Here is a 60,948-nt window from a genome sequence, read left to right on the forward strand (position 1 = left end):
CTGACCTCACTTCTCCTGGCCAACATGCTTCCATGGAATTAAGCAGTTTCAGACTTGGAGGTCCGCATATGCTTCTAATAACTCCCCTGACATCTGCAAATGCTTTATGATTTTAACCCTTTCACGGCAACCCTAGGAGGTGGGCAGCTGGGGATAAGTAACCCTATTTTTCAGATGAAGAAACTGAGGCTTGGAAATAATAAGTGTCAGGAGTGGATGGGAGCAATGGACCAGAAGCAGGTTGGTCTGGGCCAGAGCTCTTCCCCCGCCCTGGTGGCTGCTCCCAGAGGCTTGCCGCTAGGTCCCACCGCAGTCATTCCTAAGCCAGGTTATTAATTCTAGCAAATCAAGCTGGTATCCAACAGAGAGCGGGAGCTGCCACAAAGGTGGCCAGTCTCACACAAACTCCATTGGTGCTTCTAATTGGAAGAAGAGAAGCATTAATCACAGTCCTGCAGGCTCCCTGTGGGAAGCTGGCGAGAGGTCACAGAATCCCAGGGTGGGCCTCCTTACTCACCAGACATGCAGGTGCATTCTCCAGGGTCCATGGTCCAGGTGTCTGAGAGGCTGTGGCGCTGTCACAGCTGGTGAAGTGAGGCTGAGTGAGCAGTCACCAGAGGCTTCTTTTTTATGGCTGTGTGGGTGTAGACTTGGGCTCACCTCACCTCTCCCTGGGGCCAGACGCCCTGTACACAGCCCAGCCACAGGATGGGTGTTGGCTGAGGAGGGCAGAGGAGAGGGCAAGCAGTACAGTCATTTAGGTGGCTTTTCACAAAGGGTGCAGGTGGCTGTACCTGCCACCTGCTGAGGTGTCAGGGAGCCAGGCTTAGGCTCAAATTGCAGTCACATTGCGCAGATTGGGAGCTACCTGTGTCCCCTCTCCAAGTCCTACACATACTGTTATCTGCCATTTCTGTTCCCTCCTTCACAGGGGCTGCTCCTGTCCTGGCCCGGGGTCTCATCTATCTCCCCTGGTTGACTATGAAAGCCCTTTACCATGTGCAGGCGGGGGCCCCTATTCTGTGCCCTGGCTTTAGAAGGCCCCCAAAGTCAGGGGCAGGTGCCCACTCAGAGCCTGTAACCTCTCTTTCTAGACCACATGTGGAGCACCCTGGATGCTGGAATCTTCTGTCTTCCCAAGCCTGCTTGCTTCTAAGGATTTGCTCAGTCCTCTTCCCCAGGCTCCCAAGGACAGGTGTGCAGCCAGTGTGTGTCTCTCTAGGCCTGAGAGGTGGCCGCGGGTGGCTGTTTGCTGGGGGTACAGACAGAGTTTGGATGTGTGGGCTGGTGCCCACAGAGGTGTGTGAAGGAAGGAGCTAGGGGTGGGGAGAGAAGGGAGGGGGGCCACAGATTGGGGGTTGGGGCCATGGGGCAGATCGCCAGGCACCTCTGCATTCTAGGTTGCAATGTTAAGGTAGGAGGGTAGAAAGTATTTTATTTGTTTATCTGATTTATAACTTTAAAATATTTTAGCCGGAGGGCTTTCCTGTTGGCGCAGTGGTTGAGAGTCCACCTGCCGATGCAGGGGACGTGGGTTCGTGCCCCAGTCCGGAAAGATCTCACATGCCGCGGAGTGGCTGGGCCCGTGAGCCATGGCCGCTGAGCCTGCGTGTCCGGAGCCTGTGCTCCACAACGGGAGAGGCCACAACAGTGAGAGGCCCGCGTACCGCAAAAAAAAAAAAAAAAAAAAAAAAAAAAAATATATATATATATATATATATATATATATATATATATATATATATATATTAGCCAGGTAGTATATGGACCTCCCACTTGTATTCTTGCTCTGCCCCCCTAAACATTAGGAGGGGCCTGGAACTAGCCTCCTGTGTTCTCGCCCCCTCCTCCTCACTCTGAAAGGCCAAAAAGTGGTCCTGGCCACCACCAGTGGAGATAGTTTCTCCCATGTGTAAGTTAGTGGGTTCTCCTTTATTCACCCGCAAGGACCACCAGGGCCTCAGTCTGACCCATGGAGCCATGGGTTTGAGCTGAGAACTTCTAGTGAGGAGAAAGGGATTCAGCCCCATGGTCATCAGGGCACTGGGGAAGGGTAGGGAGGGGCAACATTGTAGTGGTCCCCAAATGGTCCCTGCCCCGAAGGAGTTCACAGCGTAGTTGGGGATCCAGGCCCATTCATTCAGCACCTTCCAAGGGCCGGCACTGTGCTGGGCACTGGAGAGCCAGGGGTGAGTAAAAACAGAGCTAATCAGCCAAAAATAAATAAATTTATTTTTAAAAAAGGGCTTGTCTGGTGGTGCAGTGGTTGAGAGTCCCCCTGCCGATGCAGGGGACGTGGGTTCGTGCCCCGGTCCGGGAGGATCCCACATGCCACGGAGCGGCTGGGCCTGCCCATCCAGAGCCTGTGCTCCGCAACAGGAGGGGCCACAACAGTGAGAGGTCCGCGTACGGTTAAAAAAGAAAAAAAAAATGCTGCTGGGGAATACCCTGGTGGGCCAGTGGTTAGGACTCTGTGCTTTTACTGCTGAGGACCCAGGGTTCGATCCCGGGTCGGAGAACTAAGATCCTACAAGCTGCGTGGTGTGGCTTTGGAGAGGGGGCAGGAGGCTCGGGTCGTCCATCCTTCCGTATTTCATCCTCTCCTTCCTTTCTCCTTCCCTCCCTCCTTTCCTCCCTTCCCCCTCCCCCTTTCTTCTTTCCTTCCTCCCTCCATCCCTCCCTCCGTCCCTTCCTTAATCAATTACTCAGCAAACATATTTGGGGCCTACTGTGTGCCTGGCTTTGGGTTAGCCCTCTGGATGGAGTAAAAGAGCCAGACACAGGGCCTGGTTCTCACAATCATGCAGGAGGGGTGGTGAGCATGTCCATAGCTATCAGAAAGGAGAAAGCAAGCAGGGTTTCTGTGAGGACACACAAATGCAGGGCGGCCTTTGAACGGCCCTGAGAGTGAGTATCTCCCTAAACGTTGGCCCCGAGGTCCCTCCCTTGCCTCACCCTAGTCTCAGCCCTTCATTTCTCCCCGTCTAGGTAACCTCTGGGTTCCTCATGGAATATTGGGGCTGGACTGGAGGTTTTTGCACTCTGCAGGCTCAGAGCCCCAGGGCTTCACAGAGGTGTGTTGCAGGGGCTTCTGTGGATGGGATGCTAGGTTCCATCCCTCTCCCCTCCCTCTATTTAAATAGGGCAGCTCCTCTTTCTAAAATCTGTTTTGTCTTATGAAACCCACCCCCTCAATCCCTCTTATAATGATTTTATCTGGGGGCTGAGGGGAGCATGGTTTGCTGCTGCTAGGACCAGTTGGAAAACCACTGAACACAAGCCCTGCCTTCCAGGTTAGGGGCCTTGCCCAGGGGAACAGTGGGAACTTCCACATCTGCCCCTGGAATCCCAATTGGAACTCAGGCCCAGTGTGCTTTCTTTTTTTTTTTTCTCAAAACATTTATTTATTAATTCTTTAAAATAACAATAATAAACCTATTACATGTGAATCTAAATAACATTAAAAAATTTATATTATAGTTGATTTACAGTGTTGTGTTAGTTGCAGGTGTACAGCAAAGTGATTCAGTTATATATATATATCCATTCTTTTTCAGATTCTTTTCCCATATAGGTTATTACAGAATATTGAGTAGAGTTCCCTTTGCTATACAGTAGGTCCTTATTGATTATCTATTTTATAAATAGTAATATGTATATGTTAATCCCAAACTCCTAATTTATCCCTCCCCACCAATGTTTCCCCTTTGGTAAGCGTGTTTGTTTTTGAAGTCTGTGAGTCTGTTTCTATTTTGTAAATAAGTTCATTAGTATCAACATTTTTTTAAGATTCTGCATATGTCATATCGTATGATATTTGTTTTTCTCTATCTGACTTACTTCACTTAGTATGATAATCCTAGGCCCATCCATGTAGCTGTAAATGGCATTATTTCTTTTTTATGACTGAGTAATATTCCATTATATATGTATACTTCATCTTCTTTATTTGTCTGCTGATGGACATTTAGGTTGCTTCCACGTGTTGGCTATTGTAAATAGCGCTGCAATGAACATAGGGGTGCATATATCTTTTTTTTTTTTTTTTTTTTTGCGGTACGCGGGCCTCTCACTGTTGTGGGCTCTCCTGTTGCGGAGCACAGGCTCCGGGAGCGCAGGCTCAGCGGCCATGGCTCACGGGCCTAGCCGCTCCGCGGCATGTGGGATTTTCCTTGACCGGGGCACGAACCCGTGTCCCCTGCATCGGCAGGCAGACTCTCAACCACTGCACCACCAGGGAAGCCCTATCTTTTTGAATTATGGTTTTCTCTGGGTATATGGCCAGGAGTGGGATTGCTGGATCATATGGTAGTTCTATTTTTAGTTTTTAAGGAACCTCCATATTGTTCTCCATAGTGGTGTTTTCTCTTTTTAAAATTATTTTTTAAACTCGGGATGATTTCAAAAACAGATAAGAATAGAAAATTAAATACAGAACCTTCCAGTGTTATCAGATATTAACATTGTCCTGTTCATTTCAATCGTTAAAGGAACAAAATAATCAGAGTGGAAACCCTCCGTGTTAACTTTCCAAATCTCATTCTTGCTCCATCACCAAACCTGGGAACCAATTTCATGAAGTGTTTATCATGCCCATGCATGTTCTTCTAGTTTTATTTCATATGTATCTATAAAAATTACACACCCTTGTTTTACAGGTTTATAAACCGTTTATAAAATGGCATCATTCTCTTTGTAGCCTCTTACAATTTTTTTTTTTGCTTTTTTGGCTCAGCGTTTTATGATTTTAACTGCTTTATATTATTGTGTGACTACTTCACAGCTTACCCAGTTGATGGGCATTTAGGTGTTTCTTTCCACTTTTTCATTGTTATAAGCACTGCTGCAGTGAATATCCACGTATAGTGTTTCTGTATGTGACATGTGCCAGAGTTTCTGTAGGGGGTATACCTAGGAGTAGACTTGCTGGCTTGAAGGGGACATGCTTGTTCTGCTTTACTAGATCTTTCCAAATTGCTCACCACAGGGGTTTACACTCCCATGACCAATGTACTCAAGTGCCCAATTCTCCATGGCCTTGTTAATACTTGGTACCGCCAGCCTTCATTTTTGCGGGTGTGACAGATGTGAAGTGGCATATCCTTGGCTGTTGATTTGCATTTCCCTAATTACTACCAAGGTTGAGCATATTATCATAAGACTTTTGGTCCCTCATGTCTTCTCTACGTGGTCCGCTCTTCTTCCTAAAATGCTGCATTCCTCCATCGTTCAGTAGGACGTAGCGCTAAGCCTCCCACTTTGGCATCAGTCTGTATATTATTTTCTCACACATGTGCCAAGTCTGTCTTCCCACATTGCTGGTTTTTAATAATTCCCCTGTTGGAGGCTCAAAGTGACCTTGGTTGATAAAGATGGACATCCGGTGTAAACCCAGGAAAAACACTCAAGGTGTCGGGGGGCAGGAGGTGAGAGTAGAGGGGGCTGCATCTTAAGCCTTAAGTCCTCCGCAAGCCCACTGGGGCCCAGTCGGCAAAGCTCGTTTCAGGCTTCTGCACTTTATCTCCTTTGTTTAGAAACCCTTCCTTCAGGTTGAAATTGATTCCTAGCAAGGTGTTCTGGATTTGCTCTGTAATGCTTCTGGAGAATTCTTGAAAAAGGAGGGAAACAGAAGAATTCCTGGAATTAACATAATTCTAGAGTGCCAGAGCTATAAGGGCAATAATGTGGTGCAGACCTTGTCTCAGTGCCAACCCCATTTACAGATTGGGAGCCTGAGGCCCCAGAGGGGAAGTGTCCCGGCCACCAGTCCATCCACAGTGCGAATCATCTGGGCCATGTGATGAATCGAGGAAGGAAACTTCCCAGGGCCTTCGAAACCTCTTAGGTGACTGTGGAGTGAGGCCATTCGCAGAACCACCTGCTTGGGTTAAGCATCCGGCGAGGGCCTCACACGGTGCCACCTGCCTTACCCAAGGGTACAAAGAAGAATTGTGTAATTGGGGAGCTGAGACACCGGAGAAGAAACCATTGGTGAGCATCATGGACGTGTGTGCTCAGATGGTGAAATAAATGCGGCTGCCTCTGTGCCCATCTCTCCCTCTGCCTCTTCTGCTTGCCTTTCTTCTTTCTCCTCCTCTTTCCTCCTTCTTTTCTCTCATTCCCCCTTTACCTCTGCACATCTCACTTTTTCTCTTGTTTCTTCTTTTCTCTCTCCTGGGGCAAGAAGCCCAGCCCGGGCGTCAGGGCAACTGAGTCCTCTAAACTCACTCACTCGGATTGCTCACTCACAAGTTCACTTCCCTGCCCTGGGCCACAGTTTCCCCGAAACAGCGACGAGGTGTCAGAGCTGGTGGTCTGTTCCGGGTGCAGGTAAAGAGACAGCTGTTTAGAAGATGCCTGTCTCTAAAATTTCTAAAGGAGTAACCCCTCAGCCAGCACCAAAGCAGTCTGTAAATTGTCTACAGCATTGGGATCAAAGCCACATTTAGGAGAAACTTCTCTAATTGTTAATTGTCTGCAGGCACTTTTAGCTGTGCTTTTCTTCCAAAGATGTGGGAGCCAATTCAGCAGCCCAGGCCCTGCAGCCCCTGCAGTGTGTTCTGGGCTCACCAGATCAATGTTTTCTCCAGTTCCAAAATCCTTGGGGTCTGGGGACTTCTGTTTGAACAGGCCCCTTAGATAGAGGAACCAAGGCTCAACCCACAGAGCACCCCCCACCACACACACCTGGCAGGGATTTCGCTAACAACTCAGAACCATAGTGCACTAGTTATTGAATTTGTTGGTTTCTCCAGTATAAATACATAGTTCTCTGAAAATAATCGGCTCATCCCCAATTAATGTTAGGGAGAAAAAACAAAGACAACAGTTTGAGGGTTGAATAGAGGAGAAGAGTTATCCACTGCAGTCATTTCCTGCATTGTAAGGGGTTGATGACAGAGCTTGTTACCTCCCCTCAGCACCTGTGGGGTTACTGCTGTCTTTGTGAAGTTTGGGTCTGGGAAACCCAGCATGAGAACCGGGAGGGGTGGCCATGACAACCCAGCTGGGCAGGAGCGCCTAGGTGTGCTTGAATTCCTGGGCCAGATGCAGGTCTGAGTGAGCCTTAGATAGACATAGACTTACACTGCAACTGCTTTGATTCTGTCTCCCTCTTTCTCTGTATGGCCTTGGACAAGCCATTTGGCCTCAGTTTCCCTGCTAATACAATGGGGATAATAACACACTTTTCTAAGGGTGCCTCTTAAGAATAATTGGCCAGTCTTTGCAGGGCACTTTGAAGAAAATTGCTGTGACGATGTTCTGCTGGCCCTGGAATTTTCCTTGGTGCAAATATCAAACAGACGAGGATGATTCTGACACTCCCAGCGGAACCATTTTCCCCGGTTCAGTTGGAAGAGAGCAAGACGGGGAAGGGCTGGGATCACAGCCTGGGCCTGCCTGGAATATTAAAGGCACAACCCTGCCTTTGATGCCTGCCTGCAACGCTTGTTAATTTTAATAGGAAGCCAGCAGAGGCAGGAAGGTTCTTCTTGGCAGAAGAAAAGAGGTCAAGACTGAAGAGGATTAGTGCCAATTCAACTTGCATCTTGTTTGGCTTTGAAGTCCTTGGCCCCAGCGCTGGAGTGACAGGACAACTCCTAGATGTCAGCAGGGTGGAAGGCAGGGGGCTGGGGAAAGTGTGGACCTGAGGCCCCTCAAGCCCCAGCTCAGCCAGGAGCAGACGGCCCCTGTCTCAATTGGGGAATCACCGCAGGATCTCCCAAGCTGGTGATTTTCTGGGGAAACCTCAAATAGGGGTCTCAAACTGAAGTGACTTTGGGAGCTAGGTAGTTAATGCATGAGAGCAAAGTCAACTGATTATAGTAATAGACAGTTCTGGGGACTGTGGCTAATTGTCTAAGCTCCAGTTGAATATTGGGATTTGGGAATGAGGGTCAAATTTTGCCATCTGTTCTAATTTTTTAGGAGAAATGGAAAACTGGATTTTGTGTACATGTGTGAAATATTGCAATTTTTAAACAGGAATCAAAGTTGTTTGTTTATTGTTTTAAAATACTCTCCTCATCATTTGTGTACAAACACACCCATAGGCCAGAGCAGCCCATAGGCCTATTTTGTGACCTCTGTCTCAGAATTCTAAAGCTTCAGGAGTGCAGAGTCCCTTAAAATTCACTAAGACTTTTGGTTACTATTTTCTAGAGACTTCAGACCAGTCCCTGGTTGAGGGTATCACAATTATCCAGAGAAAGCTTTTTTAAAAAAACGAATATTTAGGGATTCTGATTCAGTGGGCTTGGAGTGGGATCTGGGGAGGGCCTCCTATTTTTTTTTTTTAACTCCTCAGATGTTCTGGTGTGCAGCCAGGTTTGGGAAATGGCGACCTCATCAGTTCTTCTTAGTGTTTTTAAATTTTTTTAAGTCATAAACACTTTTGAGAAGCTGAAGAAAGTTATCAACACTTTCCCTAGGGAAAAAAAGATGCTCACCCAGAAAAAAGTTTGCATACAATGTCAGGAAGTCTGAATACCCTCCCTCTGAAGGCCATCCAAGACCACCCATTAAAGAACCTTGTCAGTACTTGATGCTGGAATCCCATCTACAAGTGCCATGAAAATAGCCTCTGGGGTCTCCCTTGTACTCCTCCAGTGACAGGGAGCTCATTACCTTTGGAGAAGTTCTATCCCCTTTTGGGGGGGAGCATTAGTCTTCAGTAAAGTCCTTTTTGTGGTGAGCAGAAACTGGCTTTCTCTTCTCAAAGCAGCCTTCTCCAGCGCCCCTAGCTTTCACCTGCAAGTCCCACATTCGTCCTCTGGCTCATCTTTCTGGTTTTACTGGGGTTTAGAGGGGAGAGCTGCTGCCGCAGGAGGCCAGGAGAAGCTGAGGGGTGGCCCAGGATGAGGAGCTCTTCCTCTTGGGATTTGAGACTTCAGGAGCAGATTATTGACCAGATCCTGGTGATTCCTGTTCCTGACACTTCATCCCTTTGTCCTTTTTAGAGACCCCTCTCCGTGAATCCAGCACGAAATGTCAAACCTACTTCATCGTCACAATCCTCTCCCTGAACCTTTCCCTGTGGCTCTCTCTCTTGGAGTGGCTGACGCCCAAGCTTGGGAGATGAACTTTTTCAACATGAGTCAGGTACAGCTTGGAGGTACCAGAAGCATCAAATATGCAATCACTTGAATCCCTTTAGCCCAGTACTCTTGCTTTGAGCAGGGTCTAGTGGGCACTTGCAGGAGCGGGTGACGCTGTGACATTCATGCCATCCCATTCGTTCAACATTGGCCAAACATTGACCACACGGTTGTAAAAGGGCCTCCAACCTAGCCTCAGATCTGTCACCTATTGACAGATTTGAAGCAATTTGAAGCCTTCTTAAACCTGTTTTTATTCTTGGCCCATCCTACCACTGCCTTGGGGTAGGAAACATCATAAGGTCCTTCTGAGCAAAATAGGTTGGGGTGTGTGTGTGGCTTTTCTTTGCCTTAAACTCTTTTAAACTTGAAGGTGGAACCTCTCCTTCTTCTAACAGTTGAGGTTGGGTGTCCATCATCCCTCCCTCTGCATCCAGTTGGGATTTTATAGATTTAATTAAAGTCTCCTTTTCTCTATCTGGAAGAAGCCTCGTTTTGAAGCTCTGTCATCTCATCATCCCTTTGATCACGTTAGTCCTCTGTACTTCCCTGACAAATGTACCCGGGTTTGAATGCAAATGCCCCTAAGTGCTTTCACTCACCTTCCATCCCAGAGCTTCTGTGAAAAGGGAACACATGGGCCTGCCCAACATGGGCTTGAGTGAATCCCACAGGGAGGCTGGAAAAATGCTCTCCTCTTACTAACCCTGCCGGAAGACAGGGAGGATTGGCCCCTTGTCATTGAATGGATGCTCATGGAGCTGGCAGAGTCCCATTCATGCATTCCAGCATTCATTCATGTATTCATACCACAAATATTTACCAAATTCATAAGATGGGCCAGGTTCTGGGCTGCATGCTGCAAATGCAGCAATCATAACACCAAGCAATCCTTGCCCTCCTTGGGTTTCTATTTTAGTAGGGGAGACAGAGACAAATAAGCACACACATGAATAATTATAAGTTGTCATATGTGATATGAGAGATAATCACAGATCCATGAAGGGGAACCCAATTCAGACAGAGGAGGTATTCAGCTGAGACTGGTGGAGGGAAGTGTGTTCCAGGCAGAGAGAACAGATTATGCAAAGGCCCTGTGACTGAAAAGAGCTTGACTTTTTTGAGAAACCCAGAGAAGGCCAGTGTAGCTAGCAGGTAGTGACTAAAGGGGAGGAGATACTTCAAGAACTGTGATTTGAATGCCTACAGGGTTCAGCAGGTTTCATGAATGAGAGGAGTGAGCCAGATGGGAGACAAGATGGAGCAGTGGGGACTGTGGCAAATTGGTGAACACACCCCCTGTGTAAAGGAGGCAGTCACTGCTTAGCTCTAGCCAGTCTTGCACGTGTGAAAATGGAATCCTGGCCAGCAAGACCTTTTGATTTTTCAAGAGAACTCTCAGATCTAGATTTTTATTTAAAAATCTTTTATCTTTAAAAAACATTGAGGGGACTTCCCTGATGGTCCAGTGGTTAAGACTCTGTGCTCCCAATGCAGGGGGCCTGGGTTTGATCCCTGGTCAGGGAATTAGATCCTGCATGCATGCTGCAAGGAAGAGCCTGCATGCTGCAAATAAAGATCCCGCACGGGACTTCCCTGGTGGTCCAAGAATCCTCCTTGCAATGCAGGGGACGCGGGTTCGATTCCTGGTCAGGGAACTAACATGCCCCGGGACAACTAAGCCCGTGCGCCACAACTACTGAGCTCACACGCCTCAACTAGAGCCTGTGTGCTGCAAACACAGAGCCCACGCACCCTGGAGCCTGCGCGCCACAACTAGAGAAGAGAAAACCCACACGCCACAACTAGAGAGATGCCCGCGCCACAATGAAAGATCCCACATGCCTCAGTGAAGATCCCGCCTGCCGTAACTAAGACCCAACACAGCCAAAAATAAGATAAATAAATCTTAAAAAAAAAAAAAGATCTCACACGTGGCAATGAAGATCCCACGTCCCTCAAAGACCCAATGCAGCCAAATAAAAAATAAAAAACACTGAGATCTTCACAACACATGTTTGAGGGCCGAATGTGACCTGCCTGGGTGCTGCCTCTCGGCGGCCCCTGAGCTAAGTAAATCCACAGTAGCGAATTAAGGAATTACAGAGTGCGGGGTGTCTCCTCACCCAGGGAAGTAAACTGAGGCCCCTAGTAGTCTCTGCTTCCAGTTCTTGCTCCACCCAGTGGTTTCCTGAGGAATGAGCCGCCTTTTAGGCTGATTTCCTTTTTGGCTCCAGGCAAGCTTTGAACTGTGAGGCTCAGTTTTTCTAATTTGCAAATGGGAGGATTGAGGCCAAGTTTGGTGGCTCCCTGGGGCTCTAATGCGTGGGGTAATTAGGGTTTGAAAATGACTTTGAAGCTTCCAAGAGTGAAATACCCACCAAAGTTCAGAATGGGACTGTTCCTTAACGTGCCACCAAGTTGTATATCCACCCGCTCCATCTCCAGGCCTTCCCCAGAAAGCAATGCTGTGGGATTCCAGGGGACCCCCAGTACCTCCCTGTCTTCCCCACCAGCCTGTCCTTTCCTTCCCTCCCTTCAGTTCCCTTTCTGTCCTTGCCCAGAGACTCAGTGGGTCCAGTCACAGGGAGTCACAGTGTTGGCTCTAGGAATGCATCCTTGAGGAACTTGCAGCCCAGCAAGGAAAACGGAGAGTCAGAAATGACATATGCAGTGCACGTTACAAGATGGAAATTGCAGGGGGTCTAAGGAGCCAATAATCCACTCTGGGTTTCAGGAACCCCACCCCTGATCCCAAGTAAGTGATTTCTTCAGTTGAAAGCTGAATGTTGAGCAAGGGTTAGCCAGAGTGGAGACAAGAGTGGGGCAATATTCCAGGTCTAGGGAGCTTCCAGGATCAGAAGCTGGAGGAGGGGTGAGGGTGCTCTAAATTTTCCTAGACCTGAATGGAGGCCCACACTTCTGGGACCTCAAAGCCCAACGCCAAGTGGTGGATTGGTGGTTAGGAGGGTACAGGGTCTAGCTTACATGGGTCTTAGGAGGCAGGGCAAGGATTTTTTTTTTTTAATCTTGAGAATAATAGGGTTATAAGAAGTTGATGAGTTTCACCCCCCCACCACCAAAAAAAATAGGATTTGATTGTATCATTCCAGAACTCAGTGGTTACTCCCTTGGTCTCATCTCCTTCGAGGAAAGCCTGGCCAATGAATACCTCTTCTGTGATCTCTAAACACCCTTTCTGCATCTTTTCTTCATCCCAAGACACCAGCATCTCACCTGCAAAGTAGGTACTATATTGTAGATGCATATGGGGATGACAACACACTTGCTCAGAGAGGTCATCCGCCAAGGTCATCCAGCCAGGAAGGGGCAGAGCAAGGATTTGAACCCCGGTCTATCTGTTCGGAACCCCGGGCTTTGTCCACCATGTATGCATGGTCAAGATAATGACTGACACCTGGAAATAACCATCCTCAGCCACGTCCCCAGGTAGAAAAAGCCGTGGTCTGTGGAACTCTCCTTGCAAATGCTGGAGGGAAAACAATCTCCCTCTAAAATCAACATCTGCACAGAGCTGGGTTGAGTGGGAGCTCGAGGAGCAGAAGCTCTGTTTGCATATTAAGGAGGCAAAGATGCCAGTGGCTCATTAATGATGACCTGGCCTCCAGGGTTCTTAGGATGCCAGCTTCTGTCCAAGTCTTTTCTCTTTCAGAGAATACTGAGCTGGTTCCTGGAATTGATGCAGCACAAAAGGGCAATTCAGGGCCTCCTTTGAATGCAGTGTTCTGTTCCCACCACAGCTTTCTAAAGACGTGGGGAGAAAATAGAAACCCAGAAGGACTAAGAAGTTCTGTTTCTTGGGATAAGTGGCAGGAGTGCTGCAGAGTCTGAGGACAGGCCTGCCAGTGGGACAGGCACCTGCAGCCTGCTGGTTGGAGAGCTGGGGGCTGCCCTGGGCCTGAGTCACCTTCCTGGTACCCGTGGTAAATTATCACCCTTGGTTTACAGCTAGAAAACCCAAAAGGAGACTTGAGTCATTGAGCATGATTGTAATCTAGACGTACCAGAAGATAGGGATCCTCTTCTTTTCAGTCCTCTGAGGGGTCCAAAGAGGGCTCAGCCTGAGATCGATGCTATGGGTTTCCCTGTGGGAGGGCTGGATCTGTGTGAGAAAACTTAGACCATTCGTACAAGTATAGAAAAAATAATACAAATGGCTCTTAGAGCAAATGACAAGATACTCATCTACACTTATACTAATAGAAATGCAAATTCAAACTAAAACCAGATAACATTTTTAAAAAAAAAAATCTGTCTGATTGGCAGGGATCCCAAAATGTGAAGTATGCTGTGTGGGAGGGCAGTGAGGAAACAGGCGTGCTCTGTCATGGATGGTGACCTGCAAACTGCAGGATAATCACAATAGCCCCCCACATTTAAAAAGCACATGTGTGTCTAGGTGCTTGGGACATCAGTGAACAAAACTGATGAATATTCCATCTCTCAGGGAATTTACATTCTCAGGGAAAAGCAGGAGGAAAATAAGAATAAACATGGGACTTCCCTGGCAGTCCAGTGGTTAAGACTCTGCCCTTCCACTGCAGGGGGCATGGGTTGGATTCCTGGTCGGGGAACTAAGATCCCACATGCGAATAAACATAATCAATCAATCGATCCTACAGTTTGTTAGGAGGTAATAACTGCTATGGAGAAAAGGACAAGTAGAGAAGAATAAGAGGGATCAGGAGTTGCTGGGGGCAGGGGACACGTGGCATATACAATAAGATGGTAAGAGTAGGGTCCTTAGAGAAGGTCCCTCAACAGCCCTGTGCAGTAGTCCCCATTTCACAGATGGTGCAACTGAGCCAGAGGTGAGTTTAGTGACTTGCCTGGAGTCACACTGCCAAGAAAGGGAAGGCAGGAATACTAACCCAGGCTGAATGGCTTGAATCTGTGCATTTCACCACCTCATTATGTAAGAGCTATTAGGAACCTGGAGATGGGGAAACTGAGGCCCAGAGAAATCAAAGGGACTTGCTCAAGGTCATGGAGCAAGAGGAGGAGTGGAGTTAGTGAATCCTCTGCTCACCAGGGAGAGAGGTGCTCCAGCCTGGGGTTCCCGAAAGGGAGAGGCTTTAAGATGGTGTGCTGAAAAACGTCGTTGTTTTAGTAGTTTTAATTGACATTAATGCGTATTAGAAAGAAATGCAACGAACACATGGAATTTGTAATTGCACAAGGTTTGTGCTTAGGATGAATAATTAATTAATTAGGTTGCTCCGGGTCTTTTTTTTTCAAGATTAAATCAAAGCCTTTATTAAACATCTTTCCTTCAAACCACCTGCATTTAAACCTATACCCCTCTCCCAACTTGCGAACTGCTAGGGCTATGTGTGTGTTATTGTCACCTGGAGGGTCAGATCCAGTTGGGCGGCACAATGCTGAAAAGCCACACCAAAACACACCACGCTGGGCAGACCGCGACGGTTCTGTGCCCCTCAGGATCTAGGCAAAGGTTGGCAGCACTGGCCCTGGAACCAGAGCTCAAGCACAGGAGACCAGGAAGCTGCAGTCTGAGCCTCCTTGTTCCAGACCTAGCCATGCAGAGCGGACAAGCAGCTCTTGGCTACCACTGTGCACCGGGTCTTAGTTGTGGCAGGTGGGCTTCTTAGTTTTGGCTCACCGGCTCCTTAGTCGCGACACGCAGGCTCCTTAGTTGTGACATGTGAACTCGCAGTTGCAGCCTGCACGTGGCATCTAGTTCCCTGACCGGGGATCGAACCTGGGCCCCCTGCACTGGGGGCGCGGAGCCTGGATAAGACTTCCTGCGCCACCAAGGAAGTCCCAGGATGAATAATTTTTAACTGAATCAATGTAATGGAAAGACTAAGTAAATTATAGCACAGGCGGAATGCACTTATGGCAAAATTTGGGGGGAGTATTCACGGAAGACTGAAGTTTGGGCAACTCTGCCTTAGATTGTGGCTACCTCTGGGGCCATAGAAGAAAATTTGGGGAACAGCCTGGAAGCTGAGCCTCCTGGCTCAAGGCTGCTCTGACTAGGAAACCCTACCCTGTTCCTGCATTGTCATCACCGCAGCCTCCCCCCAGACCGTCTCTGCACTGTGGGAAACCAGCCCTTTGTACGGGCAATGTCATCTTCAAATTGCTTTTGGCTTGTTAGTTGGCTGTGATTCACACCAAGCTGACTCAAGATCCCACACAGCCCTACAGAGGAGGGCTGATGTCAGTGGCATCGGGAACACCCTGCCAGGCTGGTGGCCAGACCCCACCCTAGAGACCAGCCTGGGAGAGGATCCTGGCTTCACCCCCACTGTTTTAAAAATAATATTTATCACCTTGGAAGAAAATCCCCAAACAGTCAGCTCCTCTAAGCATTTATTTATTTAAATTATTTGGCCATGCTGCATGGCATGTGGGATCTTAGTTCCCCCACCAGGGATCGAACCTGTGCCCCCTGCATTGGAATCGTGGAGTCGTAACCACTGGACAGCCAGGGAAGTCCCTTCACCCCTTTAAAGCATCTCTGGGAGCCTCAGGTTTTTTCACCTATGAAATGCGGGTGATAGTAAGGTTGTTGGAAGCACTCAGCGTATCAAGCATCTGGTGTGGGACAGCTGCTCCATAAACATTGCTTCCTTTCATAGCCAGACACCACTTCCTTCATGGGGCATTTCGAGGTTCCTCATCATCCCCCCTCTAACTTCCAGAACATTCCATATGTTCTTCTCTTTTAACACCGATCAGTTCTCTGTTTTGCATTAGGGTGAACTGTGCCCCTGTTTCAATTAACTCTCTGAGCTTGGGGCTTTTGTCAAAGGCATCATTATATCTCTCTGGGGAGGAAGCCCAGGGCCTGGCGAGAAATTCCATAAATGTTTGTGTGCCTGAGAGGCAGCAGGGCAGCGGGCCGTAGTGAACAAGAACAAGGGCCCTAGAGCCCACTCTGTGGGTGCAGTCCCAGTTCTGTCTTTCATTAGCTATGTGATCTTAGGCAAGTCACTTACCTCTTCATGCCTGGGAGTACTGACCTGAAAGATGGAAATCATTGATAATAGCGCCTACATCATAAGGTTGAGGATTAGATAAGTTAATGTGTGCAGGACAGAAGCTGCCACATGTTAGGAGTTTCATAGCTGTTGACTATTATTATACCAGCATCTCATAAAGGACCTTTTTCCTGGTGTGGCCTCCACAAATATTTGTGGGGTTTTTTGTTTGTTTGTTTTTTTGCGGGGGGAAGGTTTTTTTGGCTGCGCTGCGTGGCATGCAGGACCTTAGTTCCCCGATCAGGGTTTGAACCCAGGCCCTTGGCAGTGAACGCGTGGAGTCCTAACTACTGGACCGTCAGGGAATTCCTCATAAATATTTGTTAAGCTGAACTGAAAAGACTATATCCTCACCTCTCATTATATACTCGGCAGGTTTCTCAAATTCTCTCATTCCTAATTCATTCTCTGGAGAGAAGACATTGTACCTTATTAAAATGCAAATGTTGTCCTCTTCAAATGTTACGTGAACACTTTCTGTGTAAAAGGCCTTGCGCAGGAATACCCTCTGTGGTCTTAAAAGGAAAATGAGGATGCTCTCCAAAGCATATTGTTAAGTGCAAAAAGCAAAATATAAAACCCTGAGTCTAGTATGCTACCATTTATGGAGAAAACAAAAGCTAGGGAGAGGGGTATACATAGGAAGAGAGGACTTACCTATGTAGTCACAGACCCTCTTCAGGAGACCCAGGAAATTGGTCTCAGGGAGGTCTCCAGGGAGTGGATTTTGGTGGCGAGGATGGGGGTGAGAGGGGGACTTCCTTTTTATTGTATGACACTTTTAAAATATATATATATTTTTTATTATGGTAAAATATACATAACATAAATGTTATCATTTTTAGCATACAATTCAGTAGCATTAAGCACATTCACGGTGCTATGTAATTCTCACCACTTTTTAAGAGCTTTTTCATCATTCCAAAGAGAAACTATACCCATTAAACTCTTAATTCTCCGGGACTTCCCTGGTGGTCCAGCAGTTAAGACTCCGTGCTCCCAATGCAGGGGGCCTGAGTTTGATCCCTGGTTGGGGAACTAGATCACACATGCATGCTGCAACTAAGAGCCCGCAAGTAGCGACTAAGAAGCCCGCATGCTGCAACTAAAGTTCCCACGCGCCACAACTAAGACCTGGTGCAGCCAAAATAAATAATAAAGAAAAGAAAATAAAAAAAAATAAAGAGCAAAAGTGTTAATTTAAAAAATAAATAAATAAACACTAACTCCTCATTCTTTCCTCCCCTCCAGCCCCTGGTAACCTTTATTCTATTATACTTTCTCTCTTTATGAATCTGTCTATTCTAGTACCTTATGTAAGTGGAATCATATAATATTTGTCTTTTTGGGTCTGGCTTATTTCACTTAGCATAATGTCTTCAGGGTTCCTCCATGTTGTAGCATGTTTTGTTACTTCATTCTTTTTTATGGCCAAATAATGTTCAGACGTACATTATCACATATAGCCATACTTATCACATCTTAGTTATGCATTCATCTATTGGTAGACACTTGGGTTGTTGCCACTTTTGGCTATTGTGAATAATGCTGCTATTAAACATGAACATTCATGTTTAAATACCTGTTTTCAAACCTTTTGGATATATACCTAGGGGAGGAATTGCTGGATCATATGGTAATTCTATGATTAATTTTTTGAGGAATCATCACACTGTTTTCCATAGTGGCTACATCACTTTACATTTCCATCAGCAGTGCGCAAGGATTCCAATTTGTCCACATCCTTCTGCATATGCTTCGATAGATTTTAATTTGTTATGGTATCAAAGTATTACCTATTCAAATCAGAAATAAGCATTTTAAAAAAGACATTGTGCTAAAGAGGTTAGGGTATGCGAGTCAAAGGACAAGACAACGGCAATAAAACCAAAAGCAGCCCTGATATTCAGAAGGACTGCATGACTCAGAATCCAGAGGGTTGAATTTTAGTCTTTGCATTTAATTGGCAGCATTGCTACACCCCTCTTTGAGACTTGGTTTCCTTGGGGGTCAAATAAAAGCGTTGGATTAGGTACCCCTGAGTTCCCTTCCTGCTCTATGAGCTGAGGATCCCACATAGATAGGTCCCAAGAGAAGTGTGGACAACGCCCCCTGGTAGGTAGATTCTCCACGTGTATCTCCCACCGCCCTTACCCGACGGCTTCCACTGGCTTAGGTGCTGCAGGAGACTTGGTGGATGGGGTGAGAGCAGTGGGGGTCTTTATTGCTTGGCTCCCTGATGGCATTGCCATCTCTATGAATACAGCTCCTGCCAGGCGCACCCTCACTGGGCTCCTGAGACGTGGTTTCCTTCCCTTGTGTCTTTAGGCCTAGAGGTGGTGTATTCATTTTCCAGGGCTGCCATAACAAAGTACCACAAACTGGGGGGCTTAAACAACTGAAACATATTGTCTCATAGTTCTGGAGGCTAGAAGTCTGGGATTGAGGTATTGGCGGGGTTGGTTCCTTCTGAGCTCTGAGAGAGGCATCTGTTCCATGCTTCTCTCCTAGTTTCTGTTGGTTTGCTGCCCAGTTTTGGTGCCTCTTGGTTTGTAGAAGCATCACCCTGATCTCTGCCTTCACCTTCACGTGGCGTTCTCTCTGGATGTGTCTGTGTCCAGATTTCCCCGTCTTCCCAGGACACTAGTCATATTGTATTATGATATCCTAATGACCCCCTTTTTTTTTTTTTTTTGCGGTACGCAGGCCTCTCACTGTTGTGGCCTCTACCGTTGTGGAGAACAGGCTCCGGACGCGCAGGCTCAGTGACCATGGCTCACCGACCCAGCCACTCCACGGCATGTGGGATCTTCCCGGACCAGGGCACGAACCCGCGTCCCCTGCATCGGCTGGCGGACTCTCAACCAATGCGCCACCAGGGAAGCCCCTAATGACCTCTTTTAATTTGATTATCTATGCAAAGACCCCAGCTCCAAATAAGGTCACATTCTGAGGCACTGGGGGTTGGAAATCCAACATACCTTTTTTTGGTGGGGCAGGGAGGATACATTTCAGCCGGTAACAGGTGCCTCCTTTTCCCATGTTTGTTTCCCAAGTCCTGTCCACACCGTCATTCAGTTTCTCGCCATCCCAGCTGAGCATGTCTTCTGTGTCTTGCAGGGACCCATCAAGCCTTAGCACTCTGGTCATTTGCTTTTGTCTATTTTTCAAAAAAATAGCCCTGATCTTTATTTCCTGGTGTTGCTGTTGGAGAATTTCCTGGCTGCCTGACACCCCTGTTCTCTGTGTGGTACTGCTGTCATCACCTTGGCCTTGTCCCTGGGAGCTTGAGGCACGTGGAGGGAAAGGACGTCTGTGTGTGTAGGAGGAGAGGGTTCACAATATGTCACATCTGCTTTAAAGTTCCTCTCAAAGCAGCCTCCTTAAGGAAGAAGTAATGGTTAAGTGTGTCCAGGTAGGTAAAGGAACTAGGAATTTCATCCCCCCAAACTCCCAAACCCTTGAAGGATCCACCTGGGGGTGTTCAGCATAAAGAAGCCATGGAGGGAAGATGATAAATCTTCAAACACCTGAGGATCCCACATGGGTATAGTGATGAGGTCAATCTGTCTATTTCTATAGAGAGATGGATACATGACCCAATATAAGTAAGAGATTTCTGAGAAACGTGTTCCAATGTAATGGCTTCCATGTGAGTCATAAGCCCTTCAATCACGGGAAGTATTCAAATAGGGGCTGGATGGTCATTCTTGCCTTGGTTAGAAGCCCGGGCTGGCGATCTCTCTGGCCTCTTCCTACTGGGAAATGACATGATTGTAGAAATGGAACTTGGAGTTCCCTTCAGCTTGCTCTGCTTCCTGAAGGTAGAATGCTCAGATATGGGGTCTTCCCTGGTGGTCCAGTGGTTCAGAATCCACCTGCCAACGCAGGGGATGCGGGTTTGATCCCTGGTCGGGGAACTAGCATCCCACTTGCCGTGGGGCAACTAAGCCCGCGTGCTGCAACTACTAGCCCACGTGCACTCTGGAGCCCGCGCACCAAAACTAGAGAGAAGGCTGCGCGCCACAAGGAAAGATCCCACCTGCCGCAGCTAAGACCTGATGCAGCCAAATAAATATTAAAAAAAGAATGCTCAGATCTGCAAGGCTGCATACTGCTTTCAGCTACAGGAGCTCCTAAGAAGGTAGAAAAACTCAAACTTTCCAGACCAGTTGCCCCAGAGGTTGTCTTCCTGCCCAAATAGGTGGTTATGAAAGCTGAGACAAGCCTTAGCCAGCGTCCAGTGCCCACACCCATGCCCACACCCACGTATGGCTCCAGGAGGCTATAAAGAGCACACTCCTTGGAAACTGTGACAGACTCCAGCCATCAGCTTTGATCTGAACCCTGGGGGTGGTCTGGGCCAGGAACCGCTTCCTCTGCTTGGATTCTGGGCTTCCTGCATCCTGTGTGGCCTCCTCTAATTTCAAAGTAACTTGAAGACTCTTGGGTCTTCGTTGCCCTGGCAGAGCTGACTTGTCACTGTCAGCTCACCTCTGGTCACGCCTCCCCATCAATCAATACCATTTGCCACCATGGGCTTGGCAGGTGGAGATGAAAGTGGGAGTAGTTATTCATCAATCACAACAACAAAAAGATTAAGGCGAGTAGATTTGCAGATTAAAAAAAAAATCACAACTCATGTAAGTTACATAAGGATTTCAAAATCAGAAGCTTATGCTTAAAGCCAGAGAGTATTAGAAGAACATCAACAAAAATTAATCAAAATCTGTTTCTTTGAGCGAATTGTTTGACAAGGCTGTTATAATATTTGAATCCTGCTAGACAAAAATCTTTACTTTCTTAAAGGGTCTTTATTTATTTATTTTTTTTAACATCTTTATTGGGGTATAATTGCTTTACAATGGTGTGTTAGTTTCTGCTTTATAACAAAGTGAATCAGCTATACATATACATATGCTCCCATGTGTCTTCCCTCTTGCGTCTCCCTCCCTCCCACTCTCCCCATCCCACCCCTCCAGGCTGTCCCAAAGCCCCGAGCTAATATCTTAAAGGGTCTTTAAATGTAACTTACTAAGTCTTTGAATAACTGAGAATGTGATGCATTAAAGCATTGCTTTATTGTTGTTTCTCTACAAAATAGTAACTCTAGTCCTCATATGTGTGCAAATGGTAATCATTCCCTCATGGCTTCCCTTCTTCGCTTCAGGAGCCTCGGGCTCACCCAGAATCATGAATCGTGCTCAGATCATGCCCAGAATGTCAAGCATGGTCTTGTGGGTGTCATGGTACAAAATAAGAAAAAGGAAGAGGCGTCACTTCTCAATGCCCAGTAATACAAAACCATACAGTCTGCTTTGAAATTTTCAGTGGGGAGAAGTTATGTCGGCCGGTCCTACAGAGTGGACCAGGGTCATGAGAGAGAGAGATGGGGGCTCCGGGCAGACCTCTCTGAGGAGGGAAGCGTTGAGCTGAGATCTGATTGACACATGGGAGTCAGGCTTGAAATGCTTTGGGGGCTGAGCATTCCGGGTGGAAGGAACTGTAAGGTGGTTTAGTAAGTCCTGCCAAGTGAGTTATTTAAGACGTGAATGTTGACATATTTGCATAGACATCATTCATTCACCAAATATTTAGTATTATCCATTATGTGCCAGGAACTGTTGAAGACACCTGGACGACGTTAGGCTGGAGTATCCTTTGCGGAGGCAGCAAGAACATTGCATGACAGTCCTGGTGTCCTTTGTTCCTGCTGCTCTGCCCTGTCTCCTGGGGTGTACAGCTCAGCCGCCCCCCGGGAGCTGGCCTGCCTATTCCCCCAAGGGTGGTGAAAGAGGCTTGCCTCCCAGGACTTGGCCTGTAGTTTTCCAATGATGAACAAATCTCCTGATTCTGGCGTTCAGGATTAGGAAGCCCATTTTCTGGCAAATAGAAGTCACATTCTCCATTATCATTTCTTTTTTTTCTTAATAAATTTATTTATTTATTTTTGGCTGTGTTGGGTCTTCGTTGCTGCGTGTGGGCTTTCTCTAATTGCGGCGAGTGGGGGCTACTCTTTGTTGTGGAGCATGGGCTCTAGGTGCGCGGGCTTCAGTAGTTGTGGCACGCAGGCTCAGTAGTTGTGGCTCGAGGGCTCCAGAGCTCAGGCTCAGTAGTTGGGGCACTCGGGCTTAGTTGCTCCGCGGCCTGTGGGATACTTCCGGACCAGGGATTGAACCTGTGTCCCCCGCATTGGCAGGCGGATTCTTAACCACTGTGCCACCAGGGAAGTCCCTCCATTATCACTTCTCACAAAGGAAAAAGTAATACACTGACCTCCATCTGCCTGATTTCTCTTTCTTTCTCTTGAGGTGGGGGTAGGGAGGTACTGGGCTCCCCTACCAAAAGTGGGCAAGACACTTGAATTCTAGTGTGGAGAGACAAAAAAAACAAGTAAAGAAATAAATAAAGAAGATCATCTCAGAAAGAGAGAAACACTTTGAAGAAAATAAAGCAGAATTATGTGAGAGTGAGAGAGATGGAGCAAGCGAGGGCTGGGGCACTGGGCAGGTCTCTCTGAGGAGGGGAGCTTTGAGCTGAGATCTGATTGACACATAGGAGCCAGGCTTGACAAGATCTGGGGGCTGAGCATTCCAGGCAGAGGGAACTGTAAGTGCAAAAGCCCATGAGGGGGCTTCCCGGGTGGCGCAGTGGTTGGGAGTCCGCCTGCCGATGCAGGGGACACGGGTTCATGCCCCGGTCCGGGAAGATCCCACATGCCGCGGAGCGGCTGAGCCCGTGAGCCATGGCCGCTGGGCCTGCGCGTCCGGAGCCTGTGCTCCGCAACGGAAAAGGCCACAGCAGTGAGAGGCCCGCGTACCGCGAAAAAAAAAAAAAAAAGCCCATGAGGTGTGTTGGGATGATTCACAGACACCAGAGTTCTGTAGGCCAAGTTAAAATTTTGGATTTTGTTCAGCTTGTAATGGGAAGCCATTGGAGGATTTTATGTAAGGGAGTGACATGATCTTATATTTTGATTTCAAAACGTAAAAAAAAAAAAAAAAGCTACTTCCTAGAGGCATAATTTACATACCATAAAATTACTTATTTTAAGTGTACAACTGATGAATTTTGATGAAAAATTTCCATTTTAATATGTGTTTCTCACTTAGTCTGACTTTCAGCATCTCTTCCTGAGGTTACTCACAGACTTAAGCTACAAGCATCTGAGCACCATTGTGGACCCCGGCCTCACCTGGGGATGTGGCAAGAGCCCCAAGAAGAAGGCAATGATGCTTCGAGGGATATGGGACCCTGGGCGCTGGGATTTTTGGCCTCTCCAGGACGTTTCAAGTCCTATGGAAGTATCAGAGAACCCCCCATAACAAGAGACCACTGAGACCTTGGACAAGGATATTGGCAGCAACCACAGGAGACTGGAGGTCGGAGACCCCTCCCCCCATTTTCTGGCATCAGTAGGCCTCCCTAGTTCTGATGGGTCTCTGAGGTTGGGGTGTGGTAAAGTGGGTGATGGGGGGGGTACCTAACACTGATGGATGGCATTTCCTACCAGTTCAGTGAAATGTGCAGGTTGGGGTGGAATAAGGTGGGGAGTAGAGGAAAATTGGAGTTGAAATTAGTCTGTGCAAACTGTAAAATGGGGATAATAATATTACCTCTCTCATAGAGTTATTATGAGGATTAAGTGAGATAAAAGTACAAGTAAATAATTTAGAGTCTGACACATAGTAAGTGTCCAACAGATGTTAGCTCCTATTATTATTATTTAGCTTTTCCCTGTCTGCTGACCAGAGGTTAGCTGTTCCTGTTTTGTATAAGTGACATGCTGTGAAGTGGCTTTGCATGCGAGTCTTCTACTCCTCATTTCACATGTGTGAAATGGGCTGACAGAAGAGAACAACATGAACGGCCTCACCTTCACGGCCCCCAGCAGACGCATCCCAGAGTTACCAGGGAGTTATGTGATGAAAGATTGAAGGATGGAGCGTCTGGGAAGGCTACTTGTGAACCGTTCTCACAGAGCCAGGCTCTGTGCCGTCTGCTCTGCCCAGTGGTCCCCGGCCCCTGCCCCTCCATGGCCTAATGGTCACTCGCTTTAAGTTTGTGGAAACTTAAAGCTGGGGTCCTTTATTGGCAGGTTCTGGGGCAATGGGTGGGGAGAGGCTGTGGATCTCTGAAGTTCACAGACAGTCCCCACCCTCACACTCCTTTATTTTCAAGTTGTGCTTATGTGTTAATTACAAAAGTAAACCAAACTCACTATAAAAACAGCCAACACCACCGTGCGTAAAGATAAAGGCAAAAATTCTTCTCCAGCTGCTCCCCTGACCCAGTCCACTTCCCAGACGTCAACCCTATGACTAGACTAGTGGAGGCCACAGGTCCTGGGGGCCCTCTCACCCCGCCTCTGTCTAGGCCTTTAATCCTGAGTCCTAATGTGTGAGAGCCTCCGTTCTTTACACCTGCACACCCTCTAGTGTGGGTGCTTTGCATAGGCGAGGTGAGGACACAGAGGTAGAGGCAGGTGGCAGGCATGGCCCCTGTAAGTCAGGATCTAAATTCTTGGTCTCAACTAGGTCCACCAGACCTTGACTAGTGAGGTTGGTTTTTCTAACCCCAGTGCTGAGAGGATATTTGGAACAAAGCTACCTGCTAAAAAAAAAAAGAAAGAAAGAAAGAAAAGAAAAAAGACACCAACTTTATTACAATAGCAACCCTAACAAGTCAAAAGCAGCCTTTTCAGCTATAGGTAATAATAATAACCTTATAATAACGACGGTAATAACCATTTATGGGGTCCCTTATTAAGTGCCAGGCGTTGCTTCAAGTCGTTTATTTATATTCGTTGGTCTAATTGTCACAGCAACATTCCCCATAGGTAGTGCTATTAATCTTTCTCTTTTCTAGAAGAGACACTGGTGCTTGGGGTGTTGACTGAAGGAGACAGGACGTGCAGTGGTTAGCGGCTCAGGCTCTGGAGCCCAGACCACCTGGGCGAGCCCTCCTGGTTCTGCCACTTCCCAGCTGTGTGACCTTGGACTGAGGTTATAAAACTGCCCGTGACTCAGTTTCCTCTCTTGTACAATGGGATGATGACAGAATCTCCCTCACAGGGTGGCTGCGAGGATTCAGTGAGTCAGTGTGTCCAGTGCCTGGCACAGAGAAGGCACTCAGTACATGTGGGCGTGAGGACTAAATGACGGGCCCCAGTCTCAACTAGTGATTGACCGAGGAGGAATTTAAACCCAGGTCTGCAGGTTCTCAAGGCTTGTGGGCTCACCTGCTATGGAATGCTGCCAACCTGGAGCCCACAAGCTCCTCCCCTCCAAGTCTTGGGTTCTCAGGAGCCTCAGATCTCCCTGATGTGAAGATGTGTCCCCTCTGAAAAGCCAGTGATTCCTAGTGGGTGGTGAGAGGTAGAGAAGACTGTAGGCCAGCCTCTCCTGGCCATGGTTGGAAGGCCTCCAAGTCCCTGCCCTGATCAGTGCTTGGCAGGGAGGATGGGGATTCTCTACCCTTCTGGGGAATCCATTGCTGTTCCTAATTAGGGTTGTGATGCAAAGACTCAAATACCCCCAATATGGCGAATGATATGACTGCTGGGGGACCCATGAAAGCACAGAGAGGAAGGGAGGCTACCTCCCAAGTGTGGTAGCTGCTGTAAGAGAGATGGTCAGACACGACTCCCTGGAGTGGTGCTGTCCAACCTATGAGGTGAGGGTGAGGACATTCCAGGCAGAGGGCTAGTGTGAGCAAAGGCGGAGAGGTTAAGAAAGCAGCTGAGAAGGGACTGGGCTTGAGGCAGGAGGCAGCAAACGCAGAGGCTGCAGCGGCCAGCAGTGGTCAGAACTTGGAGATCTTTGTGTAATCTGTCAAAGGGCTTCAACTTACTTTGGCCGCAAATGGGGAACCAGTGAAGAGTTATGAAGGGAGGGGGTGACTCTGGGAAGGTTTTGTCATCTGTCAAATGGGATAACAGTGGTATCTGCCTCATAGGGAGGATTAAGAGAGATGATCCGTATAAAGTACTCAGAATGGCACCTAGAAAATGCTCATTAAATGTCAGTGATGGCTGCCACTGCTGCTGGTACTGTCCTGTTGGGAAGAGCGAAAGCAAAGTTGCAGGCCCCCAAGGCAGTACACTGAGTGAGCGAGGCTTCACCGGGTGGATGGAGGCCAAGACCAGCCTTACGTGGATATCCAGCAGGCCATGGACTTGTCTGCCTGCTAGAGACTAAAACCCAAGCTCCTTGGTGTGGCTCACAGTCCTGTGTGTTGTGGCCCCTCCTGGCCTCTCTTTCTCACTCGCTAGGCTCCCGCCACCTTGTCTTCTTCCTGATCTTCAAACGTGCCCAGCCTGGGCCTTTGCTCTTGCTGTTCCCTCTGTCTGGAATGCCCTTCCCTCACATCTTCTAATGGCTGACACTTTCTTGTCATAAAGCTCTTGGTTCAAATGTCACTTCCTCTGAAAAGCCTTTTCAGAGCCTCAGCACATCAGCCTTATCAGAGAAAGTGATCTTATTTGCTTTCCTGTTCAGTGTCTGTTTCTCCCTGTCCCCTCGATACAGGCTGAATTGTGTACCCCTCCATCCAAATTCATTTGTTGAAGTTCTAATACCCAGTACTCAGAACGCGCCTATCTGGAGTTAGGACCTTTAAAGAGGTGATTATGTTAAAATGAGGTCCTTAGGGCAGGCCCTGATCCAATCAGACTGGTGTCCTTACCAGAAGAGGAAATTTGGACACACAGAGAAGGGTGCATGCAGAGAGGGACAACCATGGGACGAGGCAGCAAGCCAAGGAGAGAGGTTTCAGGAGAAATCAATTGTTTCGGCATCTTGTTCTTGGACTTCCAGCCTCTACAACTGTGATTGCATAAATTTCTGTTGTTTAAGCTACCCAGTTTGTGGTATTTTGTTATGGTGGTGTATTAGCAAATGAATGCACTCTTAGATGTAAATTCCATGAGGGCACAGATTATGTCTTCCTTGTATACCATGGTGTCCCTAACTACTTGAACACTGACTAGCACACAGAGACCCTCAATACATGTTTGTCAGAAAAATGAAGACTGTGAGATGACCTTTATTAGAGATTTATTCCTTATAAGCTGTTCCTGGGAGGGGTGGCCTGTCAGCCTTGTGATCAGCTATTAGCAAAATGGAGTGGATTCAGTGAGCTGATGCCTCCCTGGAGGCAGAGTCTAGGGGCTGAAGGGAGCGTACCTCACAAAGTTCTGATGGTAAAAGGCAGGAGGACAGACTCAGGGCAATTTCCATTACAGGGCTGGTTGGGTAAGTGCTACAGGACTGTGGGGTCTAGGCAGTGAAGCAGAGACACTGGGGCAGAAAGGAGCTGGGAGAAGTCAGAGGCAGGGCCTATCAGACGGGGTTTATCAGGCTATTGGCTCAGGCCTTACATTCCATCGAGGCCCTCAAATTTAGTCTTTTATAAATTTATTTATTGAATTTATTTTATTTTTGGCTGCATTGGGTCTTCGTTGCTGTGCGTGGGCTCTCTCCAGTTGCAGTGAGTGGGGGGCCACTCCTCGCTGTGGTGCGCGGGCCTCTCAGTGCGGTGGCCTCTCTTGTTGTGGAGCACAGGCTCCAGGCACGTGGGCTTCAGTAGTTGTGGCTCGCAGGCTCTAGAGCACAGGCTCAATAGTTGTGGTGCACGGGCTTAGTTGCTCCGTGGTATGTGGGATCTTCCCGGACCAGGGCTCGAACCCGTGTCTCCTGCATTGGCAGGTGGATTCTTAACCACTGCGCCACTAGGGAAGCCCAAATTTAGTCTTTTGACATTATCTCCAGAAGAGAATACAACTAGTCACAGACCACCCCCAGTACGCTTGAAAAAAGATGCTCATTTGTATGGCTGTAATTACAAAATGCAAATATCAAGAATATTCTAGAACCCATCTTTCAAGACCCACCTACAGCAGCTGACACTCCTGGCAACACTGTCTTCACTTGGCTTCCTTCTCAGTCTCCTCTGTTGCTTCCCATTCATCTTGTCCCTCAGCCCTAACCATTTATTTCCAGAAGGCAGCCAGAGCGATCCCTCGGTACCTTTGCACCTGAATTTCCTCTGCTGGAACCCTCTTCCTCAAAACTGACTCCCTTACTTCTTTCAGGTTCTTGCCTGGACGTGACTTTCTCAGTGAGGTCTCTTACCCACCACCTTATTTAAAACAGCACTACCTCCAAACTTCTATCCCTCTTCCCTCCTTACCACTTACTACCAAAAGACCTCCCACATGTATTTCTCAGTTAGTGTTTGTCTCCCCCGAAATGGAGGTCAGCTCCAGGAGGGTAGAGATTTGTCTCATGTTAACTACCATACCTCTGTTGTCTAGAACAGTGCCTGACACATAGTGAACCCTCATAAATTATCTGAATGAATGTCGAGAAGTTTAATGACTTTTCAATTTTTCGTGTTCGCATTTAAAATTTATAGAGCATCTTACAAAGGACCATGGACCATTTAAAGGTGAGAGTTTAAAACATTTTTTTTAAAGAGTCTATATATTTAGTAACTACTGTGGGCATCAACATAACAGCTAAACTAAGGGGAAGAGTAGGCATTCAAGGCATGTTTCTTTAATTAATGACCCTTTGGAGTGTGGTTGACGTGCGCGTAGTCTGCAACGGTGCAGCAGCTTGGTTGTAGTGCTAGAAGAAGCCCCAGGGGTGCGCTGGCTCAGACACCGCCACTGCAGACCTGTTAGTTGAGTCGAATCCAACGCGGATGAGTTACAGCTGCAAAAGACCCGACTCCACCACCGAGACCCAGCTTCAGCCTCAGCCGAGCCTGAGGCCCGACTGCGCAGCCGCAGAACTAGGTGGGCGGGCCTGCGCAGCCGCAGAAAAAGCCGGTGGCCGGGGGTCCAGCTCAGTCTCGCTCAGTTTCCCGCCCGGCCTGGTCCCCGCTTTCTTCACCGCCGCGGGTGAGGCCGGCTTCGCTGCACCGGTATCGGACCACTAGCCCTCTTCTCCTGAGCTGTCGCCATCATGCTGCTGCCTGTGTTCACCCTGAAACTGCGCCACAGAATCAGCCCCCGCATGGTGGCCGTAGGGCGCTACGACGGGACTCACCCGTGCCTGGCGGCCGCTACCCAAGCAGGCAAGGTAACCGCTCCCACAAGTTCCCACCCGCACGGGGCCCGGGCCCCTGGAGTCCCCACGACCTCTGCCCGCTAGGTCCCTGTAGTCCAGCTCCTCACTCTCAGGCTCCTCCCCCAGCCAGGGTTGCCCGGCAACTTCCGTAGCTCTCCATCCTGTGCACACATCATGAATAATCACGCAGGACGGCTTTTCTGAGCAGTTAATTTGTCTTCAGGCACTTAGACTCGGACAATGTTGGTGTCTCTCTACAGACCGGGAGCTTACGGAAGAGAAGACCCCAGAGGGGGAATGGCTTGGTCAGGGTTAGCAGTAATGGCAGACCCCAGATTAGAGCCCAGGGCTTCTGCCCTTTGCTCTGGAACTCCTGCTATCTCAGACTGCCTCTCAGAGCCAACAACTTTACGGGGGGGGGGGGGGGGGGCGGATTACAAAGACCCTTAACTTAAGTGACTAAAATTGCACTTTCGATCTTTATCCACGTACAGTCACGTCTCTTCCTATAATTTATTTACTAAGTACCATTTAGGGGCTTACTATGTGCCGGGTGCTGGGCAAGGTGTGGGAATCACAGAGACGAAAAAGATATGGTTATTCAGCATTCACCAGACTTACTGGACACCTCCTTCGTGCTAGATCTTGGGGATTCAGAGATAAAGTTGGAGTCCTGACTTTCAGAAAGCTTGTAGTCCAGAAGGACAGCAGACAGGGCAAATGAAGAAACTGTGTGTTGATGGAGGCATGCCCCCAAACCATGGAATACTATGACGCCAAGCGTAATAACTTCTAACAGGTGCAAAGCCTTATTACGTTAATCATCTCAGTATCCTTGCTAAATTGCCAACCGCTGCCATATAGCACAGGTGTTGTAGATTGTGGCTCTGGTACCTACTAAGTTCATGACCTTGAGCAAGGTACTTAGTATCTACCGCATAGGGTTGCTAAGAGGATTAAGTAAGTTCTACTGATACATGTCATGCGATTATAGGCAGTTGTCACTAACTGTTAGCTGTTATTTTCTTCTTATTACTCCCACTTTACTGATTAGAAATAATGGTTCAGAGAGGTTCAAAGCAATGTTTGAGGCTGTTCAACTGGAAAGCGGTAGAAATGAGATTAGAGTGCATGTTCTCTGACCCAGTGTGGATTTAATAAGCTAACATTTATGTAATGATTTACAGTTTTCGAGACACTGCCACCTATGTTGTATGTTTTCTCATATGCCATGCCTTGGGATACATAAGTAAAAAGTAATGATTCATTTTCATTAAGTTGTATGATGGAGGAAAGCATTTAGCACAGAGCCTCGTACGTAATGATGTTAGTAGGCACTGACAAATACCAAAAATTCATATTGGTTCTGCCATAGGTGCACAGCAGCTACATAAGTGGGTTGAAAAGATCGCATTGATATTAGCTCAGCCCCTGATTTATTGAGGGCTTGCCATGTGCTGGGCACTGTTCTTAGCTCTGCAGTTACAAGGGTGAAGGTGACAGACAAGTCTCATCCCCTTGGAGGTTACTTTGAGAGGGGGAGCCAGATAGTTAACAGAAACACACACACTGTCTCCATGGGAGAAAAACAGAGTAAGGGGTTGGGGGTGATGGGAGATTGCTATTTTAGACAGGGTGATCAGATAGGTCTCTGATAACTGTGGATCAGAGGTTTGAAGCAAATGAGGAAACCAGCCCTGCAGATAGGTGGAGTAAGTGTATCAGCAAGTACAAAGGCTCTGAGGTAGGGATATACTTGGTGTGTTCCAGAAACACAAGAAAGTTGCTGGGGCTGGAATGGATTGAGGGAAGCAGTGGGGTAGCCAGCGGCTGGATCATATAAGGGCCTTGTAGGCCACCGTAAAGACCTTGGTTTTAATAAAGTGCGTGATGGGATTCGGTTTATGTTTTAGATAAAGGATTACTGGCTGGTGCTGCAACAGAGCTGCAGGGAGGGGAGTATAGGGGTGGAAGCGGGAACATGAGGCAGAGGTTTCTATGGAACCACTTTCATTAGAATGTGACCTGGAGTGGGAGGCAGGGACGCTTGACTCTAAGTCTCTTTCTGAAGATGGGGGGAAAAAAAGGGAGAGAGAGAGAAGTTCCTATGTCCTGTGTAATTGGACACTTTATATTCAGAACTTCAAAAACAAATCTGAAGTTCTGACCTGATCTTTTATCTTTAGACTTAAAGAAAAAATTGGTACTATTTTATGATCCAAATAATACACAAATATATTTTCCTTTAAAAACTAACATTGCAGGTAAGGCCAAAGCCCTCCTTGACTGTCGGGGTCCGTGTCTCTAGAAAGAGGATTTTGTCATTTTCAGTGGGACTCTGTTGTGAATGGGGGGCTGACTTATTGGGATCTGGTCTCTGAACCTGAGCAAGGATGTTTTAAAAAGGGGTTTCTTGCAGGATGAACATTAGTTCATCGGGGGACAGGTTTCCTCTCACCATGGAATTGGAGGGCCTAGTTGGAATTTATATTGTCAGCAACACCCCCTCAGCCAGAACAGATATGTGAACTTCAGCCAGTCCTTTGGCTGAAGGCACTGGGAATGATCTGTTTGTTGTGTGACTGAGCCTGAGGGACAGGTGAGTCTCCAGGGCACTGATTGCTGTATGCAGAGAACAAACAGCAGGAGGGGAATTAGGAAGAAACCAGACTCCTGGGACTCTTGCTCATGACAGCAACCTCCAAACTCTTTTCATCCCAATAACAGTGAACATGAAGTCCACAGGTTATTTTTCCTCCAGTTCTTTCTCAGCCTAATTACTAGAAGACTGTGTAAGAATTCTTTTGTTCAGAACTGTTATAAAAGGAAGTAAGATGTGGCTAGAGATTACTGGAGCCAGACACCAAGCTTGCATCTTAGCCCTGTCACTTATCAGTGGTGAGACCTTGGGAAAGGGCCTTAACCCTTCTGACCTCCTCTGTATATCAGGAGGACCAAATGCAGTAATGTTTATAAAAGCATGTTGTAAAGTATTACACAAATGAGAACATGAACACAATATTAAGTAGCTACACACACTATCTCTATGTTTCTAACCAATCTTTTAAAAATTATTTTTTGTCGAATAGGTTACCTTGTTTAGATAATAATTTAAAACTAATCCTGCTTGGATTTAAAACCAAGTCTCCTAAAACTGAGTTCCTCTGCTGCGTTTATAATTAACTTCTCTATCCCAAGCTTTGTTTCCTTTCTTGTTCCATACCTGTTCCTCCTCAGGATTGAGGATTATCAAAGAAAAGCAGGCATTGTAACCAAGCTGGACCCTATGGGGCCTTCCTAGGACAGACCCCTCCCCTCCATGTCCTCTACCTGCCTCTTGTTTGTAGAAAAGCTTTAGTCTCCCAGGCCTGCCCTGAGTCTCAGAAGGCTGGCTCAAGAGTTAATTATTAGGAATGGGAAGATGGAGAAACAAGCTGTTGAGCTGGGAAACTGGCAACAATTTAGACTCTAAACCAGCCATAAAGAGTCATGGGGAGCTCCCAGCTCCCAGTTCCCTGAAAGCTATAAAAGTCTGACACACATTCCTAAGCTGTTTTTACAGGGAGCAGACTCCTACCAGAGGAAAACTGCTGATCACAAGCACATAGACCCCAGACCGGTTGAAGCCAGAAGATAGGTGATGCTTGAAACTTCAGCTTGTTGCCAACCAATCCAGGAATTGTGCACGAGCTGCTCATGCACCCTGCGGATCCCTCCCTCACACTGCCTTTAAAACCTTGGTCTCCTTACTGGCACCTTGGAGGTGGTCTTAGGACATTCGTGCACCATCTTCCCAGGTCGCTGGCCTCTTGAGTAAAGCAAAGTTTCCTTTTCCACCAACGCTTGTCTCTCGAGTATTGGCCTTTTGAGTGGAGCAACCAGACTGGCCTCGCCTGGTTACAGGTTTATACCAAGGGGTGAAATGCTCATTTAACGTTAGCAAATTTTAGAACTAGAAGGGGCTTAAGGCATCTCTAGTGCGGTTTCTCATCCTTTTCTTTTTTTCCATGTTGCCTCCCATGGAGCTTTTTTCAGAAAATTAAAATTTCCCTAATGAAATTTTAATACCACAGATATGCAGTACATCAGTTTTTATAAAGACCCTTTGGAGGCTACAAGCCATTCTAATGTCTAAGATGCCCCCCACCCCAAACCCAGCCACCCGTGTTGAGAGCAGTATCACCCCTCTTGAGATGCATGTTTTAGTCTAAACCTCCTTTTACAGAAGCCCGTAGGGATACTCAGATGATTATTTATGACAGCTGAAACTGCTAAACTCGTTAACTTTGAGCTAATTATTTAATTCTGTCTTACTAGTATAGCCTATGAAAGCCTTCAAGAAGCTTGCTTTGTATGACTCAGTTTAGGTTTGTAAGAAAAATCTACTACCTACGAGTGAGGGTTAGGAAGTGAATTAGTTCGGTGCTTGGATGGAAGATACTAAAGGAAGTGTTTATTATTCTATTTTCTCTGATCTTCATGTGTAGCAATCACATTGTAGCTGGTAGCAGCTTCCTGTAGGTTGACCAGGAAAAGGATGGTTTGTAAGAGTGCTTTAACACTCTACCGGTGGGTAGTATATAAGCTGCCCTGGGAAGCAACAACTAGATCTTGGCTATCACCGTGTTCTTTATAAGGCTAAGAACCACTGGGTTTCCACAGTTTGCAGTGATTGAAAGCCAGCCATGCACAGAACTGTGTATGGGCGTTTTAAGTTTTGTAGATGATTAAAGTCACTTCTTGTTAATGTTGATATCTGTTAATAACCTGAGTCTTTTTAAAAAAGATGTATGTTAATTTTACATTTTTGGTATTTTAAGGGGATGTAATTAACTGTTTTTGTTTTAGGTTTTTATTCACAACCCTCATACCCGGAGCCAGCATTTCAGTGCATCCAGGGTCTTCCAGAGCCCCCTGGAGTCTGATGTTTCACTTCTCAACATTAACCAGGCAGTCAGCTGCCTGACTGCAGGAGTACTGAACCCTGAACTTGGCTATGATGCTCTTTTAGTGGGGACACAGACTAATCTTCTGGCTTATGATGTCTACAATAATTCAGATTTGTTCTACAGAGAGGCAAGTATGCCCCTTTATAACCATAAAACTTCCATTACCCATTAGTGTCCACTTTTTCTTTTTTATGATTAAAAGAGATCATTTATTTTGGTTTTTTATGTGGTTGTTGTAGTGTAGTTAAAAAACATGCGGATTTTGCCATTTACATCTCCTTTGTGTACTTGACATTTATTTGGTCATGGTTGGTAACCACTTTTTGACACTCCAGTTTATCTCTCAGGAGGTATATCTGTGCTACTACCATCTGTCAAGATTTACCATTGAGAGTGCTGCCAACAGCCAGGGAGGCAGCAAACAGGTCTCCTGGTGGCTTTGCATTAAAGTTTAGTATAGTAGTTTCTAGGAGGAGCACTTCCTGTAGCCTGCCATCTACAGGTTACTGCAACTTTAATACTCAGATAATCCAAATTTATTATAGAAAAGATATAGAAGCAAAATAAAAATAATTACGCATGGTTTCTTTGGAAATAGCACTTAACTCTTGAATTGAGTTATCCCGACTTTTTACTAAGTATTTGTGAGTGATTTCTTTTTAAATGGGATCATACTATATACATGTAGCCTTTTACTTTTTTCTATAATAGCTTTATTAAGATATAATTCATACACCATACAATTCACCTATTTAAAGTATACAGTTCAGTGGTTTATTCGGAGAGTTGTGTAACTACACCACAATCAATTATAGAACATTTTCATTATTCCAGAAAAAAACCCATACCCATTAGTAGTCACTCCCCATTTTCCCCCAACCTTTCATCCTTAAGCAACCACCAGTCTACTTTCTGTCTCCATAGATTTGCCTATTCTGGACATTTTCTTTTATAAATCTATTTATTTTATTTATTTATTTTTGGCTGTGTTGGGTCTTCGTTGCTGCGTGCAGGCTTTTCTCTAGTTGTGGGGAAGGGGGATACTCTTCGTTGCAGTGCATGGGCTTCTCATTGCAGTGGCTGCTCTTGTTGAGCACGGGCTCTAGGCGCGTGGGCTTCAGTAGTTGTGGTGCGCAGGCTCAGTAATTGTGACGCATGGGTTTAGTTGCTCTGCGGCATGTGGAATCTTCCTGGACCAGGGCTCAAACCTGTGTCCCCTGCATTGGCAGGCGGATTCTTAACCACTGCGCCACCAGGGAAGCCCTATTCTGGACATTTTGTTACATGTATCATACTTCATTCTTTTTATGGATGAGTAATTTTCCATCGTATGTATAAACAACATTTTATTTATCCATTCATCATTTAATAGACATTTGGGTTGTTTCTACTCCCTGGATATTACATGTGGCCTTTTTATTCAGAAATATATGTATTGTATTGAACTTTATATTGAAGTTACTATATATCCATGCTTTATTCTTATTGGCTCTATAGTATTTCATTGTGTTAAAATATATCATAATTTGTTTAACCCTTTCCATATTGTTTCATATTATGTTATTTCCGTAGTTTCTCTATTACAATTGATAATTTCATAAGCATATATCTTTGCCAACTTCTCTGATTATTTCCTAAGGGTAAGTTCTTGGAAATGCAGTTTTTTTCCTTTGGTATTTTTTTATTGAGGTAGAATGTACATACAGTGAGATACACAAACCTTAAGTGGTCAGTTCAATGAGTTTTGATCCCTGTAATCAACACCCCCCAATAAAAATATATTGGGGGTGTTATGGAAGCATCTTATGGAAAAACCGGAACGAACAACTTTTTGGCCAAGCCAGTAGAACATTTTCATCACTTCAGAAAATTTTGCTGTGCCCCATTCCAGTCAATTCCTATTCCCTATAGATATTCACTGTTTAGATTTCTGTCACCTTAGATTAGTTCTCCCTGTTCTTGAACTTCATACAAATGGAATCATACAGAATGTACTCTTTGGTGTCTGGCTTCTTTCACTTAACGTCTGTGAGAATCATGCTTGTTGTTGCATTTAGCAGTAGTTCTTTTTTTTTTTTTAAATATTTATTTATTGTGGCTGTGCCAGGTCTTAGTTGTAGCATGCGGGCTCTTAGTTGCAGCATGTGGGCTCTTAGTTGCGGCATGCTGACTTTTAGTTGCTACATGCGTGTGTGCTATAGTTCCCCAAGCAGGGATCGAACCCGGGCCCACTGCACTGGGAGCATGGCATCTTACCCACTGGACAACCAGGGAAGTCCCTACCAGTAGTTCTTTTTTGTTGCCGAATAGTAATTCCATTGTGTGAATATGCTACAATTTGTTTATTCTTCTGTTGATGGACATGTGGCATGGACATCCGGGTTGTTTCCAGTTTGGGGCAATTATGGATAAAATTGCTGTAAACATTTTTGTCCTAGTCTTTTTGTGGACATATGTTTTAGTTCATCTTGGGTAAATACCTAGGAGTAGTTGTACCGTTTTACACTTCCATCAGCAATGTGTGAGAGTTCCATTTGCTCCACATTTCTTGTCGGCATTTGGTGTTGCCAGTCTTTGTAATCTGAGTCATTTTAGTAGGTGTGAAGTGGTATCTTACTGTGGTTTCATTTTGCATTTTCCTTGTGACCAGTGATGTAGAACACTTTTTCTTGTGCTTTTTTTTTTATTGGTATGTCTTCTTTTGTGAATCATCTAAGTCTTTTGCCTATTTTTTATTGGTAGTTTGGGTGTATTATTGATTCGTACGTAGGTGGTCTTTGGATATACTGGGTACAAGTTCTCTGTCAGATTCATGTAAAATAAATATTTTCTCTCAATACGTGGCTCATTCCAATAGGTAGGTATCTTCTGATGAGCAAAAGTTTTCAATTTTGATGAAGTCTTGCTGATCAGTTTTTTCTTTAATGGTTAGTGCTCTTTCTGTCCTAAGAAATCTTTGCCTATTTCAGTGTGACAAAGATACTGTTGTATTTTTGTATAAGACTGAAATTGAGTTTAGGACTGTATTAGGATTCTTCAGAGAAACAGAACCAATAGGATGTGTATATATATAGAGAGGGAGTGGAGATGGATTTATTTTAAGGAATTGGCTCATGCACTTGTGGAGGCTGGCAAGTCCAAAATTTGCAGGGTATGCCAGCAGGATAGAGACAGAGGAAAGAACTGATGCTGAAGCTCAAGTCCAGAGGCAGTCTGGTGGCAGGATCCTTCCTTCCTCAAGGGAGGTTAGTCTTTTTTCTATTTAGGCCTTCAGCTGATTGGATGAGGCTCACCCACATTCTACAGGGTAATCTGCTTTACTCAGAGTCTACTGATTTAAATGTTAATCTCATCTAAAAAATACTTTCACAGAAACGTCTAGAATAATGTTTGACCACATATCTGGGTACCATGGCCTGGCCAAGTTGACACATAAAATTAATGATCACAAGAATTCAGCTTTACAATTGCTGAGTTAAAAACCTTTTCTAAGTGAAATTTTTGTTAGGTATTGCTAAACTGCCCTCTAGAAAGACTACTGTTTTCCCACCTCCCCCTCAGAATATGAGACTGCTTGTTTTATCACACCCTAACGAACAATAGGTCTCATCTTTGCTAATCTGAAAAGTGAAAAATGATGTAATGTAGAATGAACATTTTTTCATACTTGTTGGCGATTTGTATTTCTTCTCTTGTGAATTTCCTTTTTATTTATTTAGTTTTGCTTGGGGTGTGTTTACCCATTTCTTATTTACTTTGTATTAACTCTCTTATTAACAAGAAATATTAACTCTTTGTCCTATATATTGCAGTTATTTTTCCCAGTTTATTTTTTTTACCTTTTAACTTGATTGATTAATTGACCAGTTAGTAGTTTTGGCTTATGAATTCTTTTCTTTCTTTTATAGCCAATCTATTTTTTATAGTTTTCCTACTTAAAGATTATGTAAGTAAGGACTATTTTCCTATACAATAAACGGTGTTTACAAAGATGTCCTCGAATCTTCCAAAAATAAATTAAATTGTGCTTATGTACTTTATTCAAGAAGTCAAGACACTTATTATTTCTGGATGGTGGGTCTATAGGTGTTTGTAGTTTTTAGTACTTTACAATTTACAATTAAAAAGAGCAGTAGTAAGAGAACTGAGTAATAAGTATTAAAAAGATTTCCATCTAAAATAGTTAAAATAGGTTATAAAAGTTTGGGTGTTTAAAGGCATAAGTCTTGATTCTCTGGGGCATTTGGCCTTTAGAACCTGGTGGTCCAAGAGAGCCTGGGATTTTGTAGTAGGTTATCGTAGCAGGTTAGTGTGAGAGACCAAGGGCCTGAGTTTATCCTGGGTCTGTGCTCATCCTTGCATGAGCACGCATAAACCACAGATGCGGTCCTCAGTGGACAGCCCTGGCCTGCCTCTCAGGAGACCATGTGGCTTCTCAGAAATGATGACAGACGACTCTGAGTATCTAAATAAAAAGAGGGATATATGTTATCTCCAGTGTGCCCGTGCAGCATTGTGTTTGAGAGTTTCTGTCTTTTTTCCCTTCTTAGGTAGCAGATGGGGCCAATGCAATTGTGCTGGGGACATTGGGAGACATTTCCTCTCCTCTTGCAATTATTGGTGGAAATTGTGCTCTGCAGGGTTTCGATCATGAAGGAAATGATCTCTTTTGGACGGTAGGAAGAATGAAATACTCTCTTTAGTACTCTTAAACGTTTTTACTTTTAATATTCTTTATGTCTTGTTTGTTTGTTTTTTACCACTAACTGTAATGAATAATAGAAACAAAATAGAACAATGTTTATAATTCTGTACATTTTAAAAAAGGATATGAGGGCTTCCCTGGTGGCGCAGTGGTTGAGAGTCTGCCTGCCGATGCAGGGGACATGGGTTCGTGCCCCGGTCCGGGAAGATCCCGTATGCCACGGCGCTGCTGGGCCCGTGAGCCATGGCCGCTGAGCCTGCGCGTCCGTAGCCTGTTCTCAAAAAAAAAAAAAAAAAAAAAAAAGGATATGAGTAATTAGAGTTTTAAATTAGTGGTTTGTATCATCCTCTCTTTCATGTAGTTCCTGTGTTTGGATTAAGTGAAAAAAGATGGTATAGTAATGATTTTGGTTCTATTTTCAGGTTACTGGAGATAATGTTCATTCCTTGGCCTTGTGTGACTTTGATGGTGATGGGAAGAAGGAGGTATGTGCGGGAGGAGATACTTCACTTGTGTATACTTCTCAGCTGAGTACATACATTTTCCCGTGACGGTGACATTAGTGTTGAGAGAGCTGTTAGCTTCTCACAGGTGATTTTGGTGCTCTGTTGCCTAAATGATGAGCTAACTGGCCTCATTCGTCTTTCTCCTCTCTTTTCAACAATAATTTACTTGTGTTTGTCTAATACAGAGATCAAGACCATGATGTTTCAAAGACACCTGACAGGGAGAGAAGGCAGAACATTTGATGGGATCGCAGTCACATTCACAGTTTTATAACTTGATTCCAATGCTTTTAAATTGTACCTAGTTCTCAGTTTTAGCCAACTTTTTCAGGAATCTGAAAGTTTTAGAGATTGGCTCTTAGCCTTTTTAAACTATTCTAATGGTTTCTCTAGAAATTAACTTCTTGAGCAGCCCGTGAAGTACTGTGTTGGGCATCGACTTACCCTCCACTTGTTCACGGATACTGGGCTCTGGCTTTTGAAACAAGGCTTCCACCTGCAGGCAGACAGACACCAAACGAAGAACATTTTCAGGTGCCTGGTGAAAGAACTTGTTCTGGGTAGGAGGTGCAGCCCACATGGCAGGATCTTCAGTAACCACTTTTTCTTCACTGACTGAATCTTAACCTTCTCAATGGAAGGAACCTTTCTGAGCATCACATTGCTGGGAAGTTGGAACTCCTGGGTGGCTGTAGGAACATACGAAGTATCATGCGATTTTTTTGTTTTATTTTTGGAAATTTTGCTGTGCTCACTCGCTGAACTAAATATGTATGGTTTTTTTCCTTTCAGCTTCTTGTTGGATCTGAGGATTTTGATATCCGAGTTTTTAAAGAAGATGAGATTGTGGCAGAAATGACAGAAACAGAGGTAAGAAGTGTAAGAAGGTATCAGAATTATGATAACCTTGACAGATGAGCATAGTCAAATGTAACATTAAAGGACAGTGCTGGGACATCTTCTCACAACCCAGACAGTTTTAGGGTAAAAACTGTGGGGATTAAACAGAGTTGTGCATTGCAGAGAAAGAAGCATTTTAAATATCATTTATCAAGATATATCTTGAAAAGACTGATTAAATAGAGAAAAATTATTGAGCACATAAAGGTATTTCTTTTAATGAGCTAATACATACTACTGATAATAATAGCAACCATTTATTGTGCACCTGAAATATGCCAGGCACTGAACTTACTCATCCTACAACAACCCTGTTATGAAGGTATTATTAGTTCTCATTTTACAGATGAGGGAACATGTTAAGTTTCCCTGTTAAGTTTCTCTCACAAGCTCATGGCTGTTAAGTGGCATATGGTCAGGATTTGAAGCTTTGTGCCGCCTCCTCCTCATGGGTCTTAAATGGGGTTGAATATTGAATAAAGTGTGTAAATGAGATTTTTATACTTTTTCTCTTAATTCAAATTAAGTACTTCTTAGGCACATTTCTATAGGTAAACTTAGAAATCAGATGTTAGAGAACTTGACTAGTTTCTTTGTGATTAGAATTACTCATGTAATTGAACCTGAGATGTTTCTTAAAGAGTTTTTTTTTTTTTTAAAACAGTGAAGATTACTCTCATCCTTTGTAGTTTTGGTATTCTTAGGATATTTATTTGCTGCTGGTTTTCCAGGATTGGGCAAGATGGAAACAGAAAAAAGAATTAGGATATTCTGAATTAAGGAAGGAGAAAGGGATAAAGGAGCAATGGCTGTGACCATTGTAAATGGACAGAAAAAAAAAAAAACAGAAGGAAGTCTTGGAGATCAAAATGATGGGACTGTGCAAAATTGAATCAGGTGGTGCTTGGGAATCTGTATCGGAAAAGCTTGAGGGCACCAGCCTCAGAACTCACCTTGGCTACTCATCCTCGCTTCTCGCCACTTACAAAGCTGTCTAGGGACGTCAGGCTTCTATTTCCCTGACTACAAAAGGGAGACCACAAAGCAAAACCTGCATATTGATATATAAAAGTGTTATCAATGATTTTAACTGGTTTACCTTTATTATAGATTTTTACTTCGACTTACTATACTTTTTATGCAGTCATAGTTATTATGGTTGTAAACTAATAGCTTTGGATGGAGGAAAATGAAGGGTAGAAGTGAGTGCCAAAAGCAACAGTCTGAAGATGTGTGTCCATATGGGGGCGGTTTTGTTTATGTGTATGTGTTTAATGTGTGCTTTTCTAGAGAGAAGAGCCTTAGCTTTCATTAGATTCTTGAAGGGGGTTGCCACCACCCTGTTAAAAAAACAACTTGAGAATCACTGACCCCTGTAGGTGCTGTGTCCTGCATTACCATTTCCCTTTCATTCAAATTTGTAGTAAATTGGGACTTCCCTGGGGGCGCAGTGGATAAGAATCCGCCTGCCAGTGCAGGGGACACGGGTTCGAGCCCTGGTCCGGGAAGATCCTACATGCCGCGGAGCAACTAAGCCCGTGCGCCACAACTACTGAGCCTGTGCTCTAGAGCCACAAGCCACAACTACTGAGCCCACGTGCCAAAACTACTGAAGCCTGCGTGCCTAGAGTCTGTGCTCCGCAACAGGAGAAGCCACCACAACGAGAAGCCTGTGCACCGCAACGAAGAGTAGCCCCCGCTCGCCGCAACGAGAGAAAGCCTGCGAGCAGCAACGAGTACCCAACGCAGGCAAAAATAAATGAATAAATTAAAAAAAAATTTTTTTGTTTAAAAAAAATTTTTGTAGTAAATCTTTTCCCTTTTAGGGAATCATTGAGGTGTTGTTGGATTTCTGTTTATTGTCAATACTAGATGTGAGGGGAGTGCATTCTTTGAAACACCTCTTTCCTAAATCCTGGAAAAGGACAGAAGAACATGAAATAGAGCAAGGGATTTGAGGTGCCTCTTGATCCTCTAGTCCGCAAAAGAAGAAACTAGTGAGCTAATAAAGGACTAAGGGACCGAGGGAAACTGAGGCTAAATTTACGAAAACGTGGACTTCATGAGATTGTGCATTTCAGGGCTGTTTTCCTGTCCTCTTGGTTTGATTTTGCTCCTAGTTCAAATGTCTTGTCACACATCAGCAAAATTATAATTTATTTGGCAGTTGAACACCACTGCCAAAAGAATGCCTTGAGCTAAATAATTCTGGAGTCCTACCCAGCACTTTGTATTCAGTTAAGTGAAGTGGGTGGTTTTATAGAAAAGCTGTAGGTGTAGAAGAAATTACATAACTATTCTCTGCTTTATACAATTTATTTCTTTATATCTCTCGTATTAGTGTCAGAATTAGGAAGTAGATCTGCAGGATCATAGATATCACTAAACTTTGGTTTTAAACTTTTAAGGATAATTTTTTTCAGTATCTAAAATTTTATCCTCTTAAGTATGTTAAATCCTCTAATAATTCTATAAATATTTCAGTATAATATATGCATTATGTATATTGTTAGATATATACAGAAATCCATGTGCTGGGTTTTTGCTTTTCAAAGGACTATGTTTTCTTTTAAAAAATGTCTTTCATCTCTAGCAAACAATAAATTATGTCATAGAAAAGTATACACTTAAAAGATGTTTAATTGTGGATTTTACAAGTCCTTTTAAAATTTAGACTGTAGGGTATCATAAGTTAAGGAAACTGGAATAATTAAAACATTTTGAGTTATGTGTATAACATCTATCATACATATTCCAGATCTTGTGTACGTGGCTTATTCCCTCCTTAATTCCTTAATTTTATTATTTAAAAAATACTAATTTGTTGAAACTTGCTACATATGCTCAGTCTAAAACAGTAAATTTTGTGAGTTTATTTAATTCTGATTATCCAACTCTGAAATAGATGACACGGCTCATAGAGAAGGGGAATGCATTCCCCTCTAATGGTCTGGAAGTGCATTTAAATCTAATTTTGACATACTTATAGCAAGGCATGCAGTTTTGGTTTTTTTGTTTTTTTTTTTCCGGTATGTGGGGCCTCTCACTGTTGTGGCCTCTCCCGTTGCGGAGCACAGGCTCAGGACCCACAGGCTCAGTGGCCATGGCTCATGGGCCCAGCCGCTCCGCGTCACGTGGGATCTTCCTGGACCGGGGCACGAACCCGTGTCCCCAGCATCGGCAGGCGGACTCTCAACCACTGCGCCGCCAGGGAAGCCCCCAAGGCATGCAGTTTTATAAAGCCACACTTTGCACTAAATTGAGCCTTAATGAACTGTGTGTTTATCATTATTTTTTGCAGATAATCACCTCTCTTTGTCCCATGTATGGCAGTCGATTTGGTTATGCCCTTTCCAATGGCACAGTTGGAGTTTATGACAAAACAGCCCGATACTGGAGAATTAAAGTTAGTATGATTAAGCCTCTGAGATTCAGGGATTTTATACTTATTGAGAGACTTATGTACTAATTGTTGAAATTCCTTTTCAGTCCAAAAATCATGCCATGAGCATTCATGCTTTTGACCTTAATTCTGATGGAGTGTGTGAACTGATAACCGGTTGGTCCAATGGGAAGGTAAGTTTAAACAGAGTTCAAGTATGATTTAAAGTAATAATTCTCTGAGATACATTGGCTGTATGACTCAGCAGTAACACGAGAATATAAACTTGAGTTCCTTGGCTGTGCTTTCAAATGTAACTTTATAATCTTCCCATGTATTTTTTTTTTTTTTTTAATGCGTTACGCGGGCCTCTCACTGTTGTGGCCTCTCCCGTTGCGGAGGACAGGCTCCGGACGCGCAGGCTCAGCGGCCATGGCTCACGGGTCCAGCCGCTCCGCGGCATGTGGGATCCTCCCAGACCGGGGCACGAACCCGTGTCCCCCGCATCGGCAGGCGGACTCTCAACCACTGCGCCACCAGGGAAGCCCTTCCCATGTATTTTTATTCTTGCTCTAGTTATCAACACTGCAGAGTGAGTGAGTGTCCTTTCCGTCTCATAAGCGCTATTTGGGGGAAAATCTCTAGGAAGGTTCTTTCTAAATCTCTTCCTTGAAGGAATGAGAATCAATTTAATCAGGTTGATCCTAAGCATAAGCACGTTAAAAAAAAGGATTTTTAATAAGCTAATAGTGAACTGTGTATCGCTCTTTTCTAGTAAATCTTCAAGTCTGACAAAAAACAGAATTAATGGGAAGAATTATGTTAGCATATTGTTTTCTGAGCTAGAACTTCAAAATAGAATTTTTTTGCTTCTTTCCTTTTTTAACTTCAAATCAGAATTTTCTACAGTCTTTTGGCAGGTCAGGATTATCTTGTTAGCAACTGCTTCAGTAGCTGTCAGATCTCCATGGATACCATTTGCCCTAGCTCTTTCATCTGTCAGTGCCGATTGCCTGGAGGAGATCAGCTAATTCTATCTTTACTTCTTTGATTTTTTACTTTTGGCCAGTGCCTTGTAACCTTCCTTTGGTGTTGTGTGAAAAAGATTCTAAAAAACTGTTATGTTGGTTGCTACTTCTCCACTTGGTTTTGTCTTTGGTAGTGGATGTTAAAAATGATAAAAGAAGACCATGTAGTTGCTTATTAAGAAACCTGAAAATCCATAAAGGGGACCCTGTTCTGGAGGAATATAAATTATTATGGTTGATTCGAGAATTAGAAACTACTTGACTTGAGAAGTTATCAAAAGTAATCTTCCGATCTGACTCTGGACCTAGATGTTTTTCTCGTTAAATGCTTTCAAAATTTTAAGAAATTTCTATTATATAATCTGTTGTAGGGCATAAAAAAGATAAGAAAACTATACAGTTCATTATATAAGTAGAAAAGTTGATATCTGCAATTAACAGAAATAGCATTGAAAGGAAAATATACAGATCCAACAGGTGAATATAGGTACAAAATTACTAAATTAACTGCGACTAGTCAACTGACTTTTTCTTTAGTAGGTCATTTGTTGAGTTGGAGGCTCATCTTCTCTTCCAAGGCAAAACCTTCATGTTGGATAAAGCAAAAGAATAGAAAATCCACAGAAATATAAATTCGTCCTGTTTCTTAGTTAGCAAATGAACCCTCTTGTTTGCTAAATATTGTGGAAATGCAATGCTGAAGGCCATGGAGTAGTGAGAAAGAAGCAAGTTCAGTTCAATCTGAGTTCGAGGGTTCTGTTACTGTGCGAAGAGCTTTGGTTAATACGGGCCATTCATTACCTTACAGGCTTTAGCATCCATAATTTTCAGGCTTAACTGATGTTGTTATTAAGAGCATGGTATTCTTCCGACAAGGGGTAGGGACTAGTAGTAAGCTATGACCTAAAATTAGCATTTTTCATTGCAAAGTTTTGCCCAGAAGGATGTTTATGAAAAGACAGAAACAGTGGTCACTGAGATGCTTGCTCTATTAGATTTTCTGTAGCTAGCCTTTTATTAATATAATGCATATGTTCTTGCTTAGAACAAAGTCATCATTTTAAGTGGTTATACTTCATTGTCGTTCTGAGATACTTTTGTTTCTGATGGGTTGGTTATTTGCCTCCCTTGGGAAGAGGAGACTCAGAGGATAGTAGGGCTCTCTGAGGTGTCTCAGTAGTGTACGTGGGAGAGGGACTCTTTTTTTTTTTAATATTTATTTATTTATTTGGCTGCACCAGGTCTTAGTTGCAGCATGTGGGCTCTTAGTTGCAGCATGTGGGATCTTAGTTCCCTGACCAGGGATCGAACCCGGGCCCCCTGCATTGAGACCACCAGACCACCAGAGAAGTCCCGGAAGAGGGACTCTTAAACAGGGCTATTACAAAAGGTTATATGGTGGAAGATTGGGCTAGGTTGGCGTTTTTCAAACTTCAGCTATAACTATATTGTATACATTTACATATAGTAAAGATAAAATTTGTATATAGAGCTAACATGTCTTGTATGCCTCTATGTGCCAGGCCCTGTTCTGAATGCTTACCACGTGTTAATTCCTTTGGGCCTCATTACAACTCTGAGGTGTGGATACAGTTATTTTCCTCATGTTCTTATTATTGATCTCCAGATCAATCAATTATTGACCTCCAGATGAGGAGGCCAAGCACAGAATGGTTAAGAGACTTGTCCAAGATCCCACAGGCAAAAAAAAGCCCCCAGTGGCAAAGCTGGAATTCAGACCCAGGCGGTTTGGACTTTTGCACTGTTCTGTATATTCTAAATGTACTGCCTCTCAGGCAACCCACTTCTTCAAAGGAAGTACTATGTGCAGGCCAGTATGTAAAACAGCTTTTACTTAATAAGAAAAAGAAAACAGAGCTGATTGTGGCCCCTTGGCCCTGATGGTCGTAGGTACGTCCTGAGAAGCCACAGGGCCCCATGGAATACTCTTGAAAACTTCTAGACCATAGCTGACTTTCAAGCTGATTCAACTTTAAAATTTTGTGTTATTTTTTAAAAACTGTAGCATAAGCTATTTTTCAAGTTCTTGTTTTATTTTTAGGTTGATGCTCGAAGTGACCGAACTGGGGAGGTCATCTTTAAGGACAACTTTTCTTCTGCAGTTGCTGGTGTGGTGGAGGGAGATTACCGGATGGATGGCCACATACAGTTAATCTGCTGCTCGGTGGATGGGGAAAGTAAATCGGGACAGGAAAAATCCTTGAAAAGTCAGATTTTGATTTGGGTCCGAATACCGGGAAATTCCACTATAAAGTGTTTGTGTTGATATCCTTTCATCCTAATAAATTCACCTAAGTTGGGGAAATGAAAACTTAGCTTTTAAGAACAGGTAATTGATGACTTAAAAGTAGACCTGGCTGTACCTGGGCTTATCCCTCAGTCTGGTGAGTGTTTTTTCCTCTTGTCAGTCCGGGGCTACCTGCCAGGCACGGCTGAGATGAGAGGGAACCTCATGGACACCAGCGTAGAGCAGGACCTGATCCGAGAGCTGAGTCAGAAAAAGCAGAACCTGTTGCTGGAGCTCCGTAACTATGAGGACAATGCCAAGGTAGGTCCTAATGTGGAGGGCCCATGGGAGTCTGAGAAGTTGAGAATGACCAGGAGGATTGGCAGCTGTTGAAAGAGTTTCAGCGTCTGCCACGGTGTGGGTTCCCCCTCCCCGCTGGTGGAAGCCCAGATGGTTTGCCTTTTTGCTAGTGTCAGAATGAAGAGGGTGTGTATCCTTTAACCTGGAAATTCCACTGCTGGGCAGCTAAACTATGGAAATATTTGCATGAGTGTTCAGAGACATTTACTGCAGCACTATTTGTAGCAGGGAACAGTTGGAAGCAACTTAACTTTTGATCAGTAGTAGGGACTGTGGGCTGGGGAATATGAAGCGGCTCAAAAGAATGAAGTATATATATGGGGACTGATATGGAAGGGTATCTATGGTATTACTGAATGAAAGGAAGCGAGAACAATATGTATAGAGTAACTTATCTTTTTCAACAACAAATAACATAAAAATTGACAACTGCAGAAGCTGTGTGTGTGCGCGTGTGTGCGTGCATGCATGCGCGTGCATGTGTGTATATATATGTACATGTATGTACCAAACTGGCTGGAGGACGAGCTGGGGAGTAGGATTTTAATTTGTCCCATGATACATAACTGTATCTGAATTTGCTATACTAAGTGAACTTCTTTAGTTACTAAAAGAAATGCAGAAAAATGTAAAAGACATGCTGGGGGACACTGGACCCTAACCACAGGAAGGGATGAGAGTATTTTCCTTTGGGGAAAAAGCCAGGTTAGAGTGAGAGCACTAATGAGGTGAGTCCTCTGAAGTCTAAAGAATCAGGTGAATAAGATGATGGGGGATCTGTCTTCTGAAGCTAAATAGCCATGTTATTTAAAATTAACATTAGTTCACTGTTCCAGTGACTGAGCTGGAAGTGGGTGGGGCGTTTTGCAGGCCGAACTGAGCAGTCCACTGAATGAGGCTGATGGGCATCGGGGCATCATCCCGGCCAACACCAAGCTCCACACTGCCCTCTCCGTCAGTCTGGGGAGCGAGGCGCAGGCTGCCCATGCAGAGTTGTGCATTTCCACTTCTAATGGTAAGTCGTTACTTGGAGCTGGTGTGTTGGCACCTGTGCCATCTTGGAGTGGTTCTTGGACTGCTGTCTTCTCTCTTCCCTGCAGACACCATCATCCGAGCAGTATTGATTTTTGCAGAGGGAATTTTTCTAGGTGAAAGCCACGTGGTGCATCCCAGCATTCACAACCTTTCCAGCTCCATCCGCATCCCAATTACACCTCCCAAAGATGTCCCTGTGGATCTGCACTTGAAAACCTTCGTGGGCTACAGGAGCAGGTGACCCTTTGCAAGTCACAGTTCATTCCCAGAGAGCGGTTAGAGAGCAAAATGTGTAGATTTCCCATTATGTCATGGATTCTGTGGGGCCAGAGAAGCCGTTTAATGGTTCTTCCCACCCAGGCAAGGTTTCCTATGACCTCTTATTTCTCTAATTTGAAATCTTTCAAAAAAAATAACGAGTATATAAGTTTAAGATGGTTATTTCTGGTTTTAGTCAGATGATCTCATATTCACAAAAGTTCCAAAAATACATTTAAAGGATGATTTAGTTTTTGCCACTAAGACTACAAGGTTAGGTTGCACCTTTACATGAGAGTCATATGTAACCTCGGCTAGTGAAAGAAAACCACTAGATTTTTGGAAGATAAAATCTTTTCACATTCCTTTTAGAGTGTTTTAAACCCTTGGTGCAGGCATGTATTGGGTTGGCCAAAAAGTTCGTTCGGGGTTTTCCGTAACATCTTACGGAATGAACTTTTTGGCCACCCCAATATGTACACAGACTCACGATGTCACTAAACCCCAAACACCATTACATATGGGACTTTAACCCTCAAGTCTTTTTTGGGCGGGGGGAGTTTCTTTATTGAAACCCTTAAACGTCAGCTTGATGACCTGGTAGTGACGTTACATTTATTTTCTGGGCCTTGCCCTTTGAAATAAATTCTACATAAACAGTTCTCTGTGTTCCGTTGGTTGGCCACAGCACCCAGTTTCATGTGTTTGAGTTGACAAGACAACTCCCCCGTTTCTCCATGTATGCGCTGACCAGCCCGGACTCTGCCAGTGAGCCGCTCGGTTACGTCAACTTTATCATCGCAGAACGGGCACAGAGGGTGAGTATCTGGCTTTTCTCTTTCAGCACTTTTGCACGTTAGAATCCTTTGGATGTTTTTTTGTAGAAAGGGGGAAATTACATGAATGTGTTATTTGGTAGCAGTAAATATGACATGAAAGGGTTATGTAGCCTGGAGTTGGATTGTTTATAACCTGTACCAAAAATGTTGCTGAAATATCTTCTCCCATTTTGAAAAATTATTCAAAAATATTTATTTTGGATAATCAATTCAGAAATATTTATTTTGAATAATTTATTAGTAATAATAATTATTAATAATTTATTACCTAAGCAATCCTTAGTCACAGGTGAATTCTTCCCAGTTTTCAGTTCCTCTCTTTCTTACAGTCTTAGTGTGGTTGGATCTAGTGTTCCAAGAGGAGCGTGCATCAGAATGGAAAGAGAGTGGGGACTTGGAAATGGGAACATTTTTGGGGTTCAAGTGCTACCTTAACTAGTAAATTCTTAGCGATCTTATGGAATTCCCCTCAACAGTCTGAGCCCCAGTTTTCTTATCTGTAGGTGAGGATAGTCTTACCTCACAAGGGGGCCCCTGAGGATTACATAATTGGTATAATAGCATTTTGTAAAGTTCAAAGGACTAATACCTGTGGATTTTAACATTGGCTGGACTTTGGAATTCTCAGTGAGGCTTTTAATCATGTAGATTCTCAGGCCCCTTCCTGGCCTGTGAAACATGAAACTCTACAGGTTGCCCCTTTCAAAAGGCCTCACAGGTGGATCTTATGTGGAACCTGTGTTGCAAACCACTGTAAAGTATTATTATTTATATTAAAATTAATTCTTTACTTATAGTGTGGATGTATCTCTGTGTTTGTGCTGTATGTGTGCAAACTTCATTTAAATTTTTTGAAGAGTGGAATGGAATGATTTTAAGCAGGATATAGCCACAGAAGAGCTATCATGTAAACAGAATTACCCTCATACCTGAATCATTTCCACATTGCATATAAGATTATGTCTAAGTAGAAAATGCTATAAAATTACGCATGCTGTGGGACCAGACATAATTATGAATGTTACTTAAGAACATGCACGGGGTGGGAAAAAGGAGTGTGAATAGTGTTTTCTTGGTGGGGGTGAAGTATAATTCTTTGTTTTTTGTTTGTTTACTTTGTTTCGTTTTTCTAAGGAGTAAAACTACAAAGCGGGATAACTCTTAATAATGACTGTACTTTAAAAATGGAAATTCATTTCATCCTGTTCACCTTTAAGGTTTTTATGTGGCTCAACCAGAACTTTCTGTTACCAGAGGACACTAACATTCAGAATGTTCCATTTCAAGTGTGTTTCACATCCTTACGGAATGGTGGCCAGCTGTGTATAAAAATAAAACTTAGTGGAGAGGTAATTTTTACTGTCACGGGCACAGATTTCTCACATAATTTAACGTTCAGTGTAAAGTGAGGCAGGTGAAACCAATCTGAAGGTCATAAAACCACGTGTTTCAGCCTAGTCTGTTAGTGTTATCATCTCTGAGACGGGCGTATAATCTAGAACAGGTTTTCTGCCTCTCTCCCCCCTTCCCTTCACCCATTCCTTGCCTTATTTGGGACGGTTAGGAATACAGAGGAGGACAAAACATTTTCCCTGTCTGAATGACCTTGTTGTTCAGTTTATAAGGCAAGAGGATTGATTTTTTTTTGCCCGCTGCTAGAAATAATTAATGTGGTTTGTAATTTCCTTGAGGGCTAGACCTTACCTTTATTTATCACCACATATACATTTATGTTCAATAAATGTGTTGGATATGGGGAATTTCAGGTAGTTTCAGCCAAGTTTGTCTTTAATGTCCAAGGATGCTAACTTGTCTTTTTTTCTCTGGATAGATCACTATAAATACTGATGATATTGATTTGGCTGGTGATATCATCCAGTCGATGGCATCATTTTTTGCTATTGAGGACCTTCAGGTAGAAGCCGATTTCCCTGTCTATTTCGAGGAATTACGAAAGGTGCTAGTTAAGGTGAGGGCACCTGGTGGGTGCATTTGAGAGAACACTGTGGTCTAATAATGTTTGAAATATTTCTCCTAAATTAGTGGTACTACAAATGTACATATGTTACATGATAGTCATGTTTTAAAGAACTTTTGAAAATTCTTAAAATAAAAGTTGAGCTAGTATTGGAGAGTTCATGAGTTAAAAAGATATCTTTTATAAAAGTGAGTGGTTAGCTCTTGCACTCTGCTTTCTGTTTGGTTTGGGGGGACACTTTAAAAACAATAAATGAACATTTTCCTTTGCTAGCCTTTCATCTGATCTGTTGTATCTACTTTGCTTTTTGGTTTAGTGCTTTCCAAAAACCCAAAATCAAAAAAGAAAAGGATTGTGATTTGTCCCCACTTATAACAACATCCCTACCCCAGATCTCTAAAATGTTAATATTTGTGTTGCTTGGGCTCACGCTGCTAAGACGTGGGTAACATTCACATCGAATGTCATTTTGAGTGTTGGAGGCAGCACAGGAGGAGATGAAACCTGGAAGATAGTTAAGATGGGGCAAGTGAACGGCAGAAAGAAAAGGGTGGAGCTCCCCTGGTGGCGCAGTGATTAGGAATTCGCCTGCCAATGCAGGGGACATGGGTTCGAGCCCTGGTCCGGGAAGATCCCACATGCCGTGGAGCAACTAAGCCCGTGCGCCACAACTGCTGAGCCTGCGCTCTAGAGATGCGAGCCACAACTACTGAGCCCATGTGCCACAACTACTGAAACCTGCCTGCTTAGAGCCCGTGCTCCACAGCAAGAGAAGCCACCACAATGAGAAGCCCATGCACCGCAGCGAGGAGTGGCCTCCGCTCGCCACAACTAGAGAAAGCCTGTGTGCAGCAACGAAGACCCAACACAGCCAAAAATAAAAATAATTAATTAAAAAAAGGGCCTCGGTATATATAATACATAGCGTCTTTTCAATTTATCTAGCTTTCAAGACGTTTGTGAGGCTTTTTTTTTTTTTGCGATACGCGGGTCTCTCACCGTTGTGCCCTCTCCCCTTGCGGAGCACAGGCTCTGGACGTGCAGGCTCAGTGGCCATGGCTCATGGGCCCAGCTGCTCTGTGGCATGTGGGATCTTCCCGGACCGGGGCATGAACCCGTGTCCCCTGCATCGGCAGGTGGACTCTCAACCACAGCGCCACCAGGGAAGCCCTGTGAGGCTTTTTTTTTTTTTTGGCCACCGTGCAGCATGCGGGACCTTAGTTCCCTGATCAGGGCTCAAACCTATGGCTCCTACAGTGGAAGCTCAGAGTCTTAGCCACTGGATTGCCAGGGAAGTCCCTGTGAGGTCTTTTTAATTCCTGGCTGTTCATGGTCTCCAGGTGGGTGAATATCACTCAGTGCATCAGAAGCTCAGTGCTGACATGGCTGATAATTCTAATCTGATCCGAAGTTTGCTGGTTCGAGCTGAGGATGCTCGTCTGATGAGGGACATGTGAGTATTTACCATGGCTAGGACAGGTACGTGGTTGAAAGCATCAGCGATGTGGAGTAACATCTCTCAGATGCTACTAGTAGGAGTGTAAATAGGTACAGAGACTTTGGAAGGTAACTTGGCATCATCAGTAAAGTTGAAAATGTGCAAACCCTATGACCCAGCAATTCTCCTGGTTTATAACCTCGAGAAACTTGTGCATATAAACCAGGATATTAGTTCAAGAATGTTCATAAAGGCATCGTTCATACGAACCCCAAAGTGGAAACAATCCATACTAATATAACTGATAAATTATGATATATCTGTACAGTGGAATACTACATGCAATGAGAATGCATGTATCTGGATGACATGTAACAACATGGACAAATCTTACAAACATAATGGAGATTGAAACAAGTAAGACTCAAAAGAATATTTACAAAATGCTTCCATTTATTTAGTTTGGAAACAGACAAAACTAAGCTATATCATTTGGGAAGCATACATAGATAATAAAAATATAAAGAAATACAGGGAAGAGATTATCATTTAAGATAGTATATTCTCCTTGGGGAGGAGGGGACTCTATTCAGAGAGAACACATTGGGAAGCTTCTTGAATGTTGGCAATGTCCTATTTCTTGACCTAGTTGACAAGCATTTTTTTTGTGAGTTTTTCTGAATGTGTATTAAAATATATTTATTTATATATTTTTTAATTTTTTAAACTTTTGGCTGCATCAGGTCTTAGTTGCAGCACGCGGGATCTTCGTTGAAGCATGCGGGATCTTTCGTTGTGGCGCTCAGGCTTCTCTCTAGTTGTGGTGCACGGGCTCCAGAGCACGTGGGCTCTGTAGTTTGCAGCATGCGGGCTCTCTAGTTGAGGCGCGCGGGTTCAGTAGTTGTGGTGTGCGGGCTTAGTTGCCCTGTGGCATGTGGCATCTTAGTTACCTGACCAGGGATCAAACCCATGTCCCCTACATTGGAAGGTAGATTCTTTACCACTGGATCACTGGGGAAGTCCCTGAATATGTATTATATTTTAGAATAAAAAGTTAAAAGCAGGGGCTTCCCTGGTGGCGCAGTGGTTGAGAGTCTGCCTGCCGATGCAGGGGACACGGGTTCGTGCCCCAGTCCGGGAGGATCCCACATGCCACGGAGCGCCTGGGCCCGTGAGCCATGGCCGCTGAGCCTGCGCGTCCGGAGCCTGTGCTCCACAATGGGAGAGGCCACAACAGTGAGAGGCCCGCGTACCGAAAAAAAAAAAAAAAAGTTAAAAACAAATTTGTGCACGTCTGGCTTCTTGCTAAGATGCAAAATTTATCTCTGCAATAAAATGTACTGAGGTGGATTCAGTAAAATAGTTCACCAATGATAGGTGAAGTTTATGTGTGCATTTTAGAGGCAAGAGTTCGCCTAAGGTGCTGCTTGTTTTTTTCTGAAAGGCCTGAAACATTAGCAGATAGTTAAAATGGTCTTGCTCAGAAGTAAGTGATTTCTGAAAGTTATATTGTTGAAGATTTCAAACACAAAAGTATACTGAATTATATAATGATTTCCTCTATAGCAGCTACTTAGCTTCAGTAGTCATCAACTAAGGGCTCATCTTGTTTCATCTCCACATTCACCTTCTTCCTCTTCTAGGTACTGTATTATTTTGAAGCAAATTCCAGACATCATATAATTTTAGCCACAAATATTTCAATGAACCTTTAAAAAACAATAACCACAATACCATTATCACACTTAGAAAAATGTAAAATAATTTCTTAATATCACAAAATATCTAGTCGGTGTTTACAATGACCCCAGTTGTCTCCAATGTATGTGTGTGTGTTTGGTGTTTTACGTTGTTTTGTTCAAATCAAGATTCAAAGACCAAAGACCATGCATTGAATTTGGTTGATAAATCTCTTTTAATCCATATGTTTGCTTGCTCACTTTTTCTCCTAACTCTCTCCTTCTTCTGTAGTTTCCCACCTTGGATTTTGTTGATTGTATCCTGTGGTAATGTTTAGTATTATTCTTCTGTCCCCTGTATTTCTGTGAAAATGGTAGTTAGATATAGAGTATTGATCAGATTCAGGTTCAGTTTTTTAGCAAGAATGCTTCATAAGTGGTGCTGTGTACTTCTGTGAGGATGCATGTAACGTCTGGCTGTCTCTTCTTATTATGTTATCAGCTGTTGATGATCACTGCTGAAATCAATGATTTCTTCTTGGATTTGCAAAATAGTGATATTTTAATTGTTATTTTTTCTTTGTAAATTGGCTGAAGTACTTCTATAAAGAGTAACATTCCCTCATGAATTATTTGGTTCCCTGAGGTACAGTTTGTAGTGGAACGACACACTCGCAGCTTTAAAATAATGAGTTGGTTCCCTAGCATCTCCAAGTTGACCAATGAGATTTTTAAAATCCTATTAACATTTTTAATGTGCTTCAGGCCATTTCAGTTATTCTTTATGGTGGCTCAGTTGTCCTGTCTTTGGCCAGTAGAAGCTTTTTCAGGTTGGCTGCAGTTATCAATACCTTTGGACAGAACTATTAGTTTCATTAGTTTGTTTTCTTGTACAATATTTTTTAGGCTTACCTGGTATATATCCTCTTCTGAATCTGGAATCAGCTATTTCTTCAATCCTGGTCCTTTATAGTGGGAAATGGAGATCATAGTCTGAGCATTAGAGATGCTCATTGCTACTGGGTTGGATTTGAGACCCTTTCCACAGATAAAGCTAGGTAATGTATATATTTTTTTCAGTGAGCAAATATATCATGAATTCATACTATTTCCACTTCAAATTTATGAATACAGGCTCTTAATTTTGATGTTAACGGTGTATCTCTTCTCCTCTCACAGTGGAAATCATGTCTCTAACCACTGTCAGCATAACTATTGGCTTTATCTTATGGTACACACACAACATTTAAGGATAATACCAACATTATTGTCAACAATATGACTGCCGAAAATGGTGTAAGACTTTTTTTCTAGTTCTTTGTGTCTTTAGAGTGTGTTCTAGTAGGGAGTTTTAGTCAAATGACTATATTTTAAAGTCATTTGAAATAATTCCTCTTTTTTTGATCATGCTACAAGTGTGATATACAGTTAGATTCATTTGGTTCATTTTGCTTTCAATCTTAGGGGGCTGACATTTTTTCCTTTTTGGTTTGATTTTATTATATATTTATTAAAACCTTATATGGGGGCTTCCCTGGTGGCGCCGTGATTGAGAGCCCACCTGCCGATGCAGGGGACATGGGTTCGTGCCCCGGTCCGGGAAGATCCCACATGCTGCGGAGCGGCTGGGCCTGTGAGCCATGGCCGCTGAGCCTGCGCATCCGGAGCCTGTGCTCCGCAACGGGAGAGGCCACAATAGTGAGAGGCCCACGTACTGCAAGAAAAACATAAAACAAACAAAACCTTATATGGGTCCAAAGTCAGCCCTATAAAACATGTGCAGAAAAGTCTTAACTTCCCTTTCCCATCACCTCCATCCTGTTTCCTCCCTTTCACTATGAATAACCAATCAAAAATTTAAATATACATACACACATCTCCTCACATGGTAAGTAAATCATAGCAAATTACTCTTCTCCACCTTGCTTTTTCTTTTTTTTTTGCGGTACGCAGGCCTCTCACTGTTGTGGCCTCTCCCGTTGCAGTGCACAGGCTCCAGACGCGCAGGCTCAGCGGCCATGGCTCACGGGCCCAGCCGCTCCGCGACATGTGGGATCTTCCCGGACCGGGGCACGAACCCGTGTCCCCTGCATCGGCAGGCGAACTCTCAACCACTGCGCCACCAGGGAAGCCCTCCACCTTAATTTTTACACTTAAGGATATATCTTGGAGTTCCCACAGTAGTACACAGAGATACTTCTCATTTGTTTTTACAGGTGCACAGTACTCTATTCCCTGGATGTTTATGCAGCTAGTTCTCCACATTTGGGTTGCTCTTCTGCTATTATATTGCAGTGAATAATTTTGTTACATAAATCTTTTCATATTTTTACTCGGGTATCTTTGGGGAAAAGTTCTAAAATGGGATTGCTGGGGAAAATGATAAATGTGTATACAGTTTTGCAAGATTTTGCCAAATTCCCCTCCATAGCTGTCATATCATTTTGCATTCTCCTCTGAGAATGCCTGTTTCCCTTAGTCTTGTCAATGGAGTATGTTGGTAAACTCTTGGATACTTACCAATTCAGTGGGTGAGAAATGGTCTCGTTGTTGTTTTAATTTTCATTTATTTTATTATGAGCAGTATTGAGGATCTTTTCATTATTTTAAGGGCTTATTTGCGTTTCTTTTGGTGTGTAAATTGTTTCTTTTTTTTTTTTGGCCATAGCAGGCAGCATGAGGGATCTTAGTTCCCCAACCAGGGATCGAACCCGTGCCCCCTGCAGTGGAAGCTTGGAGTCCTAACCACTGGACTGCCAAGGAATTCCCTGTAAATTGTTTATTTCTTTTGCCTATTTAGATTTTTGGTTTTGCTTATAAAAGCTTTTTAAATTTTTTATGTAGTCAGATCTATCTTTTCCTTGGTACTTCTACATTTTGAGTTCTAGTTACAAAAGTTGCCTTCCCATTTGTAGAGAAATTCTCTTTTAGTATTTTGTATATTTACATTTAAGTCTGTTACAGTTGGAGTTTATCCTGGTGTTCAGTGTAAGTTATAAGTTCAGTTTTACCTTTTTCTATGTGACTGTCACATTGTTTCAGTAATACTACTTTACAAGCCTGTTTTCCCACTGATTTGAGATGCTGCCTTTATAATAATATAATGTATTTCCATATGCAGTGGGTCTATTTCTGGATTTTTTATATTGCTCTATCCGTCCGACTTGTCTCTTCATTTGACAGTGCGATTCTTAAAAATGCTTTGTATGTTTTAATGTCTGGTATGGCTAGGTGCCCCTCTCCCAACCCTTTTGCTCTTCTTTTTCATGGTTTTCCGGGCTACTCATGCTTGTTTGTTCTGTGAACTTTATCAGTTATTTTAGCTCCAGAAAAAAGTAGGTAGTTTTACTGGGATCACATTAAATTTATTAACTTAGGAAGAAATGACATTGTTACAGTGATGTTCAGTCTTACTAAGAATGTGGTATGTCTTTATATTTTGTTCAAGGCATGTTTATGTGTTTCAGGAGTTTTATGGTTTTGTTCTTGTAGGTATCAGACAGTACTTGTCAAGTTTAGGTGTAGGTATTTTCTTTTTGCAATTGTAAATAGGCTCTTTCTTCCACATTGTATCTTCTAACTGGTTTTTTGTTTGTCTGTATGAACACTATTGATTTTTCTGTGTTGATTTTGTAGTCTACTACTTTGCTGAATTGTCTTATAGTTTAGTTTTTCCAGAGGTACGCTGTATTATTTGTAAATTGAGATAGTTTTACCTCTTTCCAGTTCATTTTCTTCCAGTTGTTTTCTCAGGTATATAAGATTTTTGCTTTTTTTGCCAACTTTATCTATAGGGCTCCTCCTTTTTTTCTCTCTGGCTTTTTTTTTTTAAGTGAAAGAGATGTTGCTGGCTTTAGGCATTTGACTGTGCTAAACTGGAGAGAGGTGACCAGCAACCTCTAAATTCCTTTTTTCTTGATTTATTTATATTTCATTTAGAGACTATCAGATATACATTGTTTGTATTTTTTAAAGCCAGGTTAGTTGATATATAATTTATAATATACATGTAGATAATTCACCCTTTTTAGGTTTACAGTTCAATAAATTTGGGGAAATTTATACTACCAGAATCAAGAACCTCTCCTAACCTCCAGGCCCTGGCAGCCACTGATCTAATTTCTCTTCCTATAGTTTTACCTTTTCCTAAATGTCATATAAATGGAATCATACAAATGTATAGCCTTGTGGGTCTGGCTTCTTTCACTTACCATAATGCCTTTGAGATTCATCCATGTCGTTGCAATTTATCAGTAGTTCATTCCTTATTATTGCTGAATAGTATTCTATTGTATGGATATCCATACTTTGTGTATCCATTCACCAATTAATTGACATTTGGGTTGTTTCCAGACTTTGGTGATTGAGAATAAAGCTGCTATAAATGTTTGCATACAGGTTTTTTGCAGACATATTTTCATTTCTTTTGGGTGAAATGTGGCATCATGTGATTGCTGTGTTGTATAGTAAGTGTATGTTTAACTTTACAAGAAACTGTCAGTATTAATCTGAAGCTTGGAAGATAGCCTATCACCTTACTCCCTTTTCCCCACCCCTCATATCATGGGCATGATAATTCTTGGTTCCTAAGTTCAAACAAACCATGGATCAATAACCAAGGAAGGCCACTTGTCTTCCATTTATTTGGAAGAAGCAGAGTATTTCACAGAAAATTCTCAATGTTTTCAAAGCAGACTTTAGCAGTTACCCTGTTTTAATGACAATACAGCTAAAAATCTGGTTTGTTCCTTTTTTTAATGTCTAAGAAGTTTGCAAATCTTTTCAATTAAGCCTGCCATACTGAGGTACAGTGGTGTTAAATTTCTCTTGATGTACACAGGAGAACAATGAAGAATCGCTATATGGAACTATATGACCTTAATAAAGACTTGCTCAATGGATATAAAATTCGCTCTAACAATCACACAGAGCTGTTGGGAAGCCTCAAAGCAGTAAATCAAGCAATTCAAAGAGCAGGTCGTCTACGTGGTAAGTCTCTTTTTGTAGCACTGTATATCATCTGTAATTTTGGGGTGAGAACCATTGAAGATGGTGGTAGCTTCAAGAATTCATATCAGGGCTTGTATCTATAAAGATGCCTTTCATACTGAAGTTAGCACCGTTCACTTGAGTTGCAGTCAGCCTATTTGGCTTTAGTCTGCAGACTTCAGAGGGAAAGAACACTTTCAGCTCCTTTTCTTAGATCTTGCTGCATCCTCTAAAGAAAAACCTAGTGACATATACTCAAGAGGAAAGCCTTAAATACTCCTATTAGAAAAAAATAAAAAAGACTGAAAATTAATGAGTTAAGTGTCCAACTTAAAATTTACAAAAAGAACAACAGAATAAACCAAAGGAAGCAGAAATATCAGCCAGAGATGTATACTTAGAATCTGCTGTTTTGGGTCAGTGCTTTGACCTCCTTTTATAGAAAAGGATCAAAGCTCATATCCACTTAGCAAAGATTATTTCTAAAACTGACTCTTGGTTTCTAGGTGTGAGATAGTTTCTAAGCTTGGTTTGTGTTTGTGATAAAGTCCCTTACAAGGGTATGTACCTTTTTTAGGGAATGGTAAGATAAATTGGTTAAATTTGTACTTAGCTGTAACTCTTTTCTACCCTAGTTTTATGTTGTTTTTATAGCCTCTGATTCATAATTTCACTTTTAATAATCTTTTGGCTCATATGGATTTGATGTTTCTTCTCTTACAGTTGGAAAACCAAAGAACCAGGTGATCACTGCTTGTCGGGATGCGATTCGAAGCAACAACATCAACACGCTGTTCCGAATCATGCGGGTGGGGACAGCTTCTTCATAGGAGAGGAAAAGAATAGGTAACTAGGTTGCTAGAAGGGGTTCTTCCTTAAACTTCTAGGCTGGTTTGCTTTGGATCACATCCTGGCGAACCCAAGGTGGTGAGAGCGAAAACCACCTTGGTGAGTTGTACAAATGAAAGACAAAGCATTGCATCTGAAAAGTGTATTCACTTTTTTTTTTTAAATCAGTAGTACTGTTGCAGAATACACTAGGTTTATATGGAGGGAAATGAATACTTTTGAAACATTAGGGCTTCAAAGTCCAGTTTTTCTGTACATATGTAAAGTCAGTGTGTAGATGCATCTTTTTTCTTGAAATTGTAATTAAAGTAGATTATCTACTTTTTCATTAAAATTTAAAGGTGTTGCACTATGTGTTTACTGATTGTAAAATCACCACATCAGAACTGCATAAAACCATTTGTGTTATGTGGAGAAAAACAAAAATATGTATATTCAATTTGTGCCCCCCTTTTTTTAAACCTCACGTCATTTTATTGAATATATACTTATTAAGAACTTATTTACAGTAGGAATGTTCTAGACTTTGGTCCAAAGATGGGCCATATATCTAATTCTCTGTGTAACAAAAAAACGTTTGGAATTTTCAGAGCTGAATGT

General features: G+C 43.8%; 2 protein-coding genes across 2 annotated transcripts in view; one reads left to right on the forward strand and one right to left on the reverse strand.

Moving 5' to 3' along the window:
- LOC136141070 (metallothionein-4) overlaps positions 1–578 on the reverse strand; it is a 2,308-nt gene extending 1,730 nt beyond the window's left edge. The window contains exon 1 of the mRNA XM_065899224.1: positions 518–578. Within this exon, the coding sequence (XP_065755296.1) occupies positions 518–548 (31 nt within the window). The 5' untranslated portion in view covers positions 549–578. The remainder of the gene's footprint in view (positions 1–517) is intronic.
- Positions 579–28,951: 28,373 nt separating this feature from the next.
- BBS2 (Bardet-Biedl syndrome 2) lies at positions 28,952–60,682 on the forward strand. The gene is made up of 17 exons (XM_065898769.1): positions 28,952–29,217; positions 34,054–34,281; positions 38,705–38,830; positions 39,282–39,344; positions 40,158–40,235; positions 43,567–43,671; positions 43,755–43,841; positions 46,738–46,873; positions 47,105–47,244; positions 48,154–48,298; positions 48,384–48,555; positions 49,265–49,394; positions 50,633–50,764; positions 51,247–51,384; positions 52,734–52,846; positions 59,351–59,499; positions 60,223–60,682. Exons 1-17 carry the CDS (start codon positions 29,101–29,103, stop codon positions 60,327–60,329), a joined length of 2,166 nt encoding a protein of 721 aa, XP_065754841.1. The 5' UTR covers positions 28,952–29,100; the 3' UTR covers positions 60,330–60,682.
- Positions 60,683–60,948: the final 266 nt, after the last annotated feature.

This window comes from Phocoena phocoena, chromosome 20, assembly GCF_963924675.1.
Source record: "Phocoena phocoena chromosome 20, mPhoPho1.1, whole genome shotgun sequence".
Lineage (NCBI taxonomy): Eukaryota > Metazoa > Chordata > Mammalia > Artiodactyla > Phocoenidae > Phocoena > Phocoena phocoena.

Bases quoted from the DNA above. Each gene is read 5' to 3' on its own strand.
- BBS2 (XM_065898769.1), top strand. From the start codon at position 29,101: ATGCTGCTGCCTGTGTTCACCCTGAAACTGCGCCACAGAATCAGCCCC. The intron at 40,236-43,566 runs GTAAGAAGTGTA...TATTTTTTGCAG, and splicing joins CAGAAATGACAGAAACAGAG to ATAATCACCTCTCTTTGTCC. The intron at 43,672-43,754 runs GTTAGTATGATT...ATTCCTTTTCAG, and splicing joins CCCGATACTGGAGAATTAAA to TCCAAAAATCATGCCATGAG.